Below are 58,074 nucleotides of genomic sequence, written 5' to 3'. Positions count from 1 at the left end.
TTGTTTTGACTCTGTGTGCCCAGCGAGGGCGGGGCTGAGGGGACACCCAAATACCCACAATCCACCTAGCTGATACCACCTGAGTGCAGAATGCAGCAACCCACCGGGGTTAAATGTCTGCAGCAGGCCTGGATGGTTGTAGCTGAAATGCTAAGGAGAGCGAGAGACAACGTAGCCTTCACAGGCTCCATGTTAGGAGCTTAATGAACTGACCTAGATTGGAATGTTTATTATGTGAAGTGCCTTGAGACGACTGTTGTCGTGATTTGGCGCTGTATAAATAAAATTGAATTGAATAAAAACAAGCTGCAATGTGAATCATCTGAATGCTGATTCAAATGCAACCATTTAATGTAGATGTGTATTTTTCCAGGTGTGTGTGTGTAGGACTTGTTGCTTTGTCAGCCACTAGGTGTTTTGGAAGAAAAAGAATATGTTTAGTGACTGGTGGAGGGGATTTCTGCACTCAGCTCCACTGGGGATTACCAAATAGGGTCAGATCATCCTAAATTTAATCTAATCCAAGCCCCCCACCCCCAGCTTCTCCTCACCATCACAGTCAAGGTCTGAGTGTGTGTGCTTCTGCAGATGCTGTCCATTACATGTCAGCCAGATATTAGAAACCACGACTTCTCTCATTTGTTCTTTGAGTGAGGCAGGAATGAAAAGATAAGAGTCCACCAGGACGACAGCATCCTCTGAGCGATCCGTCCCCCCAAACATGTCCCTCAGATGGCCCGTGTCCTGAGAAATGCAGCAGTCATCCATTCCTGCCCTGTGGTTTTCTCCACAGTAGTACACAGCTCACACACACACACACACACACACACACACACACACACACACACACACACACACACACACACACACACACACACACAGCAGTTCTTCCCTCCCCAGTGCTGTTGTTTCATCGTTATTTGGCGACTTTAGTTCATATCATGTGATTGGAAGAGGATTCGTTACACATTAGAGGCCCTAATCACCACCTATAGTCCAAACCCCGGACCACACCCACATGACCCTGCTGAGCACAGTCATTTCTTTATGCTCTCTGAAAGAGCTGGGGATTGAGCCCAAACAAAAAAAAAAAAAAAAAAAAAAGAAAAAGAAAAAAACCCATGGGTGAAAAAATGTTTTTGCACGAGTCCTGCTTCCTCGCAGCCCGGCTGTGTGGGCGCACATGGGCATTTTAGCTGCAGATCAATGGGACAAGTTACTGGAGTCTGGCCAACTCTGTTAGCACAGAAAGAAAAAAGCTGGCCTCTTCAAAAATTTGGACCGTGTCACAGCGTTTTGTACTTTTGTTCATCCGTGTTTGCCGCAAGATTTCAGGGTTTTGTTGGCTCAAAATTGCCGGATGAGGTAAGAGGATGAGGCTGGGGGTTGCCTGTATGTCAGTCGCTGCAGAGGGAGCTCCAGTTGGTCTGGTTTAACAGGTGTAGTGGGAATTTGGGGTGCTGAAATGTGCTAATGGGGTTCATACTGGGCCTTCAGCACCACCCAGTGGGAGAGATGACCCAGTGCTGCTTGATTTTCAGAGGAAAAGGGAACAAAACCAGCTTCTATCATCTGTTTCCTGTGGGATGTGGTCACCTATGGAACGTGATCCCTGGGTCATAAGGCCTCACTGCCACCAAAACATTAAAAAGGTTTAGGTTTTTTTTTAAGTACAATTTTTCTCATTTTATGTGCAATCATGTAAAAATAAAACAAAAATTAAAAAAATTGGCACCTGCCAGATAAAATACTTTGATTTTAGAAGTTCTAATCCTGTTGAGGAGGTAGAGCTTAGCCCTAACCCTTAGAAACCCAGAAATATTTATTCTGATGCAACTTGAGTTTAAAGGCACACCAAGTAACAGTCAAATTTAAAATCCTTTTCTTGAGCCAGTTGGAGCTAAACGGACCCATTTCAGGGTGAGTGAATGGTCTCTCAGCCCACTCCGCTCCGTGTGGGCTGAATACCACATTTAAAACTTGAGCCTCTCTTGACCGGTGTCCACACCTCAGAACAGGCCCGCTACAGGTGGCTGGTGCTTATTGTATCGCGTTCATCGTGGCGAAGCCTTCGCAGACACAGAGAGCAATCGGATGAAGCTAAAAAGAGAAAACAAACGTCTGACAGAAATCTACGTCTGGAAAGCGAAAACACGGGAACCGTTGTTTTTATTCAAAAACCCAATAACCCTAACCCTTTATTCTAAACCCCAGGGTGTTATTCCAGTATAACAGGAAATTTCTTCTGTTGTTTCGTGTTTCAAGTGAAAAAAACAATATTTTTGAATAATATAATTTTAAGACATTTTAGAATAATCTAGCCAATTTTAGAACATTATATCACTAGAATAATACAGAATATTTCAGAATTATTATATTACATAATGTATTATTATAAAAAGATTAGAATATTATTGAAATTTAGTAGATACCATTTCTGATCAAATATAGATTAAAATATTTTAGAATATTATATATTGAGGATCTGCCTCAATGTCATCTTCCTCCTCTTCATCATCATCACCAGTGGTGAGATTGGCCATCCCGTTTCTCATAGAAATCGTACAGCAAAATATATTCAAAATTATAATTATTATAGCTGTTACCATGATTAGGAAGATTTTCTAAAAAAAATTAATAGTAAAAGCTTTTACCTATAAATATACGCTCTTCCTTTTATTTGCATATTTATATTTTTTTATATGCGTGATCAAATATGGCAGCTTTTGTTTCACCAACTTCATTAAATTTCATATTTACAACACATTTATCCGTATCTGACCATGAACCCTGCTGCAAACACGAGAGGAGACCGAGCAGCTTTCTGGTTTTGCACACACCGATACATAACCCTGTGCAGACTGGTTGAACGGCGTCATGGCGCGAACCGTAACTAGTTGCGTCTCTGATTGGTAGGGGGAAATCCAGTAATTCTGAGAGTTTGTGAAAAGGCACACCAACCTTTATGAAGTGTCTAAATATAGACGCTGGCCCTAAAGGGTTAAAGCAGGAGGTGGGAATCCAGCCTGACGCTGAAACAAGTTGAAGATATTCTGAAGCTGGAAAATGACGCCAGAGAAATTCTAACAGTCACAATGAACTGTGATCAGCAACATGAGGTAACATCACTGCCACCACTGATGCTTCAGAGGTCAGGCCTTTCCAGAACCATGAGGTTGGTTGCGTCACGGGACCTGACTTTCGTGGGTCCGGCAGTGGCTCTGACCTCTGGGTGGTGACAGCCCCCACCGCCTCTGCTGCCTGTCATCTTCACATCACACCCCCCAGTGTCGCGTCCGCCTGGCACCTTGTACAAACACATCTAAGGGGCCTCCGTGCACAACTCTCACATTCTGATTTAAGTTATCTCCTGCAGCCAAAAGGGTGGGTGATAGTGTTTTTGCCTCATGAACCGCTGGAGAACTTTAATGGCACCAACACGAATCTACACTCGACCAGCAGGAGGCAACTCAGGTCAACATGTTTGCCACAGCTGATCACCTGGCAGCAGCATAAACACATCTTTACCAGATAGGGAGCTACGACAAACGCATCAGCTTCATTTTTACTGACAATTTGATTATTTTAGAAACAATCTTTTATACTAGAGGGTAGATTTATGTTTAAAAATATCTGTACAGAACCAAAGCTTATGTATTGTCAGCATATACTGTCCAAATATTGATGACCCTTCATTCTTTCATAGTTTTTTCTCCGAACACTTGGACTGTCCACTTATACTTGGAAGCGATTTTAATTTTTGGATGAACTCTTTATCAGACAGGCTCAGTACAGCTGGGACTCAGCGCAATTGGCAATCCACTAATATAGTTAAACAGTACATGAGTGATTATGGGCTTTGTGATGCATGGCGATCTCTTCTTCCTAACCATAGAGAGTATACTTTTTTCTCACACGTCCATCACTCTCATTCACGTTTGGTTTATTTTCTAGTCAGCAGCTCATTGTTGGCTGACATTTCAGACACTGAGATACACCTCAGTTGTCAGCGACCATGCTCCGGTTTCTTTAACTCTGGTAAACAAGACAATCCCGCCAAGCAAAAACTGGAGGTTTAATACATCACTGCTTAAAGAAACAATCTTTTATGGTTTGTGTCACATGGAGACTTTTCTGGGGGCGTTTTAAATGTTTCTTCTACATTAAACACTTCTTGCAACTATTTAATGTTCACTAAACCTTCCTAATGTAATAAAACCTCACAATTGATAGAAAGCCCAGCCTGGTTAAAAAAAGGAGATTTTTTTTTATTAAACATAACCGTATCAGCTGATCAGTCCACACACAGCATCAGATTCAACTCACACTCACTTCCACTATGTACAGATAGGCACATTCACATTAGGCGTTAGAGCCAGCAACAGCGCCCCCTGTAGGTCCAAACCCGTGGCAGGTTCGGTTGCTACTTTTCAGTCCGACGGGAACAAAAACCAACAGTTTGGATCCAGGATCTGTTCACCTGCAACCTTTAGGTTTGGGTTTGAGCTGACAGCACTTCCTGGTGCCAGAAATCCTCGTCTACTCTAACTCATCACAGTTTACAGATTTGGACCATTAGACGTCCTGAAAACTAAAGAACAGAAGGAATAAGAGTCCATCAGGTAAAAAAAAAAAAAAAAAAAAAAAACATGCAGCAGCAATGAAGAATATCCACAAAAACATGTCCTACATCAGGAAGAAACGTTTGGAGTTCATGGCAACAATTTAGCACATGAGCAGGTTTATTCTGAGAGGATGCCGTAAACAAACCCTCAACTCTCCAACAGATCTGAGCGCAAGAAAAAATGAGCTATTTATTCAAAGGAGGGATCTAAAAAGACAGAGTCAAACAGATAAAAATAACTTTAAAGACACTCAGGTGTCTGAATGACTCTGAAGCTGTCCCTAAAAAGGTAAGGGGAAAACTCGAAGTGCTAGGATGTGAAAACCAAAGTCCTCGTTGAGTTTTAGGACAGCAGCAGTTATTGGTGAGAAGAAATGTCCGCCATACTACCTTAACATACAAAAGAACACAATAAAACCCAAAACGAGCACCTTAAAGGCTTCTAATCCAGCACGGTGACGCCCTCTTTGCCCCAAACTACAGGATCGCACACGGCGACTACCAGATATTTACACAGCAGGATCAACCCTGCCTGGGCGCCTATGCAGGTAATGCTACATCGTAGGAATGAAGGGGACTTTAATGTTCTAAAAGTAAACGCAGCATATCTGTAGGTCTCCTGTCCTGCGTTTTTAGCCTGAGAGCAGTGCTGATTGAGGAAGATCGGGTGAACGGTGGGGTTAAAGCAGCCCAGTTCAGAGACAACCGGGTACTAACCTCCAGTAAAAGTACACTTGGTGCACCTTTTCACAATTTCCAGTACAAGTGCCCTAAAAACAAGAACAAACTAACTTTATTCTGGCTAATCTAAAATATTGTTTCTAGTTTAAATTCTGGTTTAGATGGTGGATCTAATCTAATCTGTCCTTCGTTAACGCTCTGAACATCCAGGATGACCACAGAGACTGTCATCAGTAACAGACTGCTTCTGTGTATTTTATCAGCCTGGTTATTTGTTGCGATGATAAAATCTGTTGAAGACTTCAGCGGCTCTTAAGACATGAACTTGTGCAGAGACATCCCGATTAAAGATTAGACACACATGGGTATCTGAAGATCCGGATCAGACGTTCTCGTCTGTGGAGTAGAGCGGTTCTAGCCGGTGTATCCCACCAGCTTGAGGCTGAATCCATAACAGCAAATGAAACAGAAGTGATGCGTTTCTGACCCAAAACATCAGCATTATGCCTCTGATGCTCGTCATCAACGGAGAACCAACAGGTCATCAGCCACAGTCCTGCTTCATTAAAAACTGAACCACCGGCTGCATTTAACAGGTTTTTATTAGTGCTTCTAGTAAAAACATAACCATTGTCCTGACTGAGAATGTGAACCATCTGATTTGCTTCATCAGAGAACTCTAAACACGCTGCAGCATCTCACAACAAAACGATAACCTGATAAGACGGTCCTTAACCTGAATTTAGCTCGACGAGGAGAAGACAGTTCATCCCTCCATCTCCTCTCGTGATCTCAGTCCATGGACCTGCTTGTCCTTTTAGAAATCAAAGGTTTTTGTCCTCTGCCTTCTTTTTCATTTGAGCAGCTCCTCACCACTTCATCACCTCTACTTGTTGTGGACATCCCTCACCAGGAGGAAACAGCAAGTCACCGGAGAATGTGAAGGATGAGGACAGGAACACACACTAACACATCCTACAAGGTTTCCTTTAGGTGCTAACCCCAGTCCAATCAGACGCTACTCCCCTTCCACTTCCTCACATCCATCCTCTTCATCTTCATCCTCCAGGTGTCTCCTGTCCGTGTAAATGTCCCTGACCAGGAGAACCCTAGTGAGGAGGCTCTCCAGGACTGATCGCTCCAGCTGCGTGGAGCTGAACCACAGGGCGTCACTGGTGCTGCAGGCTGGATCCGGCTGAACGTAGAAAACGTCGAGGCGTTCCCACAACAACGTCGGACTGGGAGGAGGAAGGGGGGGGGGTAATTAGTTCCAATCAGATCATTTAATGAAATAAGTTCTAAGATGTTCCTTGTGAAACGCCGGAGAACAAACCAACACTCACTAATAAAACAGTTGATGCATATTTTTAGATTTATACATTTTAAATCCTGCGAATGCTTTAAACACTGGCTAAATGACACCATTACTGCAGACATTTACCACTTGGATCTATAGAGCTCATAGAGCCGACATTCATTCTTCTTTACTGGACAGCGAACGGCCGGGCCTCCCGAGCTCTCGTCTTCTTCCTGCTCATCATCCGTCAGTGTGCGCTTCCTCTTCCTGGATTCTGTTTGCACTTCGCCAGAACAACAACAACAAACGTCAAAATGTGCTCCGGCTCCAGGAGCGGTGATCAGCTGAGACCAACGTGCTTGTGTGTTAGAAAAGAGTCAGCACCATTTAATTATTAAAGAGAAAATAAAACACGACTCAATGCGTAAAAGTGACAACAGGCTCACCGGGGTGATCCTGAGAGATGGAGGGCACTCTGATGCGGACGGTGGTCTCCTTGGTAACAGGATGGATGGTGTCAGGGCCATAAACGTTGGCGAAGGAGAGGCGCAGGTGCTGCTCCACGGTGCGCAGGCCAAAGTATTTGGTGTTGAGGTAAACCAGAGAGCGCAGCAGAGCGGCAGGACTCTGCTCCCCGACATGCCGACTGCTCCACAGACTATGCTCCTCCACTCGACCCCACAGTGAGCCTTGAGAGAGCAGGAAACACTTCAGATTCACGATCCCTGTGCGTCGACAGCACTCAAGTGTGTTTATCTCACCTTCGAACAGAAAATAACCTTAAAACTGATTACTATTGTTAAAAATTCATGAAAACATTCAGTACTTATGTAATGTCCTCATACAACGTAAAATGCAATCACAGAGCATCAGGATGTGAACAGCAAAAATGTTATAATCACTGGACACCACAGGTTATGTAACAGCACAGCTCCACCAGCTGGTGCCGACATTCCCGGACTCAAACCCATCCCTGTATCCTGGTATGAAGCCACTTCACCATGTCATTATTATCAGTGACGGGGGATTTTGTTTCCAGGCGCCAAACTGAGATTTAATCTCATGTCTGTTAGTTTTTAGTTAGGTGTGTAGATTTAGTCTTTCCTGGAAATCACAAATAAATCAGCTTTTTTTTTATTACATACTAAGGCTGCACAATATATCGAAAAATTATCGTCATCGCGATAACAGGACGTGCGATAGGCCCATCACAAAACACGGCAAAAACAGCGATAAAAGTTTGGTTCAAACATTTCCATCCATGTCATACATCAGCTTTTTGTAAACCAGCTCTGTTTTTTACGGGGAAGTATTATTTGACCAATCAAATGTAGTCCTTCTGATATGCGGCCAATCAGATGGTTCCGTTCACGTAATATGCCCGCCCCCTATATAGACCCTTTTGGAAAGCAACACCCGAACAGAGTTAGCGGCGCCGTTCCCTTGTTCGTCATTCTGGCTCAGAGCAACGAACGCACTTTATGCTGAGGTTTCTGGAATCAGCGCTGCTTTCAAACGTGAACGTGGCTCCGCTCTGTGTCGTTAATCATTTTTACCGGGCTGACTCCGACACGTGCCAGTGAACCAACCCACCTTCATGTCGCTAGTGTTAGCCCCAGGCTCCAGTTAGCTTCCAGCTAAAAGGCTACAGCACTCTCCTCCCAGTCCCACCCTGCTAAAGAGGGCCTGGAAAAGTTCCCCCACACATCAAAGTGATTTTTCATTTATGAGCTTTTATAACCTTGTTAATCAGGATAGTTGATTTGCTCAGTCATTCCCGGACTCAATTTGTTAGCTTGTTATCAGAATCATAGTTGCAGTTTCATCATCTGAGCTGCTTTTTAAGATCTAGGTAAACTTGTTCAATTTGGGGTTAAAAACAAACGTTTTCACATATTTTCCATGTAGTTTTTTGCCAGTTCCTCTTCTGAAAGGGAGACAATTGTTTTTCTCTTTCCCTCAAAAAATCTTAATATTCTCCTAGTTTGGCCCAGCACAGTTCACTTCCAAATTGCAGCAACAGCCTTATATCATAACCACATAAGTGGAGAAAATGTTCAGTAGCAATGAGAGAATTTGCTGTTGCATTTAAGTGATGTTAACTATTACTTAACATTTAAAATTATTTTCAGATTTTTATTTATTTATTCAAAAAACCCTGGTAAGGGATGTTTTTCTGTATTTGGAGCATCAGAAAAAGTTTTATGGTGGAGGTGATGTTTTAAAGTCACTGAGAAACTGCATGCATGCAGTTTGTTGTTTTGCTGCTAATACAGTAGCAGGTGCAGCTGCATAATGTTGCAATAAAAATGTTATGTTGTAATGGAATTCATGCATTAGTTTTTGTTTGCTTTGAACCCAGAGCAGACGTCACACGCCAGACAACATCAACACTGCATACTTTAGTATTTGTTCATTTATTGCGAGTAATATCGATATCGCAATATTAAGCACTGTTATCGAATATCGCAGGTTTTCCTATTATGCAGCTCTACTACATACATATCAGATTTAACTCGATCAGAAAACTTTGTTTTTAACAGGAAATGAGAAAAGTGTGACTGAAAACAAATAATTACAACTAGCTTAATTTCACAATATTTTAACTTTTTAGAGAAAATCTGTTTCGTTACGAAGTTATCATTCATGCTTGGACAGTAGAAAAGCACGTGCTGAAGCACGCGCACAAAGTCCTGCTCATTAGAGGGAAATATTAATCTTTACCATCAGGTAGAACACTGGGCTGCCAGTCCTTCAGCACTTTGTTCAGCTCTTCTCCAAACTGCTGATAACAGGAGTCACCGAACAGGTCATCCTTCCGGCCTTTAGCATGAAGATGCTTAAATACAAATGAAAACTCACGTCATTAAATCAGGCGGTGCCGAGAAGCTGCTACCACAGAAAGATTTAGTGTCCTCATATTTAAAAGCATCATCACTGTTTTACTCAGGATGTGAACAGCAATAGATATAATCATAGGACACATAAAGGTCACCAAGTCCCGTTAACGACTTAAACTCCCTGAACAAAGGAGACATTACAGCAGCGACCGGAGCAAGAAAATAAAGACCGACCTGGTCCTCACGAGTCACTAACTCAACAAAAACCGGTTAGTTTTATAAACACAACAAGTTATTCTTACGTTTCATCAGGCAGAAACGCCAGAAACCTGAAGAGTTTAGACGAGCCCGCGCTCCACGCGGCCCACATGCTGCTCACGAGGGAAAAGATGGTGAAAGAGAGGGTGCACCAGTAATACCCAACCTACCGAAAATACGCACCAAACTTTAGTTCCTACTACCAAAAACACCTCAAACTAATCCTGAGAATCACGTCAGAGTTACCAAATACTTCTACCTAATTTAGTGATTTATTATTATTATTAATTAGGTCATGAAAAAAGAACATTAAGCAGTAAAATTAAAATGCAGTTGATGTTTTAAATATAATTAAAACCATATTTTATTGGCACGTTTGTAAATGCATCATGAGAGATTAAGAAAACAAAATCAAAAGAATTAAAAACATGAAAAATGACATTAGGTTTGAACAGAAGACCTTACTTCTTAGTAAAAAACACATTCCACAACTCATACACCTTAAAGTGCATCTTTAATGCTCTTGAAAATGGTAGAAAAACATTATCTAAGGTAAAAATGTTACTTTGGTTATTAATCTAGGTTTTCAGATAACTAGCAGGTGTTTAAAAATACTAAATCAAAGGAGGCGGGCAGGCTCCCCTGAAACACGTGCGGTTTTGGGAGTCACGTGACTCATAAGACCTGTTACAATAAAACGGCTTCGACATGTGTTTAACGTGGAAGATGCACTTTAAAGGTGCAGTATGTAAGAATGTAGTGAAAATTTTACAGTAAGAAAATCCCAAGAGTCGAATGTTTAAGTCGTTTTGGAAGGAAGGTTTTACCGAAGCATATTTCATATCCAGCTGGCTGCAAGGATCATCTCTTTCCTTTCAAAACAAAGGAAGTAGGGACGTAACTACTGTTTACCACCAGTGAGTGTGGGGTTGCCATGTAAGCTAATAATGCAGCGCCGACAATTGTAATTTGACGACTGGCAAAAAGCTCCAGAGTTGTTTAAAGTGGTTGCAGTTGCCAAATGTTACCACAGGATGTCATTTTAACTTACATTTCTACATAATGCACCTTTAGAATAACATTTTTTGAAATGTTCTGGCGGCACACTATCATCTATTATGTTCACTTTCGGAGCTGTGATAGCGTTATAGTGTCCCACGTCTGTTTACCGCACTATGCAGATTTTGACCAGCGGTCTGCCGCCAGAAGTATTGACTGTGTGTTGCTTTACGGCAGTATCATGTAGACGCCATAGACACAGACACGTAGATGCCCCATTAGGTGCTGGAGAGTGTAACATCTTCACCGCCTTATTGGATGGGTCTTCTCACTCTCCAAAAATAGGTGAGGGCAGGAAAGTAGATTGACCGGTAAATCGAGAGCTTTGCCTTCCAGCTCAGCTCTGTCTTCACCACAACAGTTCAGCCTGCATCACTGCAGACCTAGCACCAATCTGCTCATCAATCTCACGCTCCATTTTTCCCCTCACATGTGAACAAGACCTCAAGACACTTAAACTCCTCCACTTGAGGCAGGACATTGTCCCTGACCTGGAGAAGGCACTCTACCCTCTTCCGATTCAAGACCCTGGTCTCAGATTTTGAGGAGCTGATTCTCACCTCAGCCGCTTCACACTCAGCTGCGAACTACTCCAACAGGACCACATCATCTGCAAAAAGCAGGGACCTGATCCTTAGGCCACTAAAACGGATCCCCTTAACACCTTAGCTGCACCTAGGGATCCTGTCCATAAAAGTTATGAACAGAATCGGTGATGTTGGTGGAGTCCAACTCTGGAACACACTCTGCAGTCCCCCTTTTTTAATAGGGGGACCACCAACCCAATCTGCCAATCCAGTGGAACGGTCCTCGATGTCCACGCGATATTGCAACCAACACAACCCCACAACACCCAGAGCTTTAAGGAACTCCGGGCGGATCATCCACCCCCGGGTCCTTGCCACTGAGGAGTTTTTGGACGACCTCAGTGACCTCTGCCCCAGAGACTGAAGAGTCTAACCTTAAGTGCCCAGACTCTGATTCCTCACTGTAAGACGAGCCAGTGGAACTGAGGAGGTCTTCAAAGTATTCCGCCCACTGATCTACAACGTCCCAAGTAGAGGTCAGCAGCAGACCATCACCACCGAAAACAGTGTTGGTAGCACACTGCTATCCCCTCCTGAGATGCCGGATGGTGGACTGGAATCTCCTCAAAGCCATATGGAAGTCTTGCTCTATGGTCTCAAACTTCTCCCATGCCCAGGTTTTTGCCTCCGTGACCACCCAAGCTGCATTCCGCTTGGACTGCCGGTACCCATCAGCTGCCTCTGAAAACCCAATAGGACTTTTTCAGCTTGACAGCATCCCTAACCACCGGTGTCCACCAGCGGATTCGGGGGTTGCCACCACGACAGGCACTGACGACCCTGTGGCTGCAGTTCTGGTCAGCCGCCTCAACAATAGGAGAACGGAACATGGCCCACTCGGACTCAATGTCCCCAGCTTACCTCGGTATGCGTCAGAGGTGGGAATTGAAGCTCCTTCTGACAGGAAACTCTGCCAGAGGTTCCCAGGAGACCCCCACAATGCGTTTAGGCGTGCCAGGTCTGACCGGCTTCCTCCCCCACCATCAAAGCCAACTTACCACCAGGTAGTGGTCAGTTGACAGCTCTGCCCGTCTTCACCTGAATGTCCAAGACATGCGGCCGCAGATCAGATGCAGGGTTTTCCCCAGTGCTTTATAAGCCTGGCGGGCCGCCAGGCTTTTCTTTTCCACCCGCCAAGCGTCATGCCCCGCCCCCCTCCCCGACCCTACCATGTCCGCTGACACGAACGGTGCAGCGAAACTAGAGCCCTCCATCAGCTGATACTGGTGAGAAACAGCAGCGGAACGTGTGCAAACACCCCACCCCCACCCCCGCTCTCATGGAGGAGCACTGCGGGACGGAGCGATGGGGGGCAACAAGTGTGCCCAACCCTGCTCAGCGCCTCTCAGTGAGAGGAACTCCACAGTGGTAGAAAGTCCAACCCCTCTCGAGAAAAACTGGTTCCGGATCCAGAGCCATGTGTTGAGGTGTGTCCAACTAAATCTAGCCGGAACCTCTCAACCTCACCCACCAACTCCGGCTCTTTCCCCACCAGAGAGGCGACAATCCACGTACTGAGAGTTAGCTTTTGTAGCCGAGGATCAGACCTCAGCCTTCAGCTACCACCTGACCCATTTGGCCCCTCCCATGAGTGGTGAGCTCATGGAACGGGGGACCCACGTCTCCTCTTTGGGCTATGCCTGGCTGGGCTCCATGGATAAGAGCCCAGCCACCAGACCAGCTTTTAATTGTTTAATTATATTTATATTTTAATTATCACGCTATACCTTGTGTCTGACTTTGTGAAAAAGCTTGATACAATGTGTTTTTGTCGGGAAAGCACCTTCCTCGGTAGAAAAGAGTGCACAGGGGGCGAATGGAGACCCATCTAAAATGGCAGCTGGCCCCTACGACAGATCAAATAGGAAGCACCAGTCCACGGGGCGTCTACGAGTAAATGTCTATGGTAGACCTGAGTCGGAAAAAAAGCCAGTAAACCCGCCTCTAATGCACGACAAGAGATTTCATTTTACAACAGTGACATTACGCGGGAAGCCTTGAGAAGGCGACAGAGAGCATATATCCACAAAGTTAAGGAGTGTTTCTTTAAAGGGACTTTACGGACTTTTGAATTTTTATGCTCACGATTGCCCCCTCAGGCCAAAACCGTAACGGCAGCTTCAATAGTAGGCTCGTGCACGAGGCGCGCATGCTGTACGTGCACACTCCTTAATAAAAATAACAGCTGAGACTGTCCCGTGTGTGTGTGGCTTGGAGGACAGAGGACAGGAGAACACGCAGCTAATTAATTAAATTATTTGGTTCTGTACCTTTCTCTTCAGCACAGCCAACAAAGGTTTATGATGGGTCAGTCCTCCTGCATGCTCAGATCATTCCCTTCCCTTGCTTGAAAAATTGTTCCAAAGTGAAAGTTGAACCCACATCTTTTATCTGTGAATTCAATGCCGTTCGGCGAGTCTCAAATAAAAATTTGGGCATCTTACTGTAAAAAAATATACCATTAATGTAAAAAAGAAACTCTAAATGAACTATGTTCACATCCAGAATCAAACCCAGGTCTTCTGCATGGGAGTCAGACATCTTACAAGTTGAGCTACACTCTAGTAACATTCACAGTATCTGTAACTTTTACATCCTTGATGACAGCTGAAACAACGTCAAACCAAAGAACTGTTCAAAGCGAAAATGGCTATTTTGTTGCTAATTTGCAGGAAATATCTAGAAGAAAGCAGCTAAGGGTCCTCAGAAATGTAGCTAGCTTTGTCACTAGGCGTTAGGAACAGCGACAAAGTTGCTGAGTTGGCACTGCCTCTCTCTCTGCTGCTAAAGCTACGGATAGCAAATGCTACGGGCTATGGCTGAGCGTGAACGCGCATGAAGCAGCCTGCTCGACCCGAGCATCTCTCTTTTTCTGTGACTTTACAGAAAAACAGGCAATCACAGTAAAAATGCCAGGGCTCATTCTACAGGACCAGGACATTGCAGGAGAATGTATGAAGAAGACATTTATTATTTCTATACATGTTTTGGCTGTCAAACTTCCATAATGCCCCTTTAAATAAAACATATTACTATGACCACAACCTTAAAAGCTGATGATTCAACAACTAGATATTTTAGATTCAAATTCACAGAAAGAGCAACCTACTAAAATGATGCTTATTGAAATATTCTCACATTCATGGGGTGTGGGACAAATAAACTGGGATAGATGATGGTTTAGCTCAGTGATGCTCTTCAGGCATTAGAGGTTTTGTTTTCCTATGCACCAACCTGCTGGATCCCCAAGCAGAGGTAGAGGATGCTGTCTGGCGAGTAGCGCTCCCCGTTGGGTCGGCAGACCTCCTTAACAAACCGAGACAGAGCCACGTTCAGCTCATCTGAGTTCAATGACAGCAGGCTACTTTTAGGCCGGACTGAAAAAGATGGAAACAGAAGCAGACCTTTATTTTCATTCTCCATTCCAGTACAGGCAATACACACGACAACATTCAGCTTACTTGGTTTGGAGTCGTCCTTAACTTTAGTGTCCTCTGATCGGTCAGAAAGACACAGCGCCCAGCGTCTCCAAGCATTGACGCCATAGCGAGCTTTGAGTGGCAGCGATCGTCTCTCTGAAGATTTGCTGCTTGAACGAGAAGACGTGGAGGAAGCCACATCCTCCACAGCTTGTCGCTTATTTCCCTGCAGCACATGTGTTACAAAGTAAAACGAAAGCTGAGCGGTAAAAGTCTCATGTTTAAACATGACTTTATGAACATACAAGTCTCCTGGACTGAGGTCGAGGGGTCGACTCCTCCAGCTCCTCCTTCTCCTCGGCCAGAACCAGAGGCAGAGAGAAGCCCATGTCCTCATCCATTCCCTCCAGCTCAGGGACGGGGTCTGAGGCTGAGACAGCATTCATGAAACCATTAACCATAACTTGTTGTTTGTTAGGCTAACTGATAAAGTTCCTGTCGAACCTCGGGACAGGGACGAGCCTTAAAACCTCGGCTCAGATCACGTCGAGAAAATAGCCCAAGGGAGGCATCGACGCCATGGTTACTAGACTGATCCTCAAGATAAGTGATGTTTTCACACAAGAGCAACAAAACAGCAACATAAACTTGACCCTGGAGCCTAGAGATAAAGTAATTTAATTTTTGAGAGTATTTGGTCATAAACTAACCATTACATTTGGACAAACTCAAATAAACAAAGTAAATTGTATTAAAGTTTCAGCTGTTTGGCAGTCTGCAGTCAGAAAAAGTTCCTGCTCCTTCTGGCGCAGACGAACAGAACTTATTCACCTTGAGGAAAGTCAGCCTCCAGGTCCAGGCTGGGGTCGTACTCCTCCTCCTCCTCCTCCTCCTCCTCCTGCTGCTGCTCCTGCTCCTTCGCTTCCTCAGAGCTGCTGCAGGAGGCCTCCTCTTCTAAACGTTCTCCCTTCACCTTCTCCAGCTTCACATCTAAAACGCACCACCAGGCAGGATCTTAAGCCCTTTAAGCAACAAACACCACGCCAGCTAATCGGCATAATACTACCACAACGATGTGTCTTATACACGCGTCATGCCAGCATGGCATTGTGCAAATTTTGCAGCATTCGTTCCGCTTCGCTTGGTAGTAACATCGCTGTAATTGTCTGTCTTATAAACGGCGATTGCTCCTTGGTGCAAGAGAGGGAGGTGTCATGACCAAGTAGGGAGTTACTGCCGAGGTCCGGCTGCAACTATATACAAAATAAAAGTGAACACACGGGCCATAAGTTTTACTTTTTGAACAAAACCAGCTGAGGTGGCCAACTGGAGAAACACAGCGCTCCAGGAGCTTTTCCCCATTAGAGCTGGAACTCAGATCACCAGAGACTGCACAGGACTGTGGAGGACAGACACCTTTAGGGGCGGCTTGGTAAAAAAACGTAATGAGCATGACTTTGATCACAATAAAAAGCAAGTTATGTCCAAGATGGCACTGGGTGATATGGCCTAAAACCAATATCACTACATATTGAGGATTTCACCTCGATAACGATAAATGGACGATAACTACAGGTATGCGCAGGAACTAAAGTTGTCCACTAGAGCTAAAAGAATCCCCATATCAACAATAGATCCTCTATGGACAGTAGCGGTTTTAGGCACGGGCAGAGAGGGCAGTTGCCCAGGGCGGCATTTTTTCATGACACAAAAGGGGCGTTCAACCGCTGAGAAAAAAATAAAAAAGAAAGAAATCTGCACCGCACCGAGGTTTTCTATTATCTGTCATATCACAGCGTCTGGATTGGAAACAGCAAGTTGGCGCCCCCTGCAGCTGCAGGCGCTCCTGCTGACTGAGAGGGTTCAGGTGCACCGTGTGTGTATGAAGAACAGGAAGGGGAGGGGTGCGGCGGGGGAATTCACCTCTGGGTCTTTCCCAAATGAAATGAGCGGGAAGGAGCTGAATCAACTGTAACATGGCTAAAGTCAATCACATCTTGATGTTCTTCTATTTAACGCACATTTCATTCATAATATCATAAACACAGGCCTATCGTTCTTTCAGGTTTTTCTGAATTGTGTGAAATGGCCGAATAAAAAAAGGAAAAACAAAACGATTTTGTGGTCACCCCCCCATCAAGGTCAAATTGTTTAGTCCTGACTAAAGGAAACTTATTGAGTCAGGAGCCAAACAGAGGAGATGAAGTTCATCATAAATATCATTAAATATTTCAGAAATGAAATATTTAACAAAAGTAAACAAACTGTACCGATTTTGGTTCATCTGATGAACATAAAAAGGCTAAAACCACCAGGTGCCCGGTTCAGGAAAAAAAAAAAAAAGAAAAAAAAGAGGAGAAAGATAAAGGTATGTACGCTCTCATGATGCATGTTTTCAGTTTTTTGAACCAGTTAACTGGGATTTTAACGGTTACATTCTGTCAACTAGTTGCTAACAGAGCTAATAGGGCTGAAATATTGAAACGAATATTGAAATGGTTAAAAAAAATTCCTTTAATCGTTTTTTACTGATTCAAACTAGGATTTGTTAAATGCTCGCTGCAGCCTGTGGCCTGCCTGAACAACAACAAACACATGTTGACCATGTTCACATAATAATAAATAAAACAACTCTACAAGCAGAAGAAAACTCCCAAGTCACCACTAACTATCCTGTTTATTTATTGCAGATGGCTGCACTGATTATTTTTACATGATTTGTTCTGTAAAAGTTGGCATTTTTGGTAGTCTACAGTTTTTTTATGTCAGTTTAAATTACAATTTCAGAGGCAATTCTAAAATATTATGGATCATGATAAAGATCTATTGGAGATCTACCCCAACTTTTGGACTGCTCTGCCAGTCACTGTGGCTCAAGCTGAGAGGAGCTTTTCAAAACCTGATCAAGTCATACCTGAGGTCAACTATGTTTCAGGGGCGGCTCACTAACCTGGCTCTGATTAGTATCAATCACTCAGTAGGGGAGCAGATTTCATATGATGACATTATTGATGACTTTGCATCAAGGTTAGGTTTTAATTTTAGTTTGTGTTTTCTGTTCTAAGTGCAATGCTGTAGTGATTATCTTTAGTTTGTTATGTGTGAAATATTTTTGCTATTTAGAATATTTATTATATATTATGTTCATATATTCTTAATATTTATTGTTTGTTTTTGTATATTTGATTCTATATATTTTGATACAGTATATAATGTATATTGCTTTACATTCTGACAGCTTCATAGTAATTTATGTAAATATGTGCAACTTAGAAAAATGAATGTTCAATAGTCGTTCTAATAAAACATGCCTGTTTGTAGAAAACATGCGTGTGTGCGTACAGGTGGGGTGGTGTGTGGGTGTGTGTGGGGGGGGCTCAAAGGGGGCCTCGCCCGGGGAGTAATTCCATGTAGAACCGCCACTGTCCATGGACCAGTAGAACTTTCGTGCCATCATGGATTAGTGCAACCGAGTCAAACTAAGGAGTTACTCCAGCATCAGGAAGATTTATTCTGGTAAGCTATTAGTTATATATTTTCTGGAGTTACGGTATATCAATAAATACATGGAGCTGTAAAACTGGCAGCACACATATCTGTAGATTACTGAACTATATTGGGACACATGATGGAGCTAAGACCAGCTGAGGACTCGTCAGCTTCGAGCTCCCGGTGGAGCACAGAAATGAAATATTTAACAAAAGTAAACAAACTGTACCGATTTTGGTTCTGAAGATGAACAGAATCCACCTCGATGTTGAAATCGGGTCGCGGGTCTTTTGAGTCAAACGGTCTAAAACATGTCTGCACCTCCGGTAGTGATATCTAGCTGGCGGGGTCAGAGTTCGGTTGAACTTCTCCAGTAATCCAATATCCGTTCTCGTCGCCATGTCCCGGAGAAAAAGCTAATCTGACCGACTAGCAGAGGCTTCTGAAGCTACATCTGACTGATGACACATTGTTCTCTGCTATAACGCTAACGCAGAAACACCGGAGTCGGGCGTTGTTTACTACAGCTGTTTCAGCTCCTTGTGAAACGTCACCAGCTGCCCAGCGCTTAGACCGGAAGTTAGTTTCTGTTTTCCCGCACCAGTATCGGGATCAGTGCATCCCTACCCAAAACCTTTTTCATCTGAGGTTTGAATACGTCTTTACACATGCCGTTCAAAGGAAATTTGCCTCTGGCCAATATGTTTAAGGCTCCCTGATGCCGCCACGGCGTTGCAGCAAATTGACAGCATTGTTTTGTAAAAACAGATACAGAGTCAGCATTTCCTGTAGACTTCCTCAGTTGGCTGTTTTTAAAGCATCTTCCCCCGATTTAGGACTTTTGAGGCGGAGTATATTATTTATATCAGGCTGTTTGTGAGAACATATCATCGTTTCTCACCTGGCTTCTCATCATCATCATCATCTGTGATGGTCTCAGCTACAGAGAGCTCAGCCTTCATGGGTGTGGTGGGCTCCTCTTTTCTCATGTCTCTGATGGTCTGAACGATCTCTTCTGCCCCCTGTAGGGTGGTGGGCAGAAACACAGGCACGGGAACCTGGAGGGAACAACATTGTCGCTAATTAAAACTTTTGATGTTTTGGGATTGTGTTTGTGCTCATAAAACAAAACAAATGACTTACTGGAACCGGCAGAGAGACAGGAGTGGGAGTGACCTGGGAATACATATTCATAGGCACGGGGATGAAGACGGGAACAGGTATGGGGACAGGAATGTACTCCCGTTTAACGCCGTCATCTACATCTGTGGGCGGAAATAATTAAGCATCTCACATAAGCGTGCAAATCAGGCAGATTTAATGAGTCTGAGTCCTTTTAGCGTAACATTTCACGTCTCAGAGGTCTTTCCTGCATTCATTATGAGGGAATTACCAACGTAAATGGTCAAATATTTTAATTTTAAAGTAGGACGCAGCAGTTACCCGTCTGCAGGTGTTTGCTCTGCATATGAGGCTTGCAGTAGGTGGCTTTGGTCAGGGTGAGCGGCTTGCAGAGGACCGCCTTGTTCTTCACGTCTCTCACCAAACCGCCACCAGAGTACGCCACAGCACTCTGGTTCTCCTGCTGCATCGGTGAGGAGAGAGACAGAGAGGGTTGCACTCACAGGACCAGTAGAGCTGCAAAAGTCGTATAACTGTTTCACGCAAACTTTTCAATCTGAGAACTAAAATGTAATTCTTACCCCAAGTTTGGTATTTTGTGCATCTGTCCCTGAAAGAAAAGGAAAATATCGTCGTTACATTAAGAAGTAAATCAAGAGAAGTTAGTCAAATGTTTTCTGACTAGTTGCTCAGAGCTGTTGTAGTCGGTCCTCTTTTAAACCCTCAGAGACTGATGCAGCTCAAAGAGGAGCCAGAACTTTAGAACATCCTGCATCACACACACACACACACGCACACACACACACACTTTGTACCCAGACAGGAGTTCTCCGGCCCTTTCTGCGTGACCATGATGGGCTCGTTCTGCTGGCAGTAGAACCTCAGCAGACACTCCTGATCACAGAAGTGTTTCATCTCTGATCTCCACATCACCGACTCCGTCAGAGACCCCTGCACCTTGCAGCAGTCACATCTCGCTGCCTAGTGGCCAAGATCAGACAGTTATAAAACATCAGATTTCAGAAAAAACACTCATCCGCATTTTGCTCTAACGGGTTACGGAAGAGCGGACCTTGTAGTACCAGTCGTGGAACTTCTTGGCGCAGGTCTCGCTGCAGAAGTCCCGTGTCATGCCGCCAAGCTGCCGGGTCAAGCTTCTCTTACACAGCTGGCTGCAGTGGTTACAGCTCACACACTTGAGGCCGAGACGTTGGATAAAATCCTCCTTAAACAGCAGCTTACAGCCTACAGGGGAAAGAGGAACACGTAAACGAGGATAAGCCTGACCTAAACACCTGGAGGCTTCAAAGGGGTTTGAAAGACTTTGAGCTACGAGTCAGGAAAACTCGCTGCACCTTCACTGCAGAACGGCCTCTTGACACCAGAGAACTGAACCATCTCATGAAGCGTCTTCTCCTCTTGGCAGTTCTCACAAAACGTCACAATGCAGTGGAGCTTCTTATAGTCCTCACAGCAGGTCTTACTGCAGAACTGGTACACCTTGTCCTGAACACACATTCAGATGGACTGAAACCTGCTCTAAATCTAGATCTTTCATGTGCTTTATGAAAAAAAAAACTGAAAAAGGCACATTCACCAATGATGCTGTTTTGGTAATTTTGCCATCTTGAATTAGATTGAAACAAAATCAGCTGTAGATTATCAATTAATTGGTACAATCAGCAGATCCAAATCCCTCACACTGTTCTCTGTGGGAGAACCAAAGGCAAGACGAGCTCACCTCCCACTCCAGGATTTCAGGCTTCAAACTGAAAGTCCCTCTACAGTAATTACACTTCAGCTGGACGGAGCCGTCTGTGGTGGACAGCGGCATCTGGCCATTGGTGGTTGTTGGAAAAGTAGTATTCTGTAAAAGACATGAAACTCTATAAATATAAAACACGATTAACACACTGATACTGCTTCCTCTATTGAGGTAATTACCAAGCTGAGATTTTCCACACAGGGTATCTGCAGGTTTAAGGGAGCCAAATTTAAGACTTTTTAAGACCTTTTTAAGGCCACTTTGACCAAATTTAAGCTATTTTTTTAATTAAATGTAAGCTTTAATTTCCAGCTATTGCCTGGAAACGGTGTTAACCACGTCACGAACGTGGGATTAGCCATCCAGTTACCATTAAACTTGCACTTCCCCATGGCGCAAGCTCCCACTAGCTTAACCAGCTAATGTGCTCATCTAAAAATAGCCCCCTTTCACAAGCAACTGAATGTGTACGGTTCCGCTTACGCCAACATCGTATACAAAAAAAGCTGAACACTAACTAGAAATTCACGAAAATTTTATAGAAATAAAAGAATCTTGTTTATTGGGTCTTTGGTAATTTAAGACCTTTGGAAACTCTATTTAAGGATTATTTGTAATTTTTAAGGATTTTTAAGGCCTTAAATTAAAAAAGCTAATTTAAGACTTTTTAAGGACCCGCGGATACCCTGCATACAGACGACATGTCTCATTAGGTCTATGGTGTGTTTTCTTACTGACTGTAAAATGATCAAATATGGAGTCAAAGACCTAATCAGGTCACTACTCCACTCGGCAGAGCAAAGCTGAGATGTGTCCTCGACAAACACCAAACAACCTGATAACAATAACCGTTATTCTGCGTTTTACCCAGCATTTACCACACTACTATCTCACCCATCAGTCTAAAGTAGACTAGATGATGAACGAGGCTTTTTAGTGACTTTTCCTGTAGAACCAGGAGACCTCCTACCTGGAACTTGGTAACACACTGTGAGCTGCAGAAGTTTAGGACGTTCCCCTCTGGCAGCGTGGCCTGGTACTGCGGTAAGGAACTCCTCTTACAGAAGTGGCACGTGGGTTCTTTGTCTGCGCACGCACACGCACGCACGCACGCACGCACGCACGCACACACGCACACACACACACACACACACACACACACACACACACACACACACACACACACACACGATCAAAAGGTATTTTCTTAACAGTGAAAGTCCTAACTTAGCAACAGTTTCCCCGTTTGTGCTCCTGATGATGTAGCCCAAGGGCTGTTCAATTTCAGGCCTGGAGGGCCGTTCTCCAGCGTGTTTTAGTTTAAACTCTGCTTCAACACACCTGATTTCAATGAGCAGTCAAATAACAGGCTTCTGCAGAGCCTGATGAGCTTCTGCACAGGTTACTCAACCACTGAATCTAGTGTGTTGGGAGCAGAGAAACCATGAAAAAGTGCTGGATCCGGCCCTCCAGGGCTGGAATTGAATCCCCCCTGATGTAGCTTAACGTTTTTCTCTTTCTGCTCTTTTTCCACCTGCAGCACTGAAAGCTCAGCATGTTAGAAAGTAAGTGGCATTTTTATTCCTACAGCACCTCTCAAGATATAAACCACAAAGTGCCTCACAGATACTGAAAAGAAATAAAACCCAAGATAAATCAAGCATGAACAGATTTTAAGAGAAAAAGCTTTTAGCTACGTTTTACCCCCATTTCACACAGGAAGCATCAGCGGCGAGGAACGGCAGCAGAACGTCGCCGTTTCAAATAAAATCAATTATAGTCTATGGGGGTGATTCAAGCCAGCCACACCATGGATATTTTCAGTCGTGTTCCAGAAGCAGCTTGCCTCGCCGTTACAGGCAGGGTAGGGGTTAGGGCTGAACGATTTTAGGAAAAGATTGAATTGTGATTTCAGTTCAATTCATGATTTTCTTCAAACAAAAGGTACATTAGCCTGCCAAGTCAGTGTCAGTCCCCCCCCCCCCCCCCAGTAGGGGGGGTCTACTACATTCTCCCTCTCTCTCTCCCTCCCTCCCTCCCTCCCAGTAGGGGGGGTCTACTACTGGGACACGATAATTCCTGCAGTTAACATACTGCTAGACAGGAAATCACACACCGGTTCTGTGTAAAACCCTCAGGATTTTCCTAAATGTATAAACTATTACAACAATGCTATCAGCTCACGAGTAAATCGTTCAGCTGCAAGGGTTAAAGCTGTTATAGCGAAGCTGCAAGCAAGCTAGGTTTTGAATGAAAACGGGTCAGAATATCCACCCCTCCCCTCGGGTATCTTCCCTGAGACAGATGTCTGAACATCACATCTATAGATATACTATGTTAGAAGGTTCCCGTATTTTCCAGAGTATAAGTCGCACTAGCCATAAAATGTATGATGAAGAAGAAAAAAACATAAGACACACTGGACTATACGTCGCATTTTGGGGGGAAATTTTATTATTTTTACTACAAAATCTGAGACCAAGCGTTTCACATTGCAAGACAAGTACCAGTAACAATAACAGAATAAACAACCAGGGTGCAGCAGCGCGCCACGGTCTCGAGCAGAGGATGGCGGCGTTTCAAACCCTCCCAGCAGGACAGGGGAGCTCATTCCTGGACCGGAGCCAGCCCGCAGCAGCGCGGTATACATAATTTGGTATATAAGTCACAGGACCAGCCAGACTATGAAAAAAAGTGCGACTCATAGTTCGGAAAATACTGTAACCCCGGCTTTCCACGGGAGTCGTCAGCAGCACGTTACTGCAGCAGCACGTCATAGCTGCTGATAGGAACCGCTGTGGTCAACAGAACCTTTTCCACGGGAGCCGTCAGCAGCGCGAGTCGGCCGCGTCTCAGGAGCAGCATGTCGCGGCCTTTACGCGCCGGTTCTATTTTCTACGCGCGACGCCTCTGAAACGGGTCAAGTTCGACATTTTTGGGGAAGGAAAGACAGGAAATTGGACGCGGAAACGGAGCGAAGCTACCGAGATTTTCAGAATAAAGAACGTACTGCCTTCAGGTTGCTTTACTTTTAAAAAGGTTACTAAATGTGCGGCCCCGTGAGAAGTTATCACGTAGCTAGCGGTCTCCTTTGTTTTTCAGGTCCGTACTGGCGATTATAAAACGGACAGAACATAAAACACAAACCATGTTATAGTTTTCTCCTGCTTGTTGTTGTGTTTACTGACGAAGTCACTCGTGTGACTTCGTGCTCGGTCGGTGACAGCTGCTCCCCTGCTGCTTCGCGTCTCGTGGGAAGGGCCAAGCAGCAGTTTACGCGAGCAAGACGTGCTGCTGCTGTAACGTGCTGCTGACGGCTCCCGTGGAAACCCGGGGTAAGAGGCATGAAAAAATATTTTCAGCCAATTTGTTTTCCAAATTTGCTGTTGCAGCTTTAAAAGTATCTTCTGAGTCTAAGGACCTCAGTGCCAGAGAAGGGTCCGTCTTCTTAGCTTTTCTTTCTATAAGGGGACAAGCAGGGACCTGATGGGGTGCAGATGCTATAAGTTGCTGATGTATTCTAGAGTCTGTCCATGCAAGGCTCTCCAGGTCAGAACCAGGATCTTGAAGTGCACATGATAAAGTACCGTTAGCCTGTGAAGCTGCATGAGTAACGGAGTATGAGTACCTCCGGGGTCTGGCAGCAGCATTTTAAACTGTTCAGTGACAATTTAGGTGTTATGGTCTCTTTTGGAGTAACCCCGTCTAAAACCTGACAACTCTGAAGTTAAAAGCAGGGAAGTCGATTAACTGATACTCTGATTACTTACTGATGAAAGGCGTTGATGTCAGCTTGCTCTTGTGCATGCAGTTAACAGAGCAGAAGGAGCTCATGGTGCCGCTGGCTCCCAGGCTGTGCAGAACTTCACCAGTCTTGATTAGTGTTTTGCAAGTCTGGCAGGTAGCGAGTTTACTGTTGGCCTGGATAGAAGAACGCCACGTCACAGAACAAACAACCAGTTTAATACCACCACGTCCCTTCAGTGTCTGACTAAAGTCATGAGGGGTAGAGCTACAGAGATCTTTCAAACTGATCTACGGCTCCCAGCTAACCAGGGTCTACGCACCTGTTTGAAATCCCTGATGCAGTTCTGGCAACAGAAGCGTTTCTGTTGGCCATCAACCAACAGGAAAAGGTTGGCCGACGCTCGGCTGGGCAGGTAGTCACCACATTGCTCACAGCAGTTCATGATCAGCCCGTTGGCCCTGCGGTAGACGTTAAAGCACACGTCGCTGCAGATCTTATGGGTCACAGTCTTAAAGCTGACCTCATGACGGATCTGGAGACAGATTCAAAGGTTAACAAACAGCAGAGAGTAAAGCAGTTATTCCATTTAGGCTCCTGTGTATTATTACTTCAGTTTATGCTGTAACTAATCTCTGAGGCTCGGCGGACTGAACAAAGGTGCCAAATAAACAGAATCGCCAAATGGGACGACTACTTGTGCACATCTACACACAACAGTCGCTAAAAGAAGGAAATGTTCCTAAAGTTTAAAAGGAAAAGTTCAGGCGGATTTTAGCTAAACCGTTCTGATGTGCGATGGCGCCGCTCTTAGAGCACAGCAGCAGAGGAGGAACCAGGAGTCGGAGAGAAAGCAGTAAATAAAAGTGAACAAAGACAAACAAGAGGAAACGACACGGTACAACTGTGACCCTGGTTCGGTACGCTCCGAGGTTTTAGTGTGACGGTTCAGGTCTTCGTCGGCACGGCGACGGGTCAGAGTGAAAAACGTGTTTGTCTTTTGTGTGAACGGCTGCAGCTTTAATGACATTAAAACTAAACTTAGCTTGCAGTAAATTATCCAACAAAACATTCTCAGATGACATATTCTTATTTTTATTTTAAACATTTTTATAACGATTTCAATATTTTCCATTAAGGAAACTACATCATTACTTCATCTCAGCTGCACCTGAAACATCATGACTGTTTCCCATCCAGGGTATCTGCAGGTTTAAGGGAGCCAAATTTAAGACTTTTTAAGACCTTTTTTAAGGCCACTTTGACCAAATTTAAGCTATTTTTTAAATTAAATTTAAGCTTTCATTTACAGCTATTGCCTGGAAACGGTGTTAACCAGGCCACGAACATGGGATTAGCCATCCAGTTACCATTAAACTTGCACTTCCCCATGGCGCAAGCTCCCACTAGCTTAACCAGCTAATGTGCTCATCTAAAAATAGCCCCCTTTCACAACCAACTGAACGTGTACGGTTCCGCTTACGCCAATGTCGTACACAAAAAATGCTGAACACTAACTAGAAATTCACGAAAATTTTATAGAAATAAAAGAATCTTGTTTATTGGGTCTTTGGTAATTTAAGACCTTTGGAAACTCTATTTAAGGATTTTTTTGTCATTTTTAAGGATTTTTAAGGCCTTAAATTTGGAAAAGCTAATTTAAGACTTTTAAGGATCCGCGGATACCCTGCCATCTTTAGAAGAATAACTTTCTCTACTAAAGGGCAACAAGAGTTCAAGCTTGCTGTTCAGGTTCATCCACACTTCATGTTTTTGATAGAAATATGTGTTTGTCCACACTGTCTGCTCAAAGGACAGACCTGTTGGTAGTTACAGTGTCTCAGGTCTCACTAGGGACAGAGGGAGCTCACATTGCTGCTGTTTAGCTTTGTAACAGTTGCTAGGCAACAAGAAATATGCCCGAGGACATAACTATAACTGTGTGTGTGTGTGTGTGTGTGTGTGTGTGTGTGTGTGTGTGTGTGTGTGTGTGTGTGTGTGTGTGTGTGTGTGTGTGTGCGCGTGCGCTCTGTCTTCTCCATCCCCAGTGAGTTGTGGAGGATGGCTGCTTATACTGAGCCAGGATTCTCTGGAGGTTTCTTCCTGTTAAAAGGGAGTTTTCCTCTCCACTGTCGCTATATGCTTGCAAAGTATGAAGATTGCTGTAAAGTCACTGACACTAGTCAGTGACTTTACAGCAATTTGCTGGGTTCCTTATATAGGACACATTTTTTCTGATTGGCTTAATGAACTGACCTGAATTGGAATGTTTATTATGTGAAGTACCTTGAGACGACTCTTGTCGTGATTTGGCGCTACATAAATAAAATTGAATTGAATTTAAATCAGAAGTCTAGACCACTGTATTTCACAGCCGCTTATTTACGGTATTCTTGATCAACAAAGCACCTGGCCGACCCAGTCACAGAGGCTAGTGACTAGTGCCTGAGTGGACCAGGTGGTTCGGGTCTTTCAAAGGATGCAGCCCCTGAATTTAGACACAGCCATGTGTGTAGGCTAAAGTGCTACACAGTTATACGTTCGTGTGAGAACTTCACGTCAGTCCCTTGTACCGTTACACCCCTGCAAATAAAACAAATGTAATAAAGAAACAACAGGATAGAGAGAACCATGCAAGAAGAGTGGGTCATCCTAACAAGCCTGAGGGGGTCTGGCCACATTAGAATGACATCTGAATTGCATTACGGGGTCCGGATAATCAGCCCTACTAATAAGGAGATTGGTAAGGCTGGCGAGCAGACTGACCTCTGTGAGCTTGCCGCAGACGGTGCATTTGGTTTTCAGGCCTGATTTTGGAGGGTTTTGCTTGTTCTCGTATGCACCTAAACAACCGGTGGTGCAAAACTCCTGAAAGGATTCACTAGAGTCCACCTGGGCCACAATGGTACCCTTAATGTTGGTGATGTCCCTGGAAAACAAGAACACCACTGATTAATAACTAAAGAACATGTCAACCAGTATGAAAAACAAAACAGAGTTTCTACTAGTATCCAGCAAGCTATAGAAGTCACCCACCGCTCTAAATTAGGCCCCGCTGAAAAAGGGAGTTAGAGCTGTTCTGGTCAAATCTAGATCTATAGTCCAACACTAAATCAAACATCTCCCAAAGTCTTCTAGCAGTTTGTTTTGTTAAAGGCGCTCAGCTGCAGGGAATGAGGATGAGGATTTCTATGGTGTCTTTTGCTGCGGAGGACATCTAAAATCGGGTTGCTTCCATACAGTTGTAGACGTTAAGTGCACCAATTACAATAGTTACATTGGAATTTTTTTTTGCAGATAACAGAATAAGAGGCTAAAGCCGGGCGTACACTGCGAGACCTTTTCACTTTTTTGAGGCAATATTCCACTCGTGCGAGAATCCACAAGATCGGGGCGAGTTTTGCGCCGAGCGTCGTGTAGTGTACAGGGGGTTACGAGAGGCGATTAACACCACGTGACCAGCTACCGATCAGCAATCGTGAGCTCGCACGGACTTCTGGCGTGTTTAATATTTTGCTCGTCCCTCGTGAGGGTATCTCACTGTTGAAGCGGCGCTGTGAGCAGCTGCGACCCAAAAAGTACCACAACCAGAATTGTCAAGAAAGCGTGTTTGTCATGTTCATGTCAAATTAAAATGATCACAAAACACAGATTTACTTTCTTTATTTCGTTTTCCTCATCCAACCCCCATAAATCCCTGTGTGTCCTCCTGCAGCACTCCCGAAGGACAACAGGCAAAACAAGACAAAAAAGTCTGACGTATTGTGTAAAAACTGCTATTTTTAGCATATTTTTTAGGTCCGACGTGTTGCTACCAGACGTACAGTGTGAGCAGTCAGGTCGCATCCAAGAACTAGGTCGTACAGTGTGAGCGCATGACTCGTGAGATCTGCCCTGCGAGGAAGTCGTACAGTTTGAGCTGAAGCTGAGTGCTACGAGTGAAAAAGTCGCACAGTGTCCGCCCAGCTTAACAGACAAAGCTGAGTTCAACATGCGCGCACGCGCGCACACACACACACACACACACACACACACACACACACACACACACACACACACACACACACACACACACACACACACACACACACACACACACACACACACACACACACACACACCTGTGGGCGACTTACTTTTTGCACATGGTGCAGCTCTTCTTGGGGGCAGGTTTGTGTGAGAAGGCGGAGAGACAGGTTGTAGAGCAGAACAGATGGGCGGAGCCTTTTCTCTGATAGGCCGTTTGACCTTTTTTTAGAGGCTTTTTACAGTTAGCACAGGTCACCTGTAATAAACAAACCATGATTCTGATTCAAAGACACCCAACATACCGCTACGGCAAAATAACTGCATGAGTTTGGTAGAAAATCAGACCGCTTAGCTAACACACATCTGAATGTTCAAATATGTTTTCATGTCAACAAGGAACTTCACCTTCCACAGCGACTATGGGATTACCTTCACTGTCCTGGGTTGTGTCTGGACGCCTGAGGAGGATGTAGAGGAGGAAGACTGGCCTGCAGGCTTAGGAAGCGAGGGAGAGTCCGCCCCCGTCTGCTTTTGGTTGCGGGGAACCGAGGCTGACTGAGAAATCCACGAATCTACAGTAAAATAAGGAAAGATGAACTAAGTATGTCAAAGGTGAACCATGGCAGAAACAAGAAACCCATGCAGCAACCTCCAAACATCCTCCAGAAAATGTGCTCCATAAAGGAAATAACTTCTAAAAAATATATATATATAAAAAAACCATTTCCAGACACTTTTTTTTATTTTACAAACCAATCAAAACAACAACCCATAAAGGTTAGACCCAACAGCCTGGTAAATGCTGTTTAACTTCTACCTGGGTATGAGGGTGCAGATGACAGCACCACCTAGAGGCAGCACAAAGTTAGAATCATACCCAGCGCCACTCTAAAAGCTTGATCATCTTCCACCAAACCGAGTCCAACACCTAATTTTGTTTATTTGATCCCAAACTCTAAAGCTAGATTCCCATTACCTGCTCTATTATGTGTTCCTGGGTCTCCGTTCTGAACCAGCTGGCCGATGGAACCCGAGCCCCGACCCGGGTTAAAGGAGGCGGTTGGTCGAGCAGATGGCGTGTCAGGATTCAGGCTGAAGGCACTACTGATCTGCAGACCGTTTTCCTCTGTGTGGTCTTCACCTGCCTAAACACACGCGAGAGCTGCAGCTTAGAGTTTCTCCTCATTGTCCCAAAATAAAGAACCGCGACAAGTGACGTGATCTTTCATCTGCTCCGGGTCTGACGAGCGCGGACGTCATGACCCTAACTTTACTATGCGAGGAGAAAGAAATGCTAAATAAAAAATGCAAACCTCTAATGTGATTGCAGATTCTCCCTGCAGTGATGTCACAGAAGTTATCATCAGGTTCATGTCTGCCTGCTCGTCCACCGGATGCGGGGGGGTGTTTCCTGCAGAAAGCGTGGAGGTCTTCTGACTGGTGGGGCCCAGTGTGGTGACACTGGTGATCCTGAGCTCTGATTCCAGCTCAGTGCTTTCGAGTGCCCCAGATGAGTGGGATGTAGAGGATTCTCCTGGGGGCTCAGGTGAAGAGGAAGTGGGTTCTTTCTGTTCCGAGTCCTCCTCGTCATCAATAACGATAGGCTCTGGAGCTGCAGGTGCAAGCTTCTGAGATGCTGCTACCGTGGAACCGCTGGAAGACAGAGGAGAAGCGGGGGTCTTGGGAGGACTCACTGTTGTGTCCACTGTTGCAACAGTTTGCTCTGAGCCCTCGGTGCTGGGCGTGTCTTGGGGGGGGCTTATGGTAGCGGACTGAGGAGCCTCCTCCTCCTCTACAAGAACCACATCATCATCATCATTGTCCTCTGCACCATGCTGCTTTGTGGCTTCATCTCCCGTTACCATGGAAACTGCCTCCCCAGACTCTTGGCTGGGGGGTGAGGTTTGTTGCTGGTGGGGAGGAGTGGCATCCATGGGCTCCACCCTCTCCCCTCTCTCTTCCACCACAACAGGGTTAGGTTCCGAATCCCCATCCATCACTAAGGCAACCACCTGGCAACACAAACAAAAGGCATTTAGGATGTAATTAGGTGAAGCCAGCACCAACAATCTCTGACAGCTGTACAGGTAGCTCAGGTGTCCCCAGGGGCACACCTCCACAGCGGAGCTCCCCGACGCCGTCTGTGTTTAAACCAGTCTCATATCGGTTATCTGGTTGAACTAACCCTTTCCCTTTCATTTTACCCAATTTTGGCCCACATAAGAGCCGTCCCCCTCCAAGATGCAGCTGCATCCTCTGATTTCACTGGCTGCTCTGCTTACACACAGACTCAGAGTCAAAATGGATGCCTTGCTAATGCTGTGGTGAAGATGTACCTCATTTAGGTCACGGGTGTCTATTCCAGATTATAACGAGCACATCAACAGATGGGCCGGTAGGACATCATCATACACCACAGAAGAATTGCCAACACATCTGACAGGAACACATTTGGTATTTCATCTTTTTTAGCAACATCAGAAAATACAAAAAAATAAACCGCTGGTGGATCCTGTTAAAACGTAACTTAGCTGTACATCAGGAGCCTTTAATTAAATTATCTCCGAGATCCCTTAGAAGAATGATTCCCTTGTTGCTCCAGGTAAATATTACAGTAAGATGAAGGGTTAAAGTTTCCCCTCTCTGGATGCACATGACAAGGCATCCAGGGCTCACCACACCAACAGCTGAGATGTTGTCTTCAGAGATGATCTTCATTACGGGGGTTGTTCTTACCCGACAGCAGCAGCATCTTTAGACATGTTCTCCTTTTCCTCCTCCCCATCACCTCTCTTCCTTTCTGCTCTATGCACCTCCTCACCAACAACCAATATGTCCTTTTACCTGCTGCCTTTCACATTTTCCTGCACAGCTACTCCCTTGTTGCCCATGGCAACCAGTGAAGCTACACCTTGGTTGCGATGGTAAGGCCCACCACCAGAAGGACCTGTTCTGTGTGCTGCATCTATACCTGGTGTATGGTTCAGTCGTAAACCAGCTCTGCGGGCTATGGAGTTACAAGGCCGGGGTAAAATTTGGACCAATCAGGAATCACTTTCACGGAAACATAAAGTCTCCAAACGTCTATTTCTGTCTAAATCTTCTCTAGACACCACAACAGCAGTGAGTGAGGCTGCTAGCTACACGCCACACACACAGATCTGTAAGGAACAACAGAGTAAAGTTTAAACCGAGTCACACCAGCTTCCATCCATGTGGTGGCCATTTTGATTGCAGCGCTGTGCCGCAGAGGCTTTTTTGGAAGAAGGATGACAGGAAGAGAATTTTATGAACACTTTAGTTTTGCTATATTTCAGAGAGATATTTTAATTTCCTTCAACTGTTGGATTATAACGCAGCTCCCAGGTTTTTTCCAGATCTGAGAAAAGTCCTCAACTCTGAACAGACTCAGCAGAGCCAGCAGGCGACCCCGACCTCACAGTGAAACATCACATGGTCACAAACTGGGACACATCCTACTATAACTGGTAACAGCTCATCGCAGCCATCAGGATCATGAAGGCGTAACTCAGGTCTTTCTAAGTGGGGTTCTGAAACTCAGATTTGCTCTGATCGGGCTGATAAGCTCACGGCTAGTATGAAGGAGACCAAGAGGGTTTTAAAAATAGCATACACCGTCTTCTAAATCTTTGAAAGGCTGTCAGTATCACTTTGAGCTGTGAATTCATCATTTGATGTTCCTACAGGAAGTAAAAATGTTCCTGTTTATAAACACCAACCTATAAATGTTTTCGATTATAAATGTATTCCCTTTGTCCTTTTAAAAGCCAGTTTGCACTGAACGCCAGATAGCAATGGAGCTATTCATTTATTCTAGAACAGCAATCCACTTGGGTCTCGTCTGCGTTTGAGCAGCATTATCACATGAACCAGATTAAACGTCTCTTTGAACCATCATGTAAACTGGTGTTTATTACTTTCACCTGAGTCATGTGTAGAAAGACAAGAATCAAGTAAAACTATGTTGAGCATTCTCTGACTTCAGTTTCAGGAGTGGAGATATGGTGGCCTGGCCAGCCACCCTATGTAAATATATAGTCTGGCCACGACCTATAGACAAAGTTCAGTGGTGGGGCCAGCGCCAGATTAACACTTTGTTGTACCCTGGGCAACAATATTAAAGGGCCCCATCCTCACGACCCAAGAATCACCATAATATGGTCACATACAGAATATTTTACTGTAATATGCAGTAAATATTAGGGCTGGGGGTAAACGATTATTTTTAAAACGATTATTCTGACGATTATTTTATCGAATAGTCGACTATTCTAATGACTATTTAGAAAATTAATCTAATGATTATTTTTCTATTGCACAATTAACAAAAGCCAGAAAATCTCAAATCAATTCCTCAAAAAAATTGATAAATTCTTACTGTAAGAGAATAAACACTACAGGCCTTCCATTTTGTATAACACTGCTTTTATTGTGTTGCGGTTGGTTATGTTCTGGTGACGTGTAGAACTTGGGAGTGCAGGCTGCTGCCTGAGAGGTGGTAGAAGATGGAGTGTCTCCATGCTGCTTTGTTTTGGTCACTTATGTGCGTGAGGCGAGTGGTCTTACGGGTTAAACCAAACTCAGGTGATATTTTACACTAAACCGAAAACCCACAACACTCTTAAATGTAATAAAAGGGAGATCTACACCACAAAAAAGATGAACTCTAAACCAAAACGTAACAGCTTATCCCAACGCAAGAAGCTGTTAGCGAAGATGCTAACAGTAGCTTTACCAACGTTAAGTTCAAGTTACCAAGTTTAAATAAACCAAAAACACCCAGCAGCAAACAGACCAGCACGGAGGAGAGACTGCTACCACCAAAACAGCTCTCCTCATGTCTGAAAGAAGCTCCTTAATGAAGGGAGAAGCGCTCCCGGTGATTTTCTACATCTGCGATAGACACGAAGCAGCGCATCTGACCCCGGAAGTTGTTGTCCGTTGCCGGGAGACGAAGGGGCAAAACAGGAAAATAATCTAGTAGTGGACGGACGTTGTTCCGGGTCTTCGGTATTTGGCGGAGATTTTAGTGAAGGCGGAGAAGAGGGCGAACTAGAGGAAAAACGGGCAGATTCCTCCTCTATTTACAAACTCCTGGGGATGCAACAAGTGGGCGCGGTGCGTCGACTTCCGGATCTGACGTCGACAAATTTTTAGAATCGAGCCGTCGACTTCGTCGAGGCTTCGCTACAGCCCTAGTAAATATACTCAATACTTGAATGTCTGACGTCACATAACCTGCTCAGGTGTAACGTGATGAAGGAGCCATTTCTACCCTAACAGCTGTTTCCTTTTGACACTGTCAGTGTGCATGAAACAGCCTCAAGGTCATGCATTCACTTCTGAACTGTTTACATTCGAGCATGAAGACAGAAGAAAGAAGAATGAACTCTTTTCTTTTAATTAATTAAATAACTATTTAAATAAAGCTAATCCATCAAAGTGTTAATCAATAATAAGATGTGACTGACCTGTGAAATTAAAATATTATTTTATTATGATCTTAGAAATGAAGTAATGTAACTTTAAATGTTCCAACAGGACTCATTTCACGTAGTGTTAAAAAGACATGACACAGTCTTACACTGATCCAAACAGAATTTTACAGATCTGACGGAGGCATGCTTCTGACGGTGTTTGGTAATTTTCATTCAACAATAAACCATAACATCCGAGGTATAAAACAGATGCCACGTCATCTCTAATGCCAGTTCAAAGCGTTCCTGAGCAAGCGTCGGAGTGGCCAATCCGACCTTTAACTCTTCAACCGAAAGAACCTCGACAAGCTGAGAAAATCCAGTCGCTATAACAACCAGCAACCACAACAGCTCCTTTCAGAATAAAAGCTCCACCGACCCAGGATGGGTCTGAACAGACGCCAATAAAGAGTCATGTGCCGAAGGTAACTCGAGACGGGTCTGGTCGGAACCGCGGCTGCTTCTACCGGCTCAGTTTCCAGAGAGGGTCCACTGGGCCTCGATGTTCCTGATCTCACCAGAGGACTTCCACAAGGCAAGCAGACCGGCTTGATGGTTTCTCATGTGGTTCTGAAACTAACCCAAGCTTATTCCAAACCAACATCTTCAGTTCCCGTCAGAACTAATCGCTTCTTCGGATTTGCTGGTTCTGATTTACATCACACGTCATCCATTCACCGTCTCATCCATTTTTAGTCACACTATACACTTAGTTCTTAAATAAGCCTAGTTTAATTGTTAGTAATAAAATTCTTAACTTTTAAACTTGACTCTTTCTATTCTGTTGTCTCTGAGTGAATACATAACGGTTACATAATCTCTGCATTAAAAAGATCCGATCTTCTGGTTTAAATAACCCACTAAACCGTAAGGTGGATTTCATATTTACTATGGAATCCCACGCCTTACGGCTCCTTAATTAAAATGTAAGAACCTCTCATTTTTCCCTTACACAGGGTAACCTTTGACCCACCTCGTGTGGACTGACCAATGAGGAGAGGGTCTTAACTTGAGGCCCACTCTTCATTGGTCAGTCTGCATGAGACTGACTCTCAACTGACGTTCAAAGTCATAGGCAGTGAAGCGTCTCTGTGCAGCGCAAAAGCCCGGGTGGACAGTTTGTTGAATATAGCGTGACCATATTTCCATTTCCAAAAAAAGGAGGACAGGGGATCTGTGTCTATGACGTCACACTGTGGCAACGCCACACAAACCACGTTGGGACCCATTTTTTGTAAGAACTAAATTAATATCAGATTCTGCCAATAAAAGGGCTCTAAAACAATTCATATGCAACTATTTTGCATATTTATTGCAAAATCTCATTTTTCTGCTTTAGTGCTGCAACAAGGTTTTTTTAATAAGAAATTATCATACCTTTTGTTTTACTACAGCATCGGTACGCTTCCTACGCACAGACTAATAAGGATGCTTGTTTCAGCTGTGAGATTAGACGATAGGGTCAATGAAAAAATTAAGTTGTCACAGACTCCATAGAAACTAAAAAATTTAGTTTTTCATCTGATAAATTAGAACATGTCAGCGATGTCTGAGGGGCTTTCATAAACACTGTATAACTAACACTACTGGAGAGGATAGGAATTACACAGAGGCTTCTGGGGAGCCCAGTTATGGGGGCAGGGTCATTTTGCCTTGGCCCCCAAAATGTCTTGAAACGGCCCTGGGTGTGTGACTGAGTTTTGAAGGTGATCGGAATTGTATCAGATGTAAAAATATGACATGTGTAGAACTTATTGTTTTATACAGGTAAAAACGTGTAGCTAGTGGAGATAAATCTACCTACATTTTACTTTTCAACACTTTGTTTTGTTTTCTTGTTTTTATTTAACTATTTCCTGTCCTGTCTGTCTCTCATCTTCCTGCATCTGCTCTAAAGTCTCCAGAAAAACTGCTGCCTGGATTCTTACTTTTTCACCTCATTAGTTACTTTTGAGCAGATCAAAGGGATCTCCTGACCGTAAAGCGGAGTGCGCGTGTCGATGCTGCGTCAGTGAGGTGAAATTACCGCAGCACAGGTGATGGGCTCCGCAGTAGCAGAGCGCTTCAGGCACAAATAAGACAGAAAGTAGAGAACATGTGCGGACATGAACGATGGTGTGTTAATTACAGTTTTTTGGTTGCGCCACTTTGAGAATGGACCGTGCGCTGGACGCAGCTGCCTGGAGCTGCAGCGCACCAACGATCATCGCTCTCTGTGCTCTCTGCTCAGAAGAGTCCATAAATGATGTAATATAGGTAGAAAACGTTTTTTCCGGCTCCCCTGGATGTGTAGGATATCCAGCTCCCCCATAATTCGATCCCTGCTCCTGGATGAAAAAACGGACATTTTCATCGATACAAGAACCCCCAGTCCGGACGCCCGGACAGAGAGTGAAAAGTGGACATGTCCGGGGAAAAGAGGACGTATGGTCACCCTAGTTTGATATAAAGCGGGAGATTACAGATACAGTATTTTACTCGTGCCCTTGCTGCCCTGGGCCAGGGCCCTTTTGAGTTTGTGGGCCCCTGGGCCACTGCCCAGTTGCCGATATGGTAGGGCTGTAGCGATGCCTCGATGACATAGACGGCTCGATTGTAAAAATTTGTCGACGTCAGAACCTGTAGTCGACGCACCACTCCCACTTGTTGCATCCCCAGGAGTTTGTAAATAGAGGAGGAATCTGCCTGTTTTTCCTCTAGTTCGCCCTCTTCTCCGCCTTCACTAACATCTCCACCAAATACCGAAGACCCGGAACAATGTCCGTCCGCTACTAGATTCCTTTCCTGTTTTGCCCGCCTTCGTCTCCCGGCAACGGACAACAACTTCCGGAGTCAAATGCGCTCCTTCGTCTCTATCGCAGATGTAGAGAATCACCGGGAGCGTTTCTCCCTTCATAAAGGAGCTTCTTTCAGACATTAGGAGAGCTGTTTTGGTGGTAGCAGTCTCTCCTCTGTGCTGGTCTGTTTGCTGCTGGGTGTTTGTTGTTTATTTAAACTTGGTAACTTGAACTTAATGTCGGTAAAGCTACTGTTAGCATTTTCGCTAACAGCTTCTTGCGTATGGATAAGCTGTTACGTTTTGGTTTAGAGTTCATCTTTTTTGTGGTGCAGATCTCCCTTTTATTACATTTAGAGTGTTGTGGGTTTTCGGTTTAGTTTAAAATATCACCTTGAGTTTGGTTTAACCGCCCAGTTTAGAGTTTGGACCTTTGGAGATCCTTATTTTGGTCCAGAACCCTGTAATCTTTGCCCAGTGGGACATCCCTACTTATTTGTACTTTGTTTTAATTCCCCACAGGCAGAATTAGTTTTATTATTCCCAACCTGTGGATGGAAAGATTTATGTTTTTTTTGTAGTTGTAAATAAACCTGATCATCATTTTAACTTTTAAATCCCGTTATTGTCTCTTCCTTTTTGCACACGAGCCAAACTCCCCAGGAAGAGTTGTAACACCACTCGCCTCACGCACATTACTGACCAAAACAAAGCAGCATGGAGACACTCCGTCTCCAACCACCTCTCAGGCAGCAGCCTGCACTCCCAAGTTCTACACATCACCAGAACATAACCAACCAACACAATAAAAGCAGGGTTATACAAAATGGAAGGCCTGTATGTTTATTCTCTCACAGTTAGAATTTATCAATTTTTTTGAGAAATGTATTTGAGATTTTCTGGTTTTTGTTAATTGTGCAATAGAAAAATAATCATTAGATTAATTTTCTAAATAGTCATTAGAATAGTCGACTATTCGATAAAATAATCGTCAGAATAATCGTTTTAAAAATAATCGTTTACCCCCAGCCCTACCATATGGTTAATCCGTCCTTGGGTGGGGCAAATCTACGGTTGTCTTTCAAACCGTCTCTGCGTGCTAGTGATGTCATCAGGGCAGTCCACCATACACTAAAGAAGAAGACAGAAATACATCCTTTTTCTAAATGAAGGACTTAAGTACCTTTATCTCCTCATGAGTCAAAGAAAAGCCCAAGTCTAAATTTTCCAAAGTTGATGCCAAAGCAATTCCAAATAAGCCACCGTCTTTGTTGCTGCACTCAGTTTCAGTAACGTCCTGCCCTCCAAACCAACAGAGCGCTGTGATTGGCAAGACAAGACGGTTCAGGCCTGCTGAGGCTCTAATAGAGCGTGGCTAAACCGACCTACTGAGCCAAAAGCTTCAGCTACAGTCTGTGTAGATCTCTAGGCTAGAGATTAGGGATGCAACGATACCAGTATTGGTATCGGTGCATCCCTACTAGAGATATGGTGCATTAAAGAGCAATTTCACTGAGAAACCGTTGTTTTTTATATGATCGGTCAATCTTTGACAATCATTCATCTATTCACACACACATTCACACACTGGTGGGGATCAGCTGTCCTGGGGCACACTGACAGAGGTGAGGCTGCCGACAACAGCAGAATTCTTTGTCCGGAGCCGAGATCGAACCTGCAACCTTCCGATTATCGAACAACCCGCTCAACCTCCTGAGCTACTGCTGCCCATAGTCTTGAACCCTTATCTCCTGCATTAGCTCCTGATAGAAAATAGACAAGGAAACACTTGGGTCTGACAATCCTGAATGATCTAGCTCACACTGATAATTAGCATTCACAAACTCAACCATCTTGGCTTGCAACGGGGGAGGCTGTTGTTGGTTTCGGCTAGTAGAAGCTTACTGTTAGCATTAGCAACTCCACAACATGGCAGAACTCCTTCATGCTTGTGCTGTTTGTGAAGATAAAACATCAACATTTCAATACAAACAGAGCTAGTGGTAGAGTCATGCTGCTGTTAGCCAATCAGAGAATAGATGTGGGCATATCAGGAAATAAGACTCCAAAACCTGCTTGTTTCTGCTCCCCACTTCTCTGGCTAACTTTAAGAAAGAAAACAATCTTTTATATAGCGCCCCTCAAGATAAAAACAACAAGGCGCTTCACAAAAACAAACAAAAAAATAAAAAGTAAAAACAGATTTCAAACAATGATTAAAAATGTGTTTAAAAAGAGAATAAATATGAAAAATAGTGATTAAAAATGTAAGGGAAGGGAGTGAAAAAATTCATAGGAAAGAGAAATCAGTGGATCACGGGAAAGGCAGAAAAGGTAGAAAGAGCAGAATAAGGAGAGGGTGCTGATTAAGGTCACACCAAAGCCAGCCTGAACAGGTGAGTTTTCAGCTACTTCTTAAAGGAGACTAGCCTAGTGAACTAGACCAAATTCTTGCTTTGCAAAGTTTGGTCTAGGAACGCTCCATTGGAACCTCCACAGCCCTTAGCAGCATTCTGGCTGGCCAATCACAGCTCTCTAGATGGGTTTCAAACAGAGCTGTGATTGGTCCTTAATGGTGGTCCAATCACAGCACTCTGCTTTGTGAACCAATCACAGCGTTTTATTCGCTTTGTGGGCCAATCAAGGCCCTCCATTTGTCTGGTGGGCAGGGTGATGCAACGGAGTGGAACAAGATGGCGACAGCTATTTTGAAATGGCTTTTACATCAGTTTTGGACTATTTGGGCTTGGGCTTTATTAGAATCAGGAGCAGATAGATGTATTTAAGTTATTTCTTTTGAAAAAGGATGTATTTTTACCTTATTCAACAGCGGACCGCCTCGTTTACCGACATCCGTTGCTATGAGTACTTTGCGTTGTTCATTGTCAACTAGCATGTGGAGACCCTTTGAAAGACAACGGTAGAACCCGCCCCACGACCGAGAGCCATCAATGAAGCATTACCAGACTAAATAATATATTTATATTTAGTCTGGCTTGCCAGGCTAAAAGGAGACCACTGATCTCAGGCTCAGGGGGAGAGAGGTCCAGAGTCTGGGGGCCACAGCAGCAAATGATCTGTCACCTTTGGTCTTTAGCCTGGTGCTGCAAAACCAGTAGGCTTTGACCACTGGACCTCAGGGACCTGCTGGGGGTGTAGGGACTGAGAAGATCACCGATGTATAGTTGTGCTGGTCCATGTAAGGCCCTAAAGACCTGGGCTCTCATTTATCAAACATTGCGTAGAATCCTTACTAAAATCGTACTTAAGCTCAGCAGAAAAAATGTACTTACGCCAAGTAGGTTTGTGATCTATACAACATGGAGTACACACAGCTGCACGCAATCTCCGCTTCATTAATCGGAGACTAACGAGAATGTTTCTCAGCTGCATTTTAGTCACATCCCGCCCTCCCCACGCCCACTTTCTGCCATAAATATTCAATGCGAAGTGCCTTGTGGATCTCATGCATATTCATAAGCCGACTGTTGCAGCGCTCCACCAATGACGATGGCGACCATAGATCAAGGCAGAGCAATTTTACAGAAGCAGAAATTGAGGTAACTGTAGGTGAGGTGGAAAAAATGAAAGGAAGTGTTTTTGCAAAACAAATAAGAGAAAATCCACAGAGTGGCACAGCGTTGCTGAAGCCGTCAATGTTGTGAATTCTGTGAGATCTGTGGCAGATATTAAAAAAAATGGTCCAATCAGGATTCGATCCCCAGTACAAGTGATAATACTGCAGGATTTCAAAATGTTATCCTTCTCAGCAGCAGCACTGCAGGTGCTCTCCATGTCCAAAATGTGTGTAAGGCAGGTCCTTGGTCAGATCAGAAACTAGCTTCCGGGGGGAGGAGCAGGGCCTGATGTTGGGAGTAATGTACAACTTATACATTAGGCCAATTCAGGAATTTCAAAATTAAATTCAAAATTTACAACTGAAACAGGAAAACACTCCATTGATAGCTCTCAGTCGGGGGGCGGGTTCTACCATTGTCTTTCAAACGATCTTGGCATGCTACTGGACAATGAACAACGTGAAGAACTCACCGCAACAAACGTTGGTAAAAGAGGCAGTCTGCTGTTGAAGAAGGTGACAATACATCCTTTTTATCCTGAATAAAAGGACTTAAATAAATCTGCTCCTGATTCTAATAAAGTCCAAATAATACAAAATTGATGCCAAAGCTGTTTCAAACGAGCTGCTGCCATCTTGTTCCACTTTGTTGCACCATTCCACAAATAGAGGGTCCTGATTAGCCCACAAAGTGGATAAAGCGCTGTGATTGGTCCACAATGGTTATAGAAAGTTGTGACTGGCCAGCCAGAATGCCGCTAGGGGGTGTGGATGTTCCAATGGAGCATTCCTAGACCAAACTTTGCCATGCAAGAATTTGGTCTAATTCACACAAATGCAGCCAAAAAGGGGTTTGGGGGTATTTTTTATGAGGAAATAAAATTACATGCTAAAAAGTTCCAAAACATCCAAGGATGCAGGTCTGAAGCTCATATCTGTCCATTTACTGCCACACAATTTAAACTATTATGTATAATAATAATAACAATAATAATAATAATGCATTGAACTTATATAGCGCTTTTCTAGACACCCAAAGACGCTTTCACACACTCTCACATTCACACACTGCTAGTGATGGTAAGCTACTTGTAGCCACAGCCGCCCTGGGGAGGTCTGACAGGGGCGAGGCTGCCATTTGGCGCCGTCGGCCCCTCTGACCACCACTAACACAGGCAAGTTGGGTGGAGTGTCTTGCCCAAGGACACAACAGCAGGATACCCCTGGCGGGAGCTGGAATCGAACCCATGACCGATCATGAGGCAACCCGCTCTACCACCTGAGCTACTGCTGCCCCCTAATATCTGTATGTCCTTGGAATTAATCTTTCATTTCACAGTGTGTCCATGTTAGACAAATATTAGGAAAATCTTCACAAACACACAAATTGTTTTAACAAAAATAACCATAAATTAAGAAAAACTGTTATTTGGTATTCTGTAAATCCAGGGTAATTATAATTGCCACTGCTGCTTATGAGATAAATATGGCTGTGAGAGGGAATTGCTCATTCACAAAAGAAATAGAAAATGGGATGCAAAACTTTTTTGCCAGTTAGCAACAGATTGTTCAAAATATCTGAGATTCAGCTGGTTACTCTCTTTTTCATTAACATCTTGGTCACCAACCACTGCCAGCGTTGTCTCCCATTTCTCCCACTTTGACTCAAACTTACTGAATTTAAAAAGTGCAAGATGGGTCAAACATGACCTCCACAACATTAGGAAGAGCAAATCTGTCAAAACTGTTTTTTAAACATGTTTAAACCAGGAAACGACTTTGTATACTGCCATTAAAATCTAGAAATGAGAATGTATGCTCACATGTTCTGTGAGAAACCAATAAGTGGAACAAAGGGACAAAAGAATATAGAGTTTTAAGCCCACAGAAAAGATTGTGACTGTTCTTGATCAGAATCAGCTTTAAAAACACTGATGCTGAATGAAGACGACTCTGGTCATGTGACAGGAAGCAGCAGCAAAAACACTAAACCAGGACGTCGTTTCTGGGCTGGAAGTCCACCTCATTCTCCAATGACTGCAGTGTCAGACCACACCTGTGAAGGTGAAACACATCTGTGTGCAACTGCCATGGCAACTGGTGGTATAATACGGTCAGTTGCAACATTTGCTGCAAAAACATGATGCATCACAGCGTGCTGGCCTGCTTGCACATCAACAGAGGAGTAAAGCAGCGTGCTATGAGGGGAATAAACAGACTGCATTGCAGAGATGTGAGACAGCCTGCATTCGAGCAGATGAGAGGAAACGAGCATCCAGCAGTAATGAGCTCTGACATGCAACCTTGCCCCCAACGTCAACACCAGGTGGACGCAAAGGTAGGCTGGCGCTGTGGACGGAGGGACCGCCTCCCTGCATCAAACTCCTCATCAGCGCCTGCGCCACATCACCTCGGATGTAGGTGCTCCACCACCTTCCCACCACCACCAGGCTATACCTTCAGCTCAGCTGACGTTTCCTCCGGCAGGTCACATGGCGGAGGTCTGCAGCTGTAGCGTCGGTGGTGGAGATCAGACACCGAATTCAAATTAAAAGCGTGAGATTATTATATAAGTATTATGTCACTGAGAATATGGTGCGCAGCCACCAGAACATCCTCCCAAAACCCACTGATGGGCTGGAGGAAAACCTGCTCTGGTTACCTGGCAGCAGAATGGTAAAACTAAACCCTGCTCTGCTCAGTTGATGAGCTGTCCCCAAAAATCCTCCAAACCTCGAAGGCACCGTGATGCGTTCAGAGGACAGCCGGGCCGTGTCCTTGATTGCTACCACTGTTCAGATAGACCACAGAATCCGCTCCAGACACAAGAAATAATCTCTCCTCTCTCCCCCCTTAACACACCTTGAATCCAGAGATGAGCGCGAGCACAAAACTTTGACCAATGGCAAGAAAAACAACTACCTGAGCAGGGAAACTCTGCCATAAATAGCCCTGGGAGGAGGAAATGCTAGCTTCCAAGTTGGGGTCCAGGAGAAACGTGGTTCAGGGTGTTCCGCTCCCACCCCTGCTCTTCCTGGCGCAAACAGTCATTGGATTAGCGGCGGATCGAGGGGAGGAGAGCCGACACAGACTGCGCCATTGTTAAAACGCCTCCCAAAACGATCAGCACTTCTTCAAACCGATTATGTTAGAGGTAAATGCTACACATGACACAATGTGACTCTCAACTCAACTCCCTACCTATGGCTGCGTTTCAGACTCTACAGCCCATAACGTTTGCTCCTCCTGGGTCTAGTTGCAAACAAGCAAGCCCAATTAAAACAGACCCTGAATATGACCCAGTGCACCAGAATATTTGATACCTGTGAAGCTGGGGTTTTAATTGGAAAGTTACCCGGCACGTAGTCCACTCCTGGCGCAATCAGTGGCAAAAATACCCGACCACCGCTAGGGGCGCCCTTCCCTTACATGAAATGCCTTAATTTGTGCCCTGAGCTGGTAAACAGCGATAGCCCAATTAATCCCGGCGTCGTACCTGCCCCGGTGTTTGTGTCTGTCTCGGTAAACCAGGTGTACCTCATTAGTCAACGGGAGATAAAATCTGCCCCCTCCCTCCCACCCTCTCCACACACCTCCCACCTCCCCCAGCGGAAAACAGCACTGCCTGCCGTCCGCCATTAGGGAACCAACGGAACAATACTGGAGACTGGAGGCGGCAACGGCCACAGCGAGCGGAGCAGGAGACGAAAGCTGTTAAAATCAACTCTTTAATGATTCCTTAGTGTCGCTCCTCTGCCGGCTGTGGCTGCGGAGGGGCGGACCGGGAATCCGGGCCTGTGTCCCGCTCAAGTTTCCCAAACTTTGACCAATTAAGCGTGAACGTGGAGGATAAAAACCGACTGTGAAATTCGCTTACCGGAGTAGAGCTCGAAGCGTTGTAGCGCCACTTTTGTGCCTTGACATTAATCCCCTTGTGCGCATGCGCACACAACGCAACTCTCGGCTTGCCGTCCAAAGATCGTCTATAAAGTTGAGCACTGACGCTTCACCGTTTCAGATATCTAAATGTGAACTATCCTCTTTGGTTTGTCCTTTAAAGGGGACATATTATGACTTAAAATTTAAAATAGTTATATTTCCAATACCCAACATGTTTATGAATTTATTTAGACAAAATGCCTCTCGCATTTCATCAGTTTTATTCTTGACAGTTTCAGTAGCCTCCAGAATGAGCCATCTGTCTTTGACAGATGACATATCAGGTGCTGTTGCATGATGGGATAGCTAAGTAGATAAACAACAGAAGCGTTGGTTGCTTTATGTGTTGCGAGCTTATAAACCTGCAGAAAATGGTACACTTGTGTGAAGGGCTGCCACGCCAGGTCACACAATTACAAGAAACGACACAAGACTCTTTTGCTTTCCTGCTTGGAAAAGAGGTTCTGGACACAAAATAGGAGAATAACAAAGAGACGCCTGAATTCCAGCTCTTGGATGGAAGGACATAACTTTCGAAACCGCATCTCCTCTCATGCGTGTTTGCTTGCAGCATTTTCATAAAGGCAAGTAAAACAGTTGTGTAAGTGACCCTACAGAATGTTCGTTTATGGGCTATATGAAGTTGCCATCTCCCAAACATGGAGGGCAGTTGAATGCAGAGGTGGGTAGTAATTTACTTAGAAAAGCTGTTCTTTTGCTTAAAATGTATTATTTTATGTTATTTATTTGTATAATTTCAGTTTTTTCGGTCTTGCAAATAGCATAATTTGTCCACGGCTTTATATGTTTTGTCTGAAAGATGATATAATGTTGTGTAAGTGGTTACTTTTAAAAAAATTGTCAATATTCAATCAAATGTAACATTCAATAAAAATGTGGATTATCAATATTATTGAGCCATTAATATTCAATTGATGATGAAATTAGGTAATTTAGCTAAGCCAGGGAAACAACACTTTATAATAATTTGACTCAGAGGTGAAAATATAGTTTATAAAAATGTATTTAATATTGTACTTCTACTACTTCATGAGTTGAGGTGATATCAACTGAGACACAGAATGACCAATGATGAAATATGAGTTTAGATGGTGTGTTAAAAAAAACAATTAAGTGTCTTAGAAAACTGTGATGCCTGGGTTGTAAAATAAGTCTGAACGAATGTTTAATGAAGTTTAACAAGTTGTCAAATTAATAATAAAAAATACATCCTACTGCCAGGTGTGAGACAACGATTTCCCTTGTAATGGAAATTCTCGTTAGGTCCAGCTGGCAAGGAAGTCGAGTCGGGCCAAGTGCCAAGATGAGTTGACTTCTGGAATCTCAAAGGTCATAGCTTCCTTTGAATTTGCACGACTGGCCAGTGAGATGCATCCCAGGTCTGCTGGCGAGATGTTTCACATCTGATGAGTTGTCTCTCTGCTGGAGAAAAGGATGGTTCCTTATGCTACTGACCCAGTTGGCTTAACCAGCCCGTGGGCTAGAACTAAAGCATTGAGGAAGTGATGCCTTTTTTTATAAAATTGGTTGTTTACCAATTTAGACAAACCAGAATCTAGAACGTGTAATAGTGGGCGTTATCAGAATCTCTCAGACACCTCTCCTTCCTCAAACACTTAGAAGATGCTCATTCCACCTAAAGTGATGTAACTCTGTTAAACATTCATTTATCAATATAGAGTAATATTAATATGTGAATACTGATAATAAGTCGTTATTAAATTCAACAAATAAGACTCATTGGGTGTATTTAGTATCTGAAATAAAGCATTATTTCCAGAATAAACAATTATGTTGAGTCAGTCATCACTGTAAACCAGTCAGGCATTATTAAAACACTTTAGATGAACAGAATATTTTTGTAAATAACTTGTAAAGTTGGGAAAGCGTTTTATGAAACAAAATAAGAAAAGTTTTATTAAAAGAGTAAAGTCTCATCACCTGCAGGACCTTGGAAGTTGCAGCCCCGATAAGTCAGGACATTTTTCATTATCGCTTTCTCCTAGTCATGGGTGTCATCACACCACCGCTGTCATGGGTGGCACACTGATGAGGCAAGCCTTGTCTACGTTTTTTTTCCCCCGTGTCCTTTCTGGCTGTCAAGCAAACAGAATTTATGTCTGAATGCTGGTGACAAGCCTTATGGATTTACTCTCAGGTGGAGCATCAAAGTGTCTGCTTTAATGTCATGCCTGATACTTAAAACTTTATTGTTGTTGTTTTTGAATGCTTTTTAATTCCGACCAGACACGGAGACAGAGGTGAAAGAGAAAGGAAGAGACAAAGGTAAGTAAGTAAGTAAGTAAAAGTTTATTTATATAGCGCCTTTCACAGATATAAATCACAAAGCGCTGTACAACATGATAAAGATCAGGGCAAATACCTCTAACCAATAAAAACATCTGAAAAACAATAGCAGTGATAAAATAGGAGGGGGAGGTTCCACAAAAATAAACAATCAATGATGAACAAGAGTCTGCTTCTAGACCTGCAGAAAGAGAACAACAACACACAACAATACAACAGGAGCAAGCTATCACTGCGTCAACCTGATGATGAAATATAAAATCAACATTGTTTAACTGAACACTCACACCATAATAAATCACAGTGCATTTAGTGCCAACCACAGCCTTAAGACATGTGTTGAAAATACCCAAGTCCATACTTATGAGAGCACCATGTGAGCACCTGTGTGTGTACATGCTCTTATTTATGTAAGGTTTCTCTATAGGAGCGTCCAATAGAGAGTGTGAGGGGCCACAGATCTGCCCTCGAAAGATGTGTAGGAGATGGAGGGAGCTCCAAGCTCCAGAAATCCAGGAGCTGCCCCAGAGCGCAGAGACCCCAGGGAGACTGTAACCAGAGAAGCCCCCGCCCCCTCTCGAGAGGCGCAAAGGATTGCCCCGGGGGACCGCAACCAGCAGCCGGCAGAGTCCTGGGAGATATCAGCGGCAAGCCCACAGGCCCGCCCGCAGCCTCCCACCCCCAAGCCGGCCAAGCCCGGAACCCAGCAACCCGGGACCCAGGGGCGAAAAGCCCACCGGGGACCCAACAGAGCCCAGGGACTCAGATCCCAGCAGGCAGCCACCGGGATCGATCAGGCAGTCTCCAAAAATCTTAAACTCCCTGACCCGAGAGCCGCGAACACTCAGGCAGACCAAGGCACCACACTCCACACCTAGTGTGACCGAGGGAGGGCAGGCAAAGATGTGTAGCAGCACAAGAAGTCCCAGGAGAGGGGAGGAGTCCAATACCCCACCTGACATATACAGTCATACACAAACACACTCCCTCCCTCATGCTCACACACACACATACAATCTAAGACTCACAAAAGTGAACGTTAGACACCCACTCGTGCTCCCCATACACACCCTATTCACTTTGCACCCGGCACTGCTGCACAAGGGGTACAACCATCACTGGTCACCAGAGTTTCTGCTGGGGTGCTGATGAGCACGCACCCCTGCCCAACGCTGGGCAAAGCAACCCACCACCGCAGACCCCAAATCAGACGGCCAGATCTCCCTCCTAGCCTCCAGCCCCAGGAAGCCAAGCGACAACAGAGGTGTGCTAAGACCCCTAGTCTCCGTCCGCCTGCTCCAATACAGTGTTGGTGCGTGTTGATGAGGTGTATTCCATGGCTGTGGTGAGCGGGCAGTGCGGGCATCGTCTGGCCTACGCCAGCTGATGCCACCACACAACCCCACTTCCCCCCACAGCCCTCAGTGTCTAAGTGCAGTTTAAAATTGGAAGTGGGCACCGGCACTCGGGATGACGCTGAAAGATCCCCATGCCAAATGCCATTGAGGCCTTGTCTACATTACATTGACATAATTAGAAAATTATTAGATCTACTCAGTACTCAAGAAGTGTTTTTAGTAAAAACAAAACTTTATTTAAACATGGAGTAATGTTTTTGGATGACTACTTTTTACTGTAACTTCATTATAATATTTAAGTGCAACGCTTACTCAAGTGATATATTTTTGGCGGTAATGAAACGTGTGAGCTGCATTTGTTTCCTTTGAGTATAAGGGATCTATCATTTCAGGTGTAGACAAGTTTAGAAAATACCAATCTCCAGCTTACTTTACAAGTTTATCCCTGTTATGTTTGTCTTTAATAATTTTATCCAACCTTTTGACTCGCATGCTGCTTCAACTTAGGCTCTGGCTTCACCTAGCAACGCAAGTCATTCACCCAAGAATGGCGCCAGGGGTGTGTGGTTGAATGGGAGGTCACGTGTCGGACAAAGACCGATTTCAGGGTTTTGTCATAAAAGAGTCAGTTGTCACCCCCTCCCCACCAGAGTCTTACTCCACCCACATTTCCTGTTTGAAAATTGCACCACAAGGAGGTGTTGCCTGCTGAACTGAGAGAGCGGTTCTGCAACAGTGTGACGAAAGACTGCTAAAGCCCTCCCCATCCCCACCCTGGCTGGCTCTTCTTGGAGACTCTTGTGGCTAGGGGTGTAACAAATCATCTTTGATCCGTACGGATCTCTCTCCACGGATCGGTCATGTGGAGGATGGAGGCGCTATCTGTTCCATCCAAAGGAGAAATGCACAGCTGTGGTCATGGCGAAGGAGGAGAGGAGCTTCAGAAACCACCTGCATCATTTAAGTTCACGTATGAGAGCATTTAGACTCCCGTGTAAATTACAATGATACAAATGGCAAAAATTGACGCACGCACGTGCCTCCCTTCTGACAGCGCAGCTCATACCTCCAATCTCTGTGAAAGGAGGGAATGGGTGGTACGTCATGTGAAACATAAACAAGGTGGGAACTGTAAATATTGTTGGGGACAAATCTGTAAAAGAGCACAAAAACTAAATAAACGGCGCATCAGAAAGGTGATGAAATAAGTGGAAGCTGGACACAAAGGGAGAGTGTGTTTATAGGGCAAGCCGTTTTAACATTTAATCAGCAATCGGACCTCTCTGTAAGTTCTGCTTTTATAACTACAATGCTCACAAGAATTAAAGGAACACTTTTTTTATTGGGCCTGGCATGAAATCAATTAAACATGTCTGATAATTTCCTGGTTGATTAAGCAGCTGAGGGCATTGTTGATCACTTTCAGCTGTATTGGTTTTCATGGACTTAACGACAGGTGCACTAAAATGGCAACAATTACAAAACCCTCAAAACAGGACTGGTTTAACATGTAGAGGTCATTTCAAGTTTCTCCCTCTTGAACTTTTTCTGCTGGTTTTCCACTCGTGCTAGTTTTAGCTCTCTACTGGCAGTATGAGGCAATTCCTTAACCCTACAGAAGTTGCACAGGCTGTCCAACTTCTCCAGGATGGCACATCCACACTTAATGCAGCAAGAAGGTTTAACGTGTCTCCCAGCACAATCTCCAGAACATAGAGGAGATTTCAGGAGTCTGGCGGTTATTCTCGGAGAGCTGGACAGGGCAGTAGAAGGTCCACAACCCACCAGCAGGACCGATACCTGCTCCTTTGTGCAAGGTCGAACAGGCTGAGCACTACTCGTGCCCTACAGAATGACCTCCAGAGGGCCACTGGTGTGAATGTCTCTACCCAGACAATCAGGAACAGACTTCATGAAGATGGCCTGAGGGCCCAGCACCCTGTAGTGGGCCCTGTGCTCACTGCCCAGCACCGTAGAGCTCGACTGGCATTTGCTCAAGAACACCAGAATTGGCAAGTCCGCCACTGGTGCCCTGTACTTTTACAGATGATAGCGGTTTCACCCTGAGCACCTGTGATAGACGTGAAAGGGTCTGGAGAAGACAAGGAGAACGTTATGCTGCCTGCAACGTCGTTCATCACGACAGGTTTGGTGGTGGGTCAGTGATGGTCTGGGGAGGCATATCCATGGAGGGACGCACAGACCTCTACTGCCTAGGAAATGGTGCTCTGACTGCCATAAGGTATCGAGATGAAATCTTTGTACCCGTTGTCAGACCCTACGCTGATGCAGTAGGTCCTGGTTTTCTCCTAATTCACGACAATGCCCGGCCTCATGTGGCAAGAGTATGCAGGCAGTACCTGGAAGATGAAGGAATTGAAACAATTGAATGGCCTTCACGATCCCCTGACTTAAACCCAGTAGAACATCTGTGGGACATTATGTTTTGGTCCATTAGGCGGTGCCAGGTTGCTCCTCAGACTGTACAAGAGCTCAGGGATGCCCTCACACAGATCTGGGAGGAAATGCCACAAGACACCATCTGTTGTCTCATTAGGAGCATGCCCCGACGTTGTCAAGCATGCACACAAGCTCGTGGGGGCCACACAAGATACTGAAAAGCAATTTGAGTTGCAGAAATTAAGTTTTTGAAATAATGGACTGGCCTGCCACATCTTCATTTCACTCCGATTTTAGGGTGTCTACACAGTTGAGCCCTCTGTAGGCTGATAACTTTTATTTCCATTAAAAGACTTGGCATCCTTTTGTTCCTAAGACATTGCCCTGTCGTTATTTGTATAGATATCCAACTTCATATTGAGATCTGATCTATCTAATGTGTTTCTTTAAAGTGTTCCTTTAATTTTTGTGAGCAGTGTAGTTGCAAATCGAGCAGAAAATGAGTGCACCCCGTCTGCATGGCCGAAGAATGCTGGAGATAGACACCCGCCTTCCACAACCCTGCATGGATATGCGGGTACAGAGGATGGATGGCTATAAAATTAACATAATATAAATGTAAACAGTCACAGGTTGAGGAATCTGGGTTAACTAGCTTAATGTAAAGGTGCTGTAGTGCACTAATTATCCAGCAGAACTACTGTTAGTGCAGCCTCCTAGCAGCAACATTCAGTTCAGTGATGGCTTTTACATAAAAGCTGTTTAACGGCCTGGTGGTGTGTTTTTGTTGCCTTGTATCATTTACCAGACAGAAGAAGTCTGAAGAGATGGTTAACAAGGTGGGTTGAGTCCTTTAGAGTGTGGTTTTTTGAAGGCAGCGAGTGGTGAAGATGTCATCAGGGCAGGCAGGTGTGTGCTTGTTATGTTCTCTGCAGTTTTGATTATTCTCTGCAGGGCCTTCCTGTCAGCTGCAGAGTTGCTGCTGTACCACACCAGAATGTTGTTGGTCAGAACGCTCTCTACAGAGCAGTGACAAAACCACACCAGCAGTTTTTGTGGCAGTTTGATCTTCCCGAGAGCCCTCAGGATTCATAATCATTGTTGTGCCTTCTATATCAGACATTTGGTGTTGTGTGTCCATGTGAGGTCCTCTGTTATGTTTGTGCCCAGGAACACCCTCTCCACCTGTTCCCCATTTACTGTGAGTGACTGATGCTCCACCAATGATGATTTCTTTGGTTTTGTTGGTGTTCAGAGTCAGGTTGTTAGCTGTCCACCAGTCCACCAGCTGCTGCACTTCTGTCCTGTACGCTGACTCATTTCCCTGGCTCATTGGGCCCACCATGGTGGTATTATCAGCAAATTTAATGATAGTGTTGGTGTTGTGGGCAGGTTAGGGTTAGCCTTGATGTGTTGCAGCACTCTCTCCATGCTCTTCATACTGGGAGGTTTTTAGTCATGTGTTCGAGCAAGAATTTAAGAGATTACGCATTGTTCATTTACCAAAAATTAGGAGGAGGGGTAATGTTGAATACTACAAAGGCAAGTTAGAAATAACTGGAATTAGTCTAAATGTTTCACTAAACATTTCAACTTGAGTTCATATTTATTGCAACCAAAAGTTAAGACCGAGTGAGACCTCTTCCTGTTGTTCATCTCTCTGATGTAAACGTTTTCTCTCAACGTTAGTTTCGCCGCGCATGCGCACAATAAGCAGTCGGGAGTTGAATGGGTGAAAAATTAAACAGTCTCAAGAAACCAATGCCGTGTTTCATAGAAGTGCGTCATATGTTTAATGATAATTGACTCCAGGTCAGATTGTGTTTAGTTTGTTGACGTAAAGCGTCGTTCCCCCTGAAGCGAATTGGTCCAATCAGAAACACGCATCGGGGTTGAGAGAGTTCATCTTCTCAACCGTGCTGGTCAGCACATCATAAGGTTTCCTCACTAATTTCATCCAGACACAGAATACAGAGGAAATACAGATAATAAGTTCAAAGCATTTAAAATGTTCTTTTTTAAACCCACGATACAGCTATTTTAAAGCAGCGTTGAAAGGATGGAGATGAGGATAAAATTCACTCTTCTGTGCGATTGCATCGACTAAATCTGAGTCTGTGTGTGTTTTGCAGATAAAGGAGTCGTGAAACGATGGTCACGTTGTTTCTGGCGTATCAGGTGCGTTCAGATGTGACGCAAACGTGCAGATTTGATTCAAGTACTGGTTCAATGGTGCGGGGAAATCATCAAACACTCCACGCTGCCTTAAGCATAGGTTGCCAGATCTGTCCATCACTTCCGGCGTAAAATGTCGGGGATTTTTAAATCAACGCACGGGCAAAACACAATCAGATTTTGAATCCTGGTATAAAGTGGAAACACACGGGTTATAGATTAATGAGGGTGATAACCAGGATTGAAGGTCTGAATAAAATAGTCAGTCAGTCAGTCAGTCAGTCAGTCACTCTCTCTCTCTCTCTCTCTCTCTCTCTCTCTCTCTCTCTCTCTCTCTCTCTCTCTCTCTCTATGTATATATATCGTGTGTGTGTACATTCTAAGTTTGTCAGACATCTAACAAAAGTCTGTTTTCCATTGTAGACTAGCAGTACAGTACAAGAGGATTTAACTATCTACCATAATTAAAGCACACCATGCAGATGTTCTTTTATATACGGTTAATTATTTTTGCGTTTTAACACTACATGTAAGCATGATTAGACCTCTGCCATGTTTTACTGTTAAGTTTGGTTTACTCTGTTAACAAAAATGTCAAATGACAAAAACCTGATATTTTCTGCTTTAAGGAAAGCTTTTGTAAATGTTTTTCATGTCACAACCCTTTCCTGCAGTAATATTTTCCTTCTTCGTTTCCTCACTTAGCTCTAAACGATTAGAAGATGTTTGAAGCCATCAGATCAGTCCACATGATCTCTGAAACCTACTAGTTTTTCTAGAATGTGGAAAAAAATGGCCAAACCCCTGATGTTTCATCCTGGAGGCATCATTACAATTTGATAAAGGCTTTTCATTAATACTAAAACATGACTTTCGAGATGTTTGACAGCTACCTGCAGAGGAGAAGGATTCATCACAATATTTAGGTTTTTATGTGATTCATAAATCCTAAAATCTTTCAAAAAGTTATTTTATGCTTTCATTTCCTCACATTTGCTGTTCAGTTAAATAAATATATTACATTTTCATCATTTTTTTAATGTGCATAATCCTTTTAAAGGTCCTATCACCTATTTCAGCATTTGCACACTTTGCACAAACTAGCACAAGTTTATATGAATACATATTTTTAAATGGTGGTTGGTTTGCGTTGTATTATCTTCTTAAGACGATGTTTTTGAGCAATGGCGGTTTTAAACGGGGGCCCACAGGGGCCTGGGCCCCTGTAGAACTGGCCCTGGCCCCTGTTATGGCCCCTGTGCTGAAGAGATCTGATTTTTTTTCCCCGCGCTGCCTCGGAGACGGAAGCTAATGCGCTGCAGCGTTTCACACGGAGCCTTTAAAGCGCAGCACACACTGTGGACAGAACTGTTTACGTGGTGGATTTTTGAATAAAAGATTAAAAATAGTTTTAATAGGACCCGAAGAAGTTCTTGAGGACGCCAAACTGAAAAGACGCTAAGAGACGAAGGTAAGCAATACAGTTTATTTTCCTGACATCAATGTTTTGATCGTAGTCGCGCGTTTCTGTCATTTACTTTTAAGTTCCTAACTGAGTCTATCCACAGTTAATACTGATTTATTTTTCCTTTGTAACATTAACTGTAAAATAAAATGAAGTTGCTGCACTTTAAGCCTTAGACATGTTGAGATTGGATCACAGTATTCATTTATCTATGACTTTCTCGCAGCACTGACTGGAAGCATCAGCGGCCATGAAAAGAAAAAGGGACATTTTGTCCTTTTTTACTGCTGTTAGTAAAGAACAGCGTAGACAGAGAGAGGATGAAAGTCACGAGGGAGCTGAGAAGCAGGATGAAAGAGAGAAGGAAGAGTTGGTTGGAGAGGAACCAGAGAGGTCAGAGGCTGTCCACCCTGAGAGTGAGGAGGAGGAAGATGTAGGCTGTGAGGGAGAGAGTGAGGAGCTAAAAGAGGGACATCTTCTGTCATGTGCACCGTGTACACTACCGTCAGGTTTGTGGGTGTTGAACAAACCCCTCTGTGATTGCAGCTCATATTGTGTGTAAAATGCATTTGAGGCATGCTGACTCTGGACCAAAATTTCTGTTGTTTATATTTAATAAGTAGATGAAATAAGACTCTGAATTAACTAATCATGACTTTTATCCTCATGCTAACATTTATTTTCTTTCAGATATCAGCAAGTGCAAGGATGACCCACCTACTCAGCATCATTTGAGGACATTTCCAGTGACATTAATAGGAGACAGAAGACGCAGCTTTCAGCCAAGCTGGTATGAAAGTCATCCCTGGGTCGAATATTCGGTTTCAATGGACTCTACTTATTGTCATGCATGCAGACATTTTAGCCCACCAAGTAGCGCAGGAAGTGTGTTTGACTCTCAATGTGGATTTAGGAACTGGAAAAAAGCAACTGAGAGAGGAGGGGTTTTCAGTACATGCAAAGTCTGAAAGGCATAAGGATTCAATGACTACGTTTACATGCAGCCAATATCCGGGTTATGATCGGGTTAAGGTCGGTATTCGGGTTTCTGAGTTCATCAGGATAACCCGTTTACAAGCATAAATAGAAAAAGTTACCCCTAATTTGCATAACCCGATTTAAATGCGGACGTTGGGGTAGCGTCAGGACGTATGGACTACGTCCAGACGCAATATGCGTCATTTCCGGTTCTTCTTGTTCTGGTATCCGTGAAAACAACAACATGTTTCCCAGTTCGGAAGAGATAGCGACCGCATTTGTTTGCGCTTTAGTTTCCTCGTCACTCCAAAAGTGTGGAGCTGTGCTGCGACTCGCCATGTTGCTCCCAACTTGTTGTTTACTTCCGGTGTTCTGGCGCATACAAGACGTCTCGCTACTCAAAAGACCAGGATTCCTTGCGAACAGAGCAAGCGCAGAACACACGCTTTGATGGGGATATCCTGATATGCGTTTACACGACCAAACATTCGGGTTAGAAAAGGGTTACCCCAGGTGTAGTAACCGTGTTTTTAAAAACCCGGTTATGAGCATATCCGGGTTTTTGGCGGTGTTTACACGGACCTGCGGAACCGGGTTATTGTGAATATTCTGGTTTTAAAAGGGTTATTGGCTGCATGTAAATGCACTCAATGATAGCGTGGAGGGACTACCAGAGGGCTGTGAAAGCTAATACAACATTGGCTAATATACTCGACAAGGAACACAGTAAAAAGGTTAAAGAAAATCGTGAGTATATCAAAACAATTGGTGAAGTGATTTTGCTTATGTGTGTGTGTGTGTGTGTGTGTTGACTACCAAAGGCAAATTGTATTGCGCAGATATTTGTTTTGTTTGAATGTTTATTTTTCATATGTACAGTTCATTTAATCTTCAAATAAAGTCACAAACTATAATAACTGACTAGAATTGTTTTTTTACTCAAGTCTCATGTTGCAGTGAAGCATTCAGAATTGTTATCTGAGTACCATAAAGACATGCCAGTTTTACTTTCACAAGTAAACCATTACTGCATTCGCCGAAATAGTTTACTTGTTCATTGTCTTTTATTATGAATTTTTTTTCTTGCGCCCCCATGAAAAAATACTGGCCCCACTGTGGCCCCCCTGGAAAATTTGGTCTAGAACCGCCCCTGTTTTTGAGTTTGTGTCTCATCGTATTTAAATGCTTGGACAGTTTTCAGATACTTTTTATCATTTCTAAATGTGACTTAGCTCGGTTTCTCCAGAACTTTGTGTTTGACTCATGACGAGAGCTCTTTGGTGTTTATCATATTACATTACTGCAATTAGCACAAAAAGGATTTTCCTCCAAATTCTTCAGATTTCCTTGAAAATATCAGATGTTTGAAATTGGCCCCAGTTGGGACCCATTTCTAGTCAGTATAGTAGATCGACATTTGGCTGCGTAGAGTATGTGGACGGGTGTCAATCAGGTTCACAATCCTGGACACTGCAATTTTTCCTGGCAAAACTATTCAAGGTGTCAGACCGCACAGTGATCGTGTGAACAGATGTTTTCAAGTCCAGCCACAAATTTTCATTCAGAATGAATTTTGGTTTGACTCACTCAGAATATGCACGTCATAATTTCAGACTGTTTTTGTGTAATCTTCCAACCTCATGTTCTCTTGTGGATTTTCTATATTTGCTGTGTCATCTTTTACAAGCCTTCCAGGGCCTGCTGCGGAGAAACGCCCACCACCGTGCTTCACAGTGAGGAGGGTGTGTTTACGGCGATGTCTCCCAAACATAGGATCTCGTCTGATGGGCAAAAGCCCAATTTTGGTCTCATCGGATGAAAGAACATCCTTCCACTTAACCATGGAGTCTCCAACAAACCATTTAGAAAACTGTAGCTGAGTTTTCTTCAGCAGAACTTTTCTCGTTGTTACTACCACACCACACCACAAAACACCATACCATACCACACCACAATCCACCACACCACACCACAAAACACCATACCATACCATACCACACCACAATACACCACACCACACCACCAAACACCATACCATACCATACCACACCACACCACAATACACCATACCATACCACACCACAATACACCACACCACACCATACCATACCACTCCACACCACAATACACCATACCATACCACAATACACCACACCACACCATACCATACCACACAATACATCACACCACACCATACCATACCATACATACCACACAATACATCACACCACACCATACCATACCACACAATACATCACACCACACCATACCACACCATACCATACCATACATACCACACAATACATCACACCACACCATACCATACCACACCACAATACACCACACCATACCATACCATACCACACAAACTTACAAAGCACATTTAAAAACTGCCTGATAACTGATCAAAGTATTGAACATAAAAACAGAATACAACAAAGTTAAAAGATGGGGCAAAATACAAGGCAGCACAGTAAAATCAACTATAAAATGCAAGGAAAGAATAATGGACTTTAAGAAGTTACTTAAAATGAAGTAAAAGGGGGGCCAGCCTCACATTTACAGAAAGCTCATTCCAGAGTTTTGAGGCAGCAAAAGAAAATGCCTTCTCCCCATGAGATTCAAAGCGTATCCTGAGTTTCAACAAAAGCAGGTGGTCAGCTTA

The 58,074-nt window shown here is 44.1% G+C and overlaps 1 protein-coding gene across 5 annotated transcripts; it reads right to left on the bottom strand.

Moving 5' to 3' along the window:
• Positions 1 to 4,247: 4,247 nt before the first annotated feature.
• zmym2 (zinc finger, MYM-type 2) lies at positions 4,248 to 45,080 on the bottom strand. Of its 5 annotated transcripts, XM_015965865.3 has the most exons (25): positions 44,644 to 45,080; positions 30,229 to 30,927; positions 29,892 to 30,060; positions 29,345 to 29,487; positions 29,023 to 29,171; positions 27,653 to 27,815; positions 25,209 to 25,421; positions 24,912 to 25,062; positions 22,112 to 22,227; positions 21,118 to 21,243; positions 20,732 to 20,882; positions 20,449 to 20,621; positions 20,192 to 20,357; positions 19,958 to 19,986; positions 19,698 to 19,839; positions 19,398 to 19,519; positions 19,156 to 19,312; positions 15,597 to 15,755; positions 15,071 to 15,195; positions 14,808 to 14,991; positions 14,581 to 14,723; positions 9,327 to 9,441; positions 7,049 to 7,291; positions 6,747 to 6,885; positions 4,248 to 6,543 (listed from the first exon to the last, which is right to left on the bottom strand). In XM_015965865.3, the coding sequence occupies exons 2-25, from the start codon at positions 30,910 to 30,912 to the stop codon at positions 6,324 to 6,326; spliced, it is 4,182 nt and encodes a 1,393-aa protein (XP_015821351.1). In that variant the 5' UTR covers positions 30,913 to 30,927; positions 44,644 to 45,080; the 3' UTR covers positions 4,248 to 6,323. The 5 variants fall into 5 exon arrangements, with proteins under 5 accessions (XP_015821351.1, XP_054602583.1, XP_054602584.1 ...); XM_054746608.2 differs by having other exon boundaries at positions 14,581 to 14,991; XM_054746609.2 differs by lacking the exon at positions 44,644 to 45,080 and adding an exon at positions 44,090 to 44,315 and having other exon boundaries at positions 14,581 to 14,991.
• Between the last annotated feature and the right edge of the window lie 12,994 nt (positions 45,081 to 58,074).

Source organism: Nothobranchius furzeri, chromosome 14 (genome assembly GCF_043380555.1).
Source record: "Nothobranchius furzeri strain GRZ-AD chromosome 14, NfurGRZ-RIMD1, whole genome shotgun sequence".
Taxonomy (NCBI): domain Eukaryota; kingdom Metazoa; phylum Chordata; class Actinopteri; order Cyprinodontiformes; family Nothobranchiidae; genus Nothobranchius; species Nothobranchius furzeri.
Note: the sequence above shows the minus strand (reverse complement) of the source record. Positions and strands in the feature narration are given on the sequence as shown.

Bases quoted from the DNA above. Each gene is read 5' to 3' on its own strand.
- zmym2 (XM_054746608.2), bottom strand. From the start codon at position 30,912: ATGGATGGGGATTCGGAACCTAACCCTGTTGTGGTGGAAGAGAGAGGG. The intron at 19,520-19,697 runs GTAACTGCTGCG...TTCCGCCCACAG, and splicing joins GAGCAAACACCTGCAGACGG to ATGTAGATGACGGCGTTAAA. The intron at 9,442-14,580 runs GTTGGTGCATAG...TTTGTATTTAAG, and splicing joins TCTGCTTGGGGATCCAGCAG to CATCTTCATGCTAAAGGCCG.